General features: G+C 42.4%; 3 protein-coding genes and 2 non-coding genes across 5 annotated transcripts; 2 read left to right on the plus strand and 3 right to left on the minus strand.

Annotated features, from left to right (window-relative positions):
- The first annotated feature begins 15,569 nt into the window (after positions 1 to 15,569).
- Cmklr2 (chemerin chemokine-like receptor 2) lies at positions 15,570 to 16,652 on the plus strand. Its single transcript, XM_057761310.1, has one exon. It carries the CDS (start codon positions 15,570 to 15,572, stop codon positions 16,650 to 16,652), a length of 1,083 nt encoding a protein of 360 aa, XP_057617293.1.
- Positions 16,653 to 19,405: 2,753 nt separating this feature from the next.
- On the minus strand, positions 19,406 to 22,032 carry Eef1b2 (eukaryotic translation elongation factor 1 beta 2). The gene is made up of 6 exons (XM_057758074.1): positions 21,631 to 22,032; positions 21,221 to 21,343; positions 20,512 to 20,638; positions 20,207 to 20,273; positions 19,724 to 19,849; positions 19,406 to 19,626 (listed from the first exon to the last, which is right to left on the minus strand). Exons 1-6 carry the CDS (start codon positions 21,708 to 21,710, stop codon positions 19,472 to 19,474), a joined length of 678 nt encoding a protein of 225 aa, XP_057614057.1. The 5' UTR covers positions 21,711 to 22,032; the 3' UTR covers positions 19,406 to 19,471.
- On the minus strand, positions 19,962 to 20,092 carry LOC130870596 (small nucleolar RNA SNORA41). Its single transcript, XR_009056740.1, has one exon. It is a non-coding gene; the product is annotated as a small nucleolar RNA SNORA41 (small nucleolar RNA).
- Positions 20,357 to 20,435, minus strand: LOC130870589 (small nucleolar RNA SNORD51). Its single transcript, XR_009056733.1, has one exon. It is a non-coding gene; the product is annotated as a small nucleolar RNA SNORD51 (small nucleolar RNA).
- A 181-nt stretch (positions 22,033 to 22,213) lies between the features above and the next one.
- On the plus strand, positions 22,214 to 57,443 carry Ndufs1 (NADH:ubiquinone oxidoreductase core subunit S1). Its single transcript, XM_057758060.1, has 19 exons — positions 22,214 to 22,335; positions 27,093 to 27,158; positions 27,944 to 28,035; positions 28,584 to 28,691; positions 31,816 to 31,892; positions 33,080 to 33,161; positions 33,250 to 33,380; positions 33,824 to 34,009; positions 37,032 to 37,166; positions 37,981 to 38,095; positions 40,120 to 40,265; positions 41,158 to 41,286; positions 42,866 to 42,995; positions 44,452 to 44,612; positions 46,682 to 46,836; positions 50,311 to 50,486; positions 52,349 to 52,483; positions 52,565 to 52,637; positions 57,117 to 57,443. Exons 2-19 carry the CDS (start codon positions 27,098 to 27,100, stop codon positions 57,206 to 57,208), a joined length of 2,184 nt encoding a protein of 727 aa, XP_057614043.1. The 5' UTR covers positions 22,214 to 22,335; positions 27,093 to 27,097; the 3' UTR covers positions 57,209 to 57,443.
- Positions 57,444 to 70,906: the final 13,463 nt, after the last annotated feature.

Genomic DNA, 70,906 nt, shown 5'->3' on the forward strand with positions numbered 1-70,906 from the left:
CTGACTTTGTGCACCCAGAGATAGTACAGACTTCACAAATTTAGGGTTCAGTGCCCTAAAGCTTATGCATTGTTTTTTTGAGTTATAAGAATATCCTATCTTGGTAAGTCTTATACCTAATTTACTTTCTATTATGACTTGTTTTCTGCATCAAGTAAACAAGGAAAACTATGACTATCTAATCTTCAATTTGCTCAAGGAGAAAAAACATTAACAGAGTAAGCAGGAAGTACGAGCAAGCGACTTCCAAAAAAAAAAAAAAGTGAATATTGATAGAAACAATTGGCTGCCTGGACAGCCACCCAAAGTTCCTCTGTAATATTAGGGCATCCATCTTCAGGCTACAGGCCTAGCATATCTGACAGACTTTTCTGTGAAGCAGGATATTTTGTGTCCTGCTTGTTTAATTAGGGCAGCATACTGTCAGCAGTCAAGGCAGGGGCATTTTCTTGCCCAGTGGCTTACTTTTGCCACAAAGAAAGTAAACACCATGTGGAATTTCTTTGATGCCCATTATCTTCTCTGAAGTTGATTGGTGTTGCCAGAAGCAGATATGTCTCATTGTCATAAAAAAGAAGAACTTACATTATTAAAACATCTTAAATACCACATTCTGTACCTCTCTGAAGTGGTTGAAGATACTCTATCTATCTAAAATATGTCTTTGTTTGACCTTAAAAACATACCTAATGTGACTATAAGTTTGATCTTCACTAACCCCACATCAGACAGAGATCTGATCTCCAAAATATACAAAGAACTCAAGAAATTGATCATCAAAAGAACAAATAAATCCAATAAAAAATAGGTACAGACCTAAACAGAGAACTCTCAAGAAAGGAACCTAAAATGGCTGAAAGGCACTTAAGGAAATGCTCAACATCCTTAGCCATCAGAGAAATGCAAATCAAAACAGCTTTGAGATTTCATCTTATACCTGTAAGAGTGGTTAAAATCAAAAACACTGATGACAACTTATGCTGGAAAGGATGTGGGGTAAAGGGAACACTCCTCCATGGCTGGGTGTGAGTGCAAACTAGTAAGGTCCCTTTGTATATCAGTATTTCTCAAAAAATTAGGAAACAACCTACCTCTAGACTCAGCAATACCATTTTTGGATGTATTCCCAAAGGATGCTCAATCATACCATAAGGGCATGTGCTCAACTATGTTCATAGCAACATTGTTTGTCATAGCCAGAACCTGGAAACACCCTAAATGCCCCTCAACCCAAGAGTGGATAAGGAAAATGTGGTACATTTACACAATGGAGTACTACACAGCAGAAAAAAAATAATGACATCTTGAATTTTGCAGGAAAATGGAGGGAGCTAGAAAACATTATTTTGAGTGAGGTAACCAGACACAGAAAGACAATTATCACATGTACTCACTCATAGGTGTTTTTTAAACATAAAGCAAAGAAAACCAGTCTACAAGTCACAACCCCTGAGAACTTAGACAACAATGCGGACACTAAGAAGGACTTACATAGATCTAATCTACATGGGAAGTAGAAAGTAGAAGAAGACAAGATCTCCTGAGTAAATTGGGAGCATGGGGACCTTGAGGGAGGATTGAAGGGGGCAGGGTAGAGGCAGGGAGGGGAGTAAAGAAAAATGTAGAGCTCAATAAATATCAATAAAAAAAATAAAATAAAATAAAAAAGATAGGCAATTACACAGTGGTTGTGGGATAGACTAGACAAAAATAAACAGGGCTTGGAGCAGAGAAAAGAGAAATAGGGAATGGGGAATCTCTTTCCATTTCCCCGATTGCTGACATCTATAAAGGTCCCGAATAATATTAGGTTCTAGGATGCCACTAGGCTGCCCTTGGATTGATTATCTAAGGGGTATTGAAGCCAAATTCGATTGCAAAAGTGAGTAAGTTTTGGGCCCTTCAGGTCAAGCATCAGGTGGAGAGACTGGAGGTTTTCTAAGAGGCTACCAAGGGGCAGTCAGAGAGTGTGGAGGACACGTTGCCATGGATGAGAGAGAAGGAAAATGTCAATGCAGCCTACAGTGGGCATCCTCAAGACTCAGGGAGGACTGAAGGAGGACCAGGTCAGTCAGTGGGTCACCACAACAGTCAAAGCCTGGCTAAGTCAGAGACTCAGTGCCTGGGAGCAGGGCTTTTTGTAGGGGTGAGAAGGCGAGGATAAAAACCTCGCTCTAGGAGGAGCTGGAGAATGGAGTCACAAAAGCCACGAGGGCCTAGAGGAGCTGCGGGATGTGTTACTGCCCTGGGAAAGGTTTCCCTAGTGCAAGTGTGTCAGCTCTGCCCAGCAGGGGAGAGTTTACCCAGGGAAAGTGTTCTGCTGGGCTCTGCCCTAGTATGGGCAGCCCTGAAGGGAGAAGAGGGCAGAAGGGACACAATAACCTGGCTGGGCCTGACGAAACAGCCGGATTGCAGCTCCAAGGTTGGGGGGATGGGGTCAAGTGAACGGGGCCAACTGTAGCCTTAAAGACCATAGTTGGGGGTTACCTCCACCTCCAAGAGTACCAGAGGGTGCCGGGTGCTCAACAGTCCCTTCCTCCAGCTCAGGGAAACATTTACACTGAGCAAAGAGGAAACTGATCTAATTGTTCCTGGTGGACGGAACGATGAGCAATTGGTGAGCCAGAAGGAGAGTCTAGAGTGGACTAGAGAGGAAGGATAGGGTCCCAACGCTGCTTAGGCCCTGGGGGACACCCATGCACTAGGAGGGCCATTCCCAGGTTTTGCACCAAATGTAAGCATTGCAGCTCAGACGGAAAGGTATCGTGGTGTTTGGGAACCAAGGAATACCATAAAGTCACACACTGCACAGCAATCTTCACCCAAGAGATGGATTGGGGGGAGGGGGGGGAGCCAGGAGGGTGGTTGTCTCTGCTTGGGAGAGAAACATCAGAACATTGAACATGATACAGGGCTTATATAGAGTTTCTTGGGCAGTGGGGTGGAACTTCGGGGTAAAGCTTCCCAGGGTAGAGATTGGTGGGATTTCAAGTCCAGAGATTGTAGGGCTCTGTAGGGTGGGGGCAGTGTCCAGCAGTTAGGGCAGTTAGACTGCTCTATGGGTGGAACCTGGTAGTTGGAGGTCCTTGGGGGGAGGGCCTGTGCCCCCCCGTGTGTGTGTGTGTGTGTGTGTGTGTGTGTGTGTGAGTGAGACAGAGAGAGAGAGAGACCACTGTGTGGAGGGACTTACACAAGACCATGATGGGAGTGGGGTGGGTTATTCTGCCAGGCTGAGTGCTTCTAAACCTCAGTGATTTTTGTTAGTGAGCCAGGGGCCCTCACACCCAAATGAGCAGATACCACATAGGAGTGAGATGCAGCAACCTCTCCGAGATCCTGGGTGGCTTTTCAAAGTGTCGTGCTACGGTACTGTGTGGGGTAAAGCCTTCTATCAGCCAAGCTATACCATCACCGGCCCTCCCTTTCATGATAAATAAGAGAAAGGAAAAGGTATGTGAGTCGTATGCACAAATGCCTGCTCATCCTCTACAATCAGAACTCTGGAGAACTAGCTGCAAGTGGAGATTCTGTTTCCTCCACCGTTCCACAGCTGTTTGGGCACTGTCTGTTTATACCACTCTCTCACAGATGTTACATTTTATGAAACGTGACTCATTCGGGTGGTACTGCATATCTTCAACTCCGAAGAAATCCCAGAGGATGAAATGGTTACACAACCTGAAATATTTGAACAAAATATTTTTGGAGGCCAAAAAAGGGCGACCTGATTTTTCTATGCTTAAACGAAACAGAAAGACCAGCGGTTTCATATTCATTTTTTAAAAATGTTACCTTTTGGTTTGGTACGCCACTAACTGTGATTGTGTGGAGCTTGCAGTGGCCCCTTCTCCCCTTCCACCATTGGAGTCCCAGGGATCCGGATCCTTGGCATGATCCTCACTGAGCCCCCTTGCTGATCTGATTTCAGAATTTTTATTATAGTTGAGATAAAGGTGTGAGGGTGTTTTTATTTGGCAAGATGTTGTTTGACTTCTGTGAATCTCTTGTTTTGTATCTAGTTTCTATCCCTTTGTTGTATTTCTACAGAAAAACAAACAAAAACAAACCCCACAGGGCAGTGGCTGTACATGCTTTTAATCCAAGCACTCTGGAAAACAATGGCAGAAGTAAATAAATCTCTTGAGTCAAGACCATCCTAGTCTGCAAAGTGAGTTTCACGACAGCCAGGGCTAGCAAGAGAAACTCTGTCTTGAAAAATAAAAACAAAAAACAAAAAAATTAGTTGAAGACATTTTTTCAGAGTATTTTTACCCCGTGTTTATTATCAGTGGTTCATTATGGAAGCTAAATAATCCAAAAAACAAGCAAAACAAAAAACAAGTACTAGTGTTTTCTAGTAAATAAGAATTTAGTCCTGCCAGGCTGGTGGTGGTGCACTCCTTTAATCCCAGCAGAGGCAGTTGGATCTTTGTGAGTTCAAGGCCAGTTGTCTCTGGGCTACAAGAGCTAGTTCCAGGACAGGCCCCAAAGCTACAGAGACCCTGTCTCAAAAAAACAAAACAAAAAAACAAACAAACAAAAAAGAATTTGCTCCTAACAAAATGACCAAGTAGAACTCAATTTTAGGAGATAATAACACCACCATCAGCATAATTTATTAAGATGAAAAGCAATATATGCACACTATTTTATCACAATTGGGCAAAATTTTTCAACTTCCAGAAACTTTTCCCTGTTTAAAAAGACAAATTGAAAACTTCATGACTACAAAATTCAGTTCAGAAAAACAGGGAATTGTTATTCAAATTTTGGTATTAAAAATGTTTTAATCTGTTAAAAAATACAATGGGTATATCGAGACAGGTGGGAAAGAAGGGCTGACAACGGGTGAGTTTAACGTGGTGAGAATACTGTTATGCAAAGGCAAAAAAAAAAGACGTCAGGATAGAGGAAGGATTGTAAATCAGAGCCTTTCCGGCCCTGGATGCGGGGTTCATAATCCCAGCACTAGGGAGACTAAACTGGGAAAGGAGTTGGGGGCCAGTCTGGGCCTCTCTACAAACAAACAACTGTACGAGGTTCTTTCTTTAAGATAGACAGATGTGCAGTTCTAAAGTATTTATAACGCCAAAGAGGTCTTTTTGAAGATTGCTTGTTTATGGAAACGTCCATAAAATAGACTTACTAACTCCTCATGATTCACCTTTTACTTAAACAATATCAAAAGCATCGATGCACTGGTCTTCAAGCTCACCTGTCGCTGTTTTTCAGTTAGCAAGGAAAGAAAGCTAAGAGTGCCAGAGAAATAATCCAGTTGGCAGAGTGCTTGCCTGGCACATACCAAACCCTAGGTTGGAGCCTCAGTAATGGATGTACTGAGTGTGTGGCAAACACTTGTAAACCCAGATGCCTAGAGGGTAAGAGAAAGGCAGTCTTCAATTTGGGTGCCAATTGTGTCCATGGCAACTTACCAGCTCTCTGTTCCCTGCAAATCCTTTAATTTTCCAGTCTTCAATTTTCTACTCTGTAAAGAGGAGGAAAAGCTCATAACTGGCATTTCTTATCACAGAAAAAAGAAATAGTCAGAGTTCCTTTCGTGCATATATTAGTGCCTTGTGCAATGTGCCAGGCCAGTAGCCCTGAGCTGTCTGAACTTGTGAGGAGTTCTGTCAATGCAGTGTCCTTTTTGTTTGGTTGGTTGTTTGGTTGTTTGGTTTTTCAAGACAGGGTTTCTCTGTAGCTTTGGAGCCTGTCCTGGAACTCACTCTGTAGACCAGGCTGGCCCCCAATTCACAGAGATCTTTCTGTCTCTGTCTCCCGAGTGCTAGAGATTAAAGGTGTGAACCACCATCGTCCAGCAATGTGGTGCCTTCTTTTTGTTTTGTTGGTTAGTAGGCTCTTAACAGTTTCAATTTTGAGCAGACTTCTTGTCCCTAAAAACTCAAATCATCCTAGTTTGCCAATTTAAAAAATAATTTTATTGTTTATTGATTGACGTAGGTAGGTGTGTGTGTGTGTGTGTGTGTGTGTGTGTGTACACTAATGCTACAGCTTACTTACAATAGTTAGTTCTCCTACTGTGTCAGTCGTGGGGATTGAACTCAGGTTGTCAGATATGGTGGCAAGTGCCTTTACTTACTGAGCTATCATTCCCCCAAGATTCTTTAAAACCCTTTTGAAGCCTGTCAGGGGTGGCACAGACCTTTAATCCCAGCACTTTGAGAGGTGGAGCAGGTGGATCTCTGAGTTCTCTGAGTTCGAGGCCAGACTGGTCTACAGGATGAGTTCCAGGACAGCCAGGACTCCACAGAGAAACACTATCTTGAAAAACAAACAAACAAGCAAACAAAATAATAATAAAATAAAAATTTTTGAAAAAATATTTTTCTGTGTGTGAGAGAAAAGGGACTCTATACTAAGAATTTTGTTCTAATTTCAAGATCAAAATTATTTAAAAGAAACATCTGTCTCCTCATCTTCAAACTTTGGGAAATTGCCTTCAAATTTCTTAATCCTCCTTTCTGTTGCAGCCGTTCCGGTCAGTCAGAATTTCAAGCACATTCCTGGAGTCCTACTTTTTGTCCCGCTTCAGTTTTCCAATGAAATGTTTGAAGCCAACTAAGTTCTCCTAATACAGATCGGCCATAATAGGAATGCCCCTGCTGGGCGTGGTGCCAACACTTGGGAAGCTAAGACAGAAGGATTATGGGAAGTCTAAGATCAGCCTGGGCTACTAAGACTACGTAGCGCAGTGGTTCTCAACTTTCCTAACGCTGCAACCCTTTGTACATTTCTTCATGTTGTGGTAACCACAACCATACAACTATTTTTATTGCTACTTCATAGCTGTAACTTGCTACCGTTATGAATCAGAATGTAAATATCTGATATGCAGGGTATCTGATGGGCAACTCCTGTGAAAGGATCCGTCAGCGCCCCAAAGGGTCACAACCCACAGGCTGAGAATGGCTTAGTAAAACCTGTCCTCTTTTGCTGTTGCTGGTTTTTTTTTTTATTTTTCTTTTTTTTCATAGCTGAGGACCAAATCCAGTGCAAGTGCTCTACCATTGAACTAAATCCTAACCCCAAGATCTGTCTTTAAACAAGGAATCTCAGTGGAATAATATTAATACTTCTTAAAGATGGTGTGTCTCTATACTACCACGGGATGGCTGTGAGCAACAGACGAGAGCTTCAGTTTGTGCTTTATCCTGTATGCCCTTATTCAGTAGGAGAAAAAAAGCAAAAATATGTCCAGATGTAATCTTGTATGAATAAGAGGAAGAGTCCAAATTGCTGCCGTTCGTCTTCCCCCACCTTCTGCTGCTGTGAGGAAGAGAATTGCCATGGCTACAAAAACAGGCTTTTTCCCCAGGCTTCATCAAGTTCACTTTCTACCACCCTGCGTGATGAACAGTATTGTTCTGCTAAGTGACTTCAATCTCAATCTATTCTGCACATTCCCTCGCTATTGTTCCTCCTCCTTTAAGAGAACACCCTCGACTTTCCTTTAAGACAGGAAATGTCTTGATGTAAATTAAAATAAGAATATAGGGGCTGCCAATTCAGTTTCTGCCTGAAATCTGGCATTTCCTCTGGGCCACTACAGCTATCACTGACAGTGTGTGTCTGATAATCAAAACATGCCAAGGAATGGTGAAATAAAAAGCAGGGCTACGGTAGCTCACAGACACACTCCCATTGTGTGCCCCCGGCTTCTTGAAAGACTGTCTTGATCTGTAGATTTCAAGTCATGGTTTAAGACTGTAGATTAAGACAAATTAATTCTGTTTAGCATTTTTCTTTTAAGTTTTAATTTCCCTTTTTTGTTCTCCTCTTCCACCTTCTTCTCTGGGTTTTGACCCTTGCACACCCCATTTATACAAATAAAAGAAGACAAATCTGGAAAAAAAAACATTTTAAAAAGAAAGAAGATACTATCTAGTGGTTTATTTTCTTACCATTCTTTGTGAAATTCAAGGCTAAATTCGACATTTTGGGCCTAGACACAAAAATCTCCAACTCAAATGGAAGAAAGATAACATTTGTGAATTGCATACCAAGTCAATTTTTTTTTCTTTTTTAAATTAGGTTTTGTGGGCTGGAGAGATAGCTCAGTGGTTAAGAGTACTGCCTGCTGTTCCAGAGGTTCTGAGTTCAATTCCAGCAACCACATGATGGCTCACAACCATCTGTAGTAAGATCTGGTGCCCTCTTCTGGCCTTCAGAACACTGTATATATAATGAATAAATAAATATTTTTTTTAAAAAAATTAGGTTTTTCAAGACAGGGTTTCTTTGTGTGGCTCGAACCTAGAGATCGATCTGCCTCTGCCTCATGAGTGCTGAGATTAAAGGCATGCACCACCACTGCTTGGCTCAAGTCAATATTTTCAAACCATGAAACCAGAAAGATTGCTGCAATGGACTTCAGAGGAAGTGCCAGGCCAGCTGGCTTGCTTTTCTGACTTCTTCCTGCCCCCCATAAGGAAAATAAAGAGCAGAAAAAAATATGATCAAATAAATTTCCACGGTAACTGGCTTTGGTGGTACACATCTTTAATTCCAGCACTGAGAAGGCAGAGGCAGCTGGATTTCTGTGAGGTTGAGACCAGTCTGGTCTTCATATGGTGTTCTAGGCCAGGCACAGGTATGTAGTGAGACCCTGTCTACACTCTGTGCCTTCCTCTAGCTCCTGCTGCTCTGTTCTAATCCTAGAAGGATGGGTATCTGCCATTACTGAGCAGGCTATGAGTCAAGAGCTGAGCTAACTGCCTTTTGAGGAGTTCTTCACATGATCATCACAATGACTTTGTTTCTGTGTTTGTACACACACGTGTGGGGAGGGAGATGTTGCCCATACAGGCCAGAAGGGAATGCTGGGTTTCTTAGAGGTGGGAATTGGCAAGCTGCCTGATGTTGGTGCTGGGACTGGAACATTGGTCCTCTGGTTATTGCAGGAAGTGCTTTTAACCATGCAGTTATCTCTTTAGCCCCATTACAACATTTTACTTTATTTATTTTTGGGTTTTCACTATAGAATACTCTGTATTACGGTCCTGGCTGTCCTAGAACTAGCTCTTGTATCTTTACGCTTCAGATAAGAAGAATAAAAAGAGTCTTCAAAGGAGCAGGCGGTTGTACAGCATCTCACAGGCAGGAAGGAGTGGAACTGAGGTTTGAAAGTGAGTCGTCAGTCCAGAGCCTAGTGTACTGCCTGGTGTTTAACCTCTGTGCTGAATGCCTTAACACTTACAAAGCAGGTAAGCCTGAAAAACACTCCTGACCCAACCCTGAACAAAGTCATAAGACTGCACAAGCAAAGGGACTCATCTCTGGGTGGGGCGATGAAACAGCTGGTCCAGAGGTAGGTGGTGACATTCCTGACTGTGTGCTGCCTTCTCTTCCCAAACTGTCCAAGTAAGGCCTGGGAGACAGACAGGAAGACCAGTTTGCAAGTCCTTTTATGAGCAGAACCTGATCTCAACACAGAGGGAACAGTGATCAGATCATTTCATTGCCATTGGACTCAGTTTGGTTTTTTGTTTGTTTGTTGTTTTATTTTAAAGGTAAAAGAAAACCTTTTCCTCCTCCCTCCCTCCCTCCCTCCCTCCCTCCCTCCCTCCCTCCCTCCCTCCCTCCCTCCCTCCCTCCCTCCCTCTCTCTCTCTCTTTCTTTCTTTCTTTCTTTCTTCCTTTCTCCCAACCTCACAGGCTTGAAAGCTGATTAACACATTTAAATGTCTCAAATTAGCTAGCACTCTGTCCAAGACAGATTTTTTCAGCGCCAGCTCAACAGGAGTGTTACTGTGAAGGTCACGCTCAGCTCAGCACAGCTCAGCTCAGCTTCCTAGTTCTATTGGCTTCCTGAATTAATATCTTTCAAGCTGTCTCCCTCCTCATCGTTCTAACTCTTGCTAAGTCCCCTTCCACTTTCCGATTTCAAGTGTGAGAACTGTCTCTCTAGTTTCATTCAAATATTTTTTTCTAACTCATCTCCCAAACTGCTTTTCACAAAAACAAGGATTTAGTATGTCATTCCCTGCTAAAAACATTTTCACTTTCACTGGCGGGGGAATCAAATCCAAACCCGGGAGCACGACATTCAAAGACCTTCCTCAGAACACTCCTTGTTTCCTACTGCTTCCAACCAGACCAAAGCAAGTCCACTCCTTGTAAGGCACCAAAGACAATAAATGACATGGTGATTATAAAGAAAGCAAGACACTTCTCTAGTAAAGGACAGGGTTAGCCGGGAAGATACAGTCTCATGATTTCAGTTCTGCTATAGCAAACAGAGGCTGTCAATATAATACCCAACTTCCATCTTCCATTCCTTTTTTATTCTTTCTTTCCCCCTCTTTCTCCCTCCCCCTCTTTCCTTCCCTCCTTTCCTCCCTCCCTCCTTCCATCCCCCCTTTCCTTGCTCCCTCTCTCCTCCTCCTTCTCTCCCTCTTCTTCCCTCCCTCCCTTCCCCTCTCTCTCCCTCCTCCCTCCCTTCCTCTCTCTTTTCCTCCCTTCCTCCCTTCTTCCCTTTCTTCTTTCTTCTTTTGGCAAGATCTAACAATTCATTAACCCTGCCTGGCCTGGAGCTAGCTGTATACCCAAGCTTGCCTTGAACTCACAGTGATCCCCCTTTGCCTCTGTAATGTCAGGATTATAGTGTCAAGCCTTCAGCATGCCAGAGGCCCTAGTTTCTATCCCAAAAAATGTTCTTTGCTCCCCTTGGGTAAATAAACAGGGTATTTCATAAAACTTGGCTGTGCCTTGACACCTTCCAAGGGACTGTTTATCCAAAGGGCAGGAGGATACTCTAGTGGTGCCAAACATCTTGAGTACATTCTAGGGTGTGGTATATAGTTCACGTCTGATAATTAGTGGAGAATACTGAGAAATGACCTAAGTCATCCCCACCCCACCCCATGCATACACATGTGGGCATATGTACACAATAGAGCACAAGTACATGTGCTCTCTTTCCCAAAAATCTTTATTCAACTAAGAAGAAATCCATTTAAAATAGTTTTGTTCTCTGAGTATGGTAGCTCATGATTTTAATCCCAGTTCTCAGAGGGTAGAGGAGGATCAGGAAATCAGGAGTTCAAGTCCAGTCACAGTTACATGAAATCCTGCCTTATCTCAACAGCAATAAAAGTTTGTCGACCATGGACTAAGTATGACCCCTGGCTCAGGGATCTGTGCCTTTAATTAAAGTTTCTTTTATGGTAATAACTTTTTTCTTTCCTTCTTTCTTTTTTTTCGGGGGAGGTGTTTTGTTTCATTTTGTTTTGTTTTTCTCTGTGTAACAATCCTGGCTGTCCTGGGACTCCCTTTGTAGACCAAGTTGACTTCGAACTCACAGAGATTCGCCTGCCTCAGACTCTGAGTGATGGGATTAAAGGTGTGTGCCACCACCAGCCCCACAATAGATTATTTGTTATTTTTCTTTCTCTTTGTTCCTGTTATCCAATCATAGACAAAACATGGTCTTTCTAAGTCCCATGGTTTTATTTGCCTTTTTTTTTTAAAAAAAAAAAAAGACAATCTCATTATGTTACCTAGGCTGGGCTAGAACTCTGTATCTACATAGACCAGGCTTGGCCTTCATCTAACTCACAAAGACCCACTTGGCCCTGCCTTCTAAGTGCTGGCATTAAATGCGTACCTTACCATGGCCACCAAAGGTCCATGGTTTTAACAGAATAAGTAGTCTGTTGTTGAGTGTCTTCTTCACAGACAAACGTCAACAGCATCAAGTCTTCCTCTGTCAAAGTAGGTTAAAGTCCAAACCCCCTTCAGACTCTGCTAAGTATATATCTCCTCAATGGGTCAGAAAAGCCGCCCCCCCCCAAAAAAAAAAGGAAAAAGAAAAAAGAAAAACCGTCCACCTCAGTGTTACAGAAGCCAAATCCAACTTCTCCACCTTCGCTGCACATTCTGTAGCAGGAATCATTGCTGCTTGTGAGACACAAGATCTCACATAGTCCAGGCTTCTCTCAAACTCCCGAAGCCCTTTCACCCCTTGAGCACTGAGAGGGTGATGACCAGCACCAAGGTTTCCCTCTGCGGCCACACTTTGCCTAATGCCTCATTTAAAAGTTTGCTGACACATGCTCTCACCAGATGGCCTCTCCCCAAAGTCACCTGCTTCGCAGGCTATTTGCCGCTGAAATTTTCTGACGAAAGTTTTATAGTAAAATTTATTTGTTCAGAAAAGCGTTTCAAACTTCTTTACCATCTATTAAATCCTGAGCTGACCAGAAGCCAGCTTGCTTAGTTTTGTAAATTCCTGCCGACTCCAGAACTAGACAGACGCCTAAGTGTGTGGATACATATCACCCAGGAATGTGATAGCTCGGGCCCCTTCACATTCTCAGGACACCAGACCACGGACGTCAAGGGCGGTTTCTTCAGCTTGGCTCTGTCCCAAGCATTTTCCACACGTTTCTGTCCATGTCTACACTGCAGCTTGGTAGTTATTTTTGTGACGACTCAAATGTTTTATGATTATAAATATCTTTATTAGTCTTTACTGCAATGAGAATTATTTACTGACCCTCTAGCACCACAAATGGTTTTGGACTAACACCGTAGCTATTTCCTATTTTCAGTCAGGTCTAAAAGTCTCATTTTGACATTATTATGCATTTCCAAATTGAGAAAACCTACATCTCAGTGCAAAGTCACTGTAGCTAAGACCTGGCTGCTTTATAAATGATATTTTCTTTAAATGTGAGGTTTGAAGAGCTAACATGTACTTAGTAGCCACCCTCTTTTTTTGTTTCTGCCCAACATAACTCCTTTCTATGCCCAGATCACCTCTGACTCAGCCACACCTCCCATCAACTCTCAAAAACACACATATGCATGCATGTGTATATTTGTCTTGATATACTTGACTTAGTTAGAATAAAGGAAAATTTTCTGTTTTCTTTCATATGTTTTCTCTTTTTTCTTTTATTCACTAAAAATGAGTAGATAAACATAACAGTATGATGGACTATGCAACATAAAGTTTTTGTTTGAAATGGCTCAGCAGTAAAGAACACTGACTTCCCTTCCGGAAGACCTGGGTTCAATTCCTAGCACCCCACACAGTGGCTCACAGCTGTATGTAAATCCAGTCCCAGGGGATTCAATGCTCACTTTTACCCTCACAAGGCATTTACATGGTACACATGCAGGCAAAATATCCGTACATATAATTTTCTTTTAATTAAAATAATCCTCCTGTCTACATGATCTGATGTCATGCACACAGCCTCATTGCGCTTCATTCTTTCTTTTCTCTTTCTTAAAAAATTTACATTTGGCCGGGCGGTGGTGGCGCACGCCTTTAATCCCAGCACTTGGGAGGCAGAGGCAGGCGGATCTCTGTGAGTTCGAGACCAGCCTGGTCTACAAGAGCTAGTTCCAGGACAGGCTCCAAAACCACAGAGAAACCCTGTCTCGAAAACCAAAAAAAAAAAAAAAAAATTTACATTTTTATTTATATGTTTATTGTGAGGTGGGTACAACATGACAGGTACGAAGAAATCAGAGGACAATTTTCAAAAACAGGTTCTCTTCTCTCTTTCACAGGGACTGAACGCAGGTATTCAGGCCTGGCACCAAACACCTTTCCCCACTGATCCATCTTTAAAAGATGTATTTATTTATGTATATGAGAGCTCTGTTTGCATACATGCCTGCAGGCCAGAAGAGGGCACCAGACCCCATTACAGATGGTTGTGAGCCACCATGTGGCTGCTGGGAATTGAACTCAGGACCTCTGGAAGAGCAGCCAGAGCTTTAAACCACTGAGCCATCTCTTTAGCCCCACTGATCCATTTAAAAAAATTTTTAAATATATTTTGTGTATTGTTTTACTTGCATGTATGAGTATCACATGCAGTAGCTGCAAAGGCCAGAAGAGGGCAGCAGATACTCTGAGGCTGGAGTTAGACAAGGTTGTGCGTCAGATATAGATAGGTACTAGGAGTGGAACTGGGGCTTCTTTGGAAGAGAAGCTAGTGCTCTTAGCCACTGGGCCATTTCTACACACACACACACACACACACACACACACACTGATGCATCTTGCTAACTCCCTTCCCTCTGTTCTTATTGTTCAGTTTTTTCATCATTATCTTTAAAATTAAATTATGTCTATCTTTCTATATCTGTCTGTCTGTCTGTCTGTCCATCCGTCTTTCCGTCCGTCCTTCCATCCGTCCATCCATCCATTCTGTGCTTGTGTGAGAACATGTACCACGGCACACTGGTGGATCAAGGACAACTTTTAGAAGACAATTCTCTCCTTTCACCGTGTGGGTCCTGGGTTTCAAACTTATCATCAGGCTTGGCAGCAAGCCCCTTAACCTCCTAAGCCATCTTGCCTGCCCACTTACAGCTTGTTCTTCCTTTTTTTTTGTTTTATTTTTTTGGTTTTGTCTTGTTTTTTGTTTTTTGAGACAGGGTTTCTCTATGGAGCCCTGACTGTCCTGGAACTCACTCTGTTCCAGGTCAAGGCTAACCTTGAACTCACAGAGTTCTGCCTGCCTCTGCTTACCAAGTGCTGGGATTGAAGGCATGCACCACCACTGTCTGGCTAATTTTTGGTCATAATTATAGAAAATAATCCACATTAATTCAAAGCAAAGGAATTTCAATGGAATAAAAATTTAAATGCATTATACAAGAAATTGATGTGAAAATTATATGGTCATAATGAAGTTTACTCGTAAAGATACCTTTTATTTGGGGTGGTGGCTTATACCAATCTCCTAGCATTTGGAAGGCTGAGGCAGAAGTGTTGTTGTGAGGACTAAGCCAGCCTAGACTACGCAGTGAGATGCAAGCCTACAGATAAGGCCTACAGAGTGCTAGCCTCCTGTCTCACAAACCAAAACAAGGGAAAAAACAAAACAAAACAAAAAATACCCAAAGCCAAATACAGCAGAAGTAAATATGTCTTCCAGCTGAAAAGCCAGCTCTATTGATAACCGATTAGGAGCATTCCCGTCATCTTCAGGGCTGGGGCCGAACCTTGCTGTAAAGTGTCTGCTTGGCATGCTCAGAGCTCAAGGCTTTTAATTAAATACTAACACCAGCTAAAAACAAAATTCTGGGCATAAAAATCTTCACTTCTTACTAGTGTCATGGAAGTAGAATCATCCAGAAAGCTGTTGTTCTGGGGCTAGCAGTCAGGGCTGCAATCACAAACCCGGAACTTTCCACTGCCTAAGTACCAATCTGCTTTCCTCTGCATCTGATGGGAAATAACGCATACGGGGAGCCTAACAAATGCTTGCTGAATGTCAAGATTCTCCTAATGCACTGTAATGCACTGTAAGTATTAGGGACAGGGGACTTGACCTATGGAGTGGATCATTTTAACTTAACAATTACTGAATCACAAATGAACTCTCAAAAGCTTTGAGAGCAGAAGCAGTGAAACGGGGACATGGCCATCTTTGGTATAAACACAAGCCTGAAAAATAAGCCCTGGTACAGTCATAAAATGAAGGACTTTTGTGTTTAGATTCTTTATTCATCAAACCTAATTCTTCTTTAAGCTTTTTTCCATTAAAATTTGCTTTTATAGCTCTTTCCATCTACAAGGCCATCATGGAAGTCTCAAAGGAAGCATTATTTGAGGAATTTGAGAACTATTCCTATACCTTAGAATACTACTCACCGGAGTCTGCTTCAGAGGAGAAGACGCATCTGGGAATTGTTCACTGGGTCTCACTGCTGTTGTATGTCCTAGCATTTGTTCTGGGAATTCCAGGAAATGCCATTGTCATCTGGCTCATGGGATTTAAGTGGAAGAAGACAGTCACTACTCTCTGGTTCCTCAATCTGGCCATTGCAGATTTCATTTTCGTTCTCTTCCTGCCCCTGTATGTCTCCTATGTGGCCTTGAGTTTCCACTGGCCTTTTGGCCTGTGGCTCTGCAAGGCTAATTCCTTCATTGCCCAGCTGAACATGTTTTCCAGTGTTTTCTTCCTGACAGTGATCAGCCTGGACCACTATTTCTGCTTGATCCATCCTGTCTCATCTCAGCGGCACCGAACGCTAAAGAACTCACTGGTCGTTGTTCTATCTGTCTGGCTTTTGGCTTTCCTGCTTGGAGGTCCTAGCCTGTACTTCCGCGACACTGTGGAAGTCAATAACCACATCATTTGTTATAACAATTTCCAGGAGCATGGCCATGACCTCACCTTGATAAGACACCACGTTCTGACCTGGGTTAAATTCCTTTTTGGCTACCTTTTCCCTCTGCTGACAATGAGCTTCTGCTATTTGTGTCTCATCTTCAAGGTGAAGAAGCGAAGCCTCCCCATGTCCCGTAAGCATTTCTGGACAGTCCTGTCTGTAGTCATTGCCTTCGTGGTCTGCTGGACTCCTTATCACCTCTTTAGTCTTTGGGAACTCACCATCTACCACGACAGCTCTTTCCAGCACGTGCTGCATCAGGCAGTCCCTGTCTCTACTGGCTTGGCTTTCCTCAATAGTTGCCTGAATCCCATCCTCTACGTTCTAATTAGCAAGAAGTTCCAAGCCCACTTCCGGGTCTCTGTTGCTGAGGTACTAAAGCATTCGTTGTGGGAAGTCAACGGCCCTGGCACAGCCAGTGAACAGCTCAAGAGCCTGTCTTCCCTAGAAACAGACCGTGTTCCCAGAAACCAGCATGGATTCTTCACGTGAACCTCATAAAAATTCCTTTCAGATGAACCTTCGTTCTGATCTAAACCGACCATATTTTTGTTGTTTTTGTTCAGTGTATTGGCCTTATATTTTTGCGTGGGTATAAAATGTAGATTTCTTCTTCCTTGCAATTTAAATGATGCCGCTGTCTGGCTGCCCTCTGGTGGCGACTGTGATATTGACAACCTAAATCTCCCCCCCCCCCCGCCCCGTTTCAGCCTGTGTCTGTTGATATACTGCAATATATCTATCCGATTAAATAAATCATTTTTATAATGCATATCACATTATATTAATTATAGTAACTTTCATCTTGAAAAGGCATCAGCCTCGTTTTTGGTTTCCTTTTGGGTCATTTTGTGCGTGCACACCTTGCTTGCTACTCCTCACTTGCCTAGAGCTCACCAAGCAGCCTACGATGGCTGATGGCTAGCCAGCAAGTCCCAGAGATCTGCCTGTCTCCACCTCCACAGCCCTACACTGAGTGCCTGCCACCACGCCAGGCTTTTTCTAATGTGTGCTTATCTAAAGGCTTCCTTGAATACACTTGACCAACTAGGGCGTCTCCCCCGCTCCCTGATCTTCACCTTTTCAGTTACTAAAAGAGAGAATTAACAAAAAAATTTTTTTCTGGTACAGTTTCACTATGTAGTCTAGGTTGGCCTCAAGTTCCAATAAACGAATTGGATACAAATATATTTTAATAGTAAAATACATATATATATATATTCAACTTTTTAGTAATTTACAAATTAAAGTATTAGTTGGTTATGTTGGCTTAAAACTTTCATTTCTGTTAACTGTTTATTTGTAAGTTGACCCAAAATCTAATTACTTAAGTAATTTATTGTTAGCATAGTTCAATTTTGAGGTTCTGGAACCTCAGGTAGATAACGATGCAACTGTTCTAGCTTGGAATAGTTGGCACATTTTATGACTGTGCCAGGGCTTATTTTTCAGTTCATCAACTGTCCTTTCTCTCACACCTGTCCCTTGCCTCTGTCCAGAGCGGCCATACTTCTCAGTTCTAAAGGTGCAAGCGGCAAGCGCTCCGCGGAGCTGCAGCCTCAGGCCTATTTACTGAGGGTTACAAATGCCGCTCATACAGCCTTGTTTCAAAGGGAGGGGGACAGACCTCTTGCTTCTTGATGAAACATGCCTACAATTTTCTGTTTATTTTTAGTTCTTTAGAGCATCATGAAATTTGAAAAATCTGGTTGTGTGCAAGTGTGTAGATTAGTTACTATAAACACATTCCGGGGTGGGCTGGCCTGAACACAGGATTACTTCAAAGCGCAGGCCTTGTTCTTTGGTTTACGTGGACACCAGTATAAGCTAAATAAGATACCTTTATGCCTGTATTCGTCAGCATTCTCAAGCACTATGGATCCCCAGAAGAGCAAGTGCTGCCCTCTGCCGGCTCTCGTGGTTCTGGAATAAACCTCTGCCGGCTCCCATGGCTTTGACACTGCCCTCTGCTGGCCCTTATGATCCTAACAAACTTGAAAAAAATTTCAGGCTGCACCTGAATTTTCCTCAGTGAATATTTTATTAAATAAATCCTTACAATATGTAGCTTGCGTCACTAAATCAAGAGCAAGAGTAGGGCAGGCTATGTGACATAACCCTAGGTTAATTTTTCTGGATCCCCATCTACAAAATACAGAAAGCTTCAAAGATACAACATCCAGACTGTAAAAACTTTTAACATCTGGTATTTAACATGAAGCCAAAATAGCTGATGTGTTCAACGGTATACTTTCGGGGCACCACAATCACTGGCAGTAGCTTGTAGCATATTGCCCATCTCAGCCAGTGTTTTCTTACAACTTCAAGGGATAACACCCCACACTCAAATACCTCATAAACCTACACAAGACCATGGGAGTGTGGGAGGCCTGGGAACTAGTTAACCTACACAGTACTCCTATCAGGACATAGTGCTAACACCAGATTATACTTCTGGGTTTTTTGTTTTTTGGATACAGGGTTTCTCTTGTGTAGCCCTAGCTGTCCTGGAACTCTGTAGACCAGGCTGGCTTCAAACTCTGACCTGCCAGTCAGACTACATTTCTAACAAAAGGTTCAACATCTATAGCTCAACACATTAAATAATTCCTAACATTTGGAAATGGCCATAATTGTATGACTTACCTCCTCAGATACAGCAGCAATATAAAACTTGTGGGGGACCTGAAGAAATTGGGCACTAACACCTACATAGTAGTCAACTCTGGGTCTAGGGGACCCAGCACCCTTTTCTGAATTCCCCAAGCACCAGGCATTCGTGTGGTACACATACATATGTACCGCTGAAATTTTTGTATGGCTGAAGTATGTATGTATATGAACGTCAGAGGACCGAGGACCACTCTACCCCCACCTAGACGCTAGGGACTGAAAACCCAGGTGGTAAACATCTTACTGGCCCAAGATTCAATTTTTCAAAAAATTAATCTTGACGTCTGGCCAAAATAGACTGTATCCATCAGTACCATGTATCAGTACCAATGGCTACAAAATTATAATTGCTGAACAATAACACTACATTTTTTTAAAATGTTGTATGCAGTCATGAAGTACATAAAACACACGTTGGGAGTCAGTCTTCTTTCACCACGTGGGCCAGGCTGGTCATCAGGCTTGACCTGCTGCTGAGTGACCCACCCATCTTCCCAGCCCCCAGTTTCTATTACTAATGGATTACATGGCCACTGAAGCCTTCCCTTTAATGAAAGCATACACCATTTTTCACAACAGAATCAAGAGCCCAGGGTTTTTTCTAGCTTTTATTCAAGTGCACTGACTTGACGATGATTTTAGATTTTGTTAAAAGCAGCCACATCCATGGATTGTACGTAGTCCTCAAAAGCAGTAATCTGCTCCTCCAGCATATCTGTTCCAACCTTATCGTCTTCAACTACACACTGTATTTGAAGCTTTTTAATTCCGTATCCCACTGGAACCAATTTGGCTACAAAAGAACATAAAGAGTTAGGAAACTCTTATTGATGGAAAAACAATGAAAATGTATATAAATTCCAACTTCAAAACACCACCATTAAACTTACAAGAGCCCCACACCAAGCCGTCCGCCTGAATGCTTCTGACACACTCCTCTAACTTTGCCATGTCTGTCTCATCGTCCCAGGGCTTCACATCCAGTAAGATGGAAGACTTGGCAACAACCGCAGGCTCTGGAAAGATTTAAAAATGCATTACCTTTACTCAACTGAACATCTTTGCTCTAGGTCAAATCTCAGTGTTTCAAAACAGACCATCTTCTTAGGAAAACACACAGAACCCACCTTGTGTCTGTCACGCACATTCCTCTTTCTGTTTGGCTAAGAAAGAGGAATGAAATTGTGTAACAGTTTCTATCCCACAGAGGAATGCTACAACTGCCACGTAAGATCAGCTGCAGACCAGTAGCTGTGGACTTGTATAAGCAAAGATGTTTACTGAAGACTAAAACCATGTTAGGGTCAAGCTTTGGAACAGACCACTCGCACTACTATTTAACAATGAAGATACATGACTGTAGAATCACCTACTTTTAGCTTTCTTTGATTCATACTGTGCAAGGCGCTCTTCTCGGAGCCTCTTTGCTTCTTCACTTTCCTGTACAGAGAATAAAAATTCACAAAGTTGGTTATCTTCTGCTTATACAATGTAATGAATGACAGGGCCATTACAGAAATGACCAGATTCATCAGTCAAAAGCAAATCCATCAGGAGTTCAGCCGAAAGATGGTGATTTGGTTTTATTCATCATGTACCCAGTGAGTGTTCGAATCCAGGCCCCGATACAGTACCTACATCTACGCCTTATCAGTATACTCAGAGATGTCAGCCATACCTCCTCGTCATCTGACCCAAAGAGATCAATGTCGTCGTCATCTTTGACATCCGCAGCTGCACTTCCTGTGGTATCTTCCACACTGGCAGGGCCATACTTGCCCAAAGATTTCTTCACTCCTGGCAGACTTAAAAACAAACATCCTATCAAGGTTAGGTCGGTGCCACACCTCTTTCCTTTACTGGACAAAACACAAAGTCTTTCCTTCCTAGTACCAATCTGTTCTGGTTATTGACCCTTTAGCACAATCCCAGGTAAAAATACTATGTGTGCCCGACTCTTCAGCCAGCCAACACTAGTACTACGACAAACAGCGTACTCGATACTCACTATGGCTTAACTCTTTCAGAACGAACATCTCTGAGCTTTCATTACGATTTCTTAGTTAACTGGAGTCTACTCCCCAAACTCTCCATCCATGCTGGTAGTGTCAGAAGGCCAGGGACTGAATGAGCTACCCTCTCACCACAGCGATGCCCCCCCCCCGCCAGGTCGAAGCACATTGGCAGAGAGGTGTGAGGTAAAGTTTGACTGCTGTTGTCCATGGTCTACCTGTCCGGTGAGGAAATGGAGGACTTCAGTCTCTTGGCCTTCTAAGGTCACCATGAAATTCAGCTTACATCAGCCCAACAACGCCAAAGCAACTAGAACCTGTACCCGACTTTGCCATGGGAAAGTCCGGGTGGTGCAAAGACATTTTTATTTTTACCTGGCTTTCTCTTTCTCGTAAGACTTGATGTGATTATACCAGCGCAGGGCATGGAACAGGTCAGCGGGCGGTGGGCCAGAGACTGCTTCAAAGACCGCCACATCGGCTTGTGATGGCACATACCTGCCGGCGACACAAAGACACGTGCACACACCTTTCAAAGGAAGACACAATATACGACACAATGTGTGACCAACTCTGCATCCGTCCAACCGGCTAGTGGCGACTATTGCGGGGCTAACGAGTTGCTTCAGTCGCTTTTCATTTTAAGTGCACCAAACATCTGTCTGAGCCTGTGCAAGCTAAGAGCAGCTGCTGCATCCTCCCATCAGCCTAGCCGCACGGGAGCCCGGGCGCCCCGCTTCCCTCCCGCCGCGCCCGCGCCACGTGGCCCCGGCCTCCCGGCTCACCCCTCGATGTAGCTCTTGTCCGCCAGGTAGTCGTTGAGCACCTGGAGGCCGGCGGGGGTTCTGAGGTCTCCGAAGCCCATGGCGTCGGCTGTAACCGGAGGCCCGCAGCGGCGGAGGGACAGAGCGCCAGGAACCCGCGGCCGGCGCTGAGGGAGAAAAGGGCCCGGGCCAGCCGGAAAAGTCCTTATATAGAGACGGAGGCGTTTCCCTCCGCGGCACCGGCTAGAGGTGAAAGGTCAAAGTGCGTCACTCGTCCCGCTCCTGCACGTAAACCTGGGACTTGCGGATTAAACGGCCCACAGGCTGTCCGCGGGCCTCCCCTTGCGTTTGGGAAGAAATGAATAAAAGAGGCATTTTAAAATGCCTCCCTCCAAGGATTCCGAAAGTAAGGGAAACGCCCCTTGAGGAGACGGAGTTGAACGAAAGCGCTCGGCCTCGAGGCCTCGGCTACTTCCGGCGGAACTGCAGGTCCAAGTCGACCTCTCCGCTTCCTCTCGGCTCTCGTTCGGGCTGACGGAAATTGCCGAACAGGGCCAAAGAGGGGAAATTGTCGAGTCTGGGTTTTTCGTCCCTCCTGGCTTTCCGTCCGCCAGCTCCTGTGACGGAGTCACCCGGGACCGCCATATTGACTTAGCGGCTGGGTTCTAAGGGGTCGGGGAGCTCCGGACGAGTCAGCGGAGCATCCCGGTGGGCTCCGGAGGAAAGGTGAGGACGTGTTTAAGTGGGAGGGCTGAAGTTCTGCCAGCAGGTGTTTTCTTTCTCGCAGGATTGTATCCTTTAGGGCAGACAAGTCATTCTCCTCTTGTCCTTGACTGGGTACCGCCTCCCGCCCCGCCGACTCGGAAACCCGGAGAACCGGCAGGTGAGGCCGATCGGCCTTAGCTTCTGGTGTGATGGAGCAGAAGGGAGGACGATCGGAAGACCTTCGGGAGCTGGGGCTTGCGAGCTTCTTTCTCCGTGCCTTGACAGGAGGAGGCCGGCTGTCTGCCAGGGTCCCGAGCGACTTCACCTTGGGCACCGCTGTTTAGGTGCTGTTCAGCAGATGTCCACCCTGCTGTTTGTTTAGTCTGGTTCATTGATCACACTGGGTAGTGTTTTATTCATTCAACGGACGGGGAAAACTGACCAAAACAAAAATGTGTAAAAAGTTAGCCGGCGCTGGTTAGCTAAGCGGTTAAGAGTACCTTGCGGAGAGTATCCGAATTCGGTTCTCTAAGTCAGGAGACTGACAACTGCCTGTCCCTGTGCTCCAGGGGATTCGCCACCCTCTTCTGGACTGGGAGCACCTGCACTCACATGACCCCCACACAGACACGCACAGGCACACATAAATACAGAGAAAATGAATCTCAAAAAGTTAGCTCGGAGCCCAGCTGCAAATCAGGAAGCTGCAGTGTCTTCAAGTTCCTGAGATTCGATGTAAGATCAAACTGAATTGTAAACTTTAGGTTTCTTTTTTTTCCCTGGGAATCTTTTCTTTTTCTTTTCCCACTGAGTTTTACATTACTAAATGGAGTGTTCTAAACCAGAGAAAAGTTTCAGAAAGTTGTTCCTCTAAGTCACAGCCAAGATACTAGAGATGTGCCAGGTGTGGTGTGGCCCGTCTATAATCCCAGCACTGGGCAAGCTGAAACAGGAGGATGCAACCCAGGACTCTGTTGTGGGAGCTGCGGGCTGCGTTCCTGCCACCCAGCTCCTGGCCGCCTGGCTAGTTTATGCGCCGAAATAACAACACACAAACTGTATTCTTTTAAACACTGCCTGGCTCATTATATCTAGCCTCTTCTAGGCTAATTCTCACATATTAATTTAGCCCATTTCTAATAATCTGAGTAGCACCACTAGGTGCGCTTACCGGGAAAGATTCAGCATGTCTGACCTACAGCCCCAACTTGAGTAGTTATTTCTGTTCCTATCTGGTAGATAGTATGTCTGAAATGTATATCAGGGCTGGCGGGGGGCCTGACAACCTGAGTTTGATCCCCAGGCCCCCCATGATGGAGGGACAGAACAGACTCCCAAAAGTTGTGCTTTGGTGGTCAACGTGCACGTGCATGTGTGTTTGCTAGCACACGCAAAGTAAATAAATGAATGTGAAAAACAAGCCCAGCAACAGACACGCACCAATCTGGACGTGGTGGGGTTTGTTTATAATCCTGGCACTCACTTGGGAAGTCTAGGAGTCCTGAGTTGATCCTTTCCTTCATAGCAAGCTTGAGGTCAGTCTGAGCTACATGAGATTTATATAAAATACTCAACAAAACAAACTGTATTCTGTATAAGTCAGGTTATCCTTGAACTCTATGTAGTGCAGGTTTTATATCATTGTATAGCTTAGGCTGGTCTAAAATGCATGATTCTCAAGCTTCAGGGTCCCCAGTGCTGGGATGATTATGGGCATTGGGCCATCATGCTTGACCTCTTCAATACTTTTTGTCTAATGGAGTATGTACTACTCATTCCGGAATTTGGTGACTTGTTTTTGTAAGGGTACTGTGTTAGTCTTCAGAAAAGGGAAATAGATTTCTTGTCAAGGAATTTATGGTCTAGTAGGTACCAAAATCAATAATTCACATGCAACAGCGTTGGGGACTTCGTTATCTGTGCTTTGGATACAGCCCAGTGCAGGCTAAGGAAGTGGTCCTCCACTAAAGCTTAGCCTACGTTTAGTAAGTAGATTAGTAAAATAAATGCATGGTTGAAGGACGCTTGAAAGAAATCCCACACTAGCTCAGCATTGACTATAAGAGAGGGTTATTTATTTAGGGGTAGACTCACAGATCACAAAGCCCTGCTCGAACAGGGAACAGCAACCAAAATGCCACAGCTGGAATAGAGAGTGGATGCACACTTTACGTCAGCATAAATAGTATATGAGGCCCTGCCCAAGTGGGTGGGTAACTTAAAGGCTGCTGGCTGTAGGAATTCCTACAGCACATGACATGTGCTGTTAATAAAGAAAATGACCACAAGCAAAGAACACTTCACAACTGATTGTCAGTAACCATTACTGATTAAGTTGAAGTCAGCTTTTATTGCAAATTTTTCTTTGTTTTTAGTATTGGCAATTTTTGACATAGTAATAACACCCTAGGAAGTATTGTAGATCTGCTCTGTAGATTAAGAACCAATAACTGATTTATACCAGAAATTATTAGTAGACAACAGACTGTAAACAGACTGCAGCTGTCTGCAGATTCAGTATCGAAAGTTATAGATTACTGTTATTAAGGAATTAATTAAAATGAACTATGAATTAAAGAAAGTTTTAATTATAGGTCTTGTATGATAACTACAGACTTTAGTGCTTAGGATTTTATTTTATCTGAATGGTAGCAGAGGCAGAGGCCTGTGGATGGATCTCTGAGTTTCAGGCCAGACTGGTCTCTATATAGCTAAAAGCCAGTTGTGGTAGCACATGCCAGTAGGATATGTTGAAGAGGTAGAGGCAAGAGAATCATGAATTCAAGACCAGCCTGGGATTAGGGACTGGAGAGGTGGCTCAGTGGTTAAGACCCCTGGCCGTTCTTCTAGAGGACCCAGGTTTGATTCCCAAAAATTACATGACAACTTAGCAACTGTTTGTGACTCCTGTTCCAGGGGATCTGACACCCTCTCCTAGCCTCTCTAGGAATCAAGTGTGTACACAGTGAACAGACATATATGCAGCAAAACACACAATTTTTTTTAATTAAAAGGGAAAAGAAAAAATTCTGATTTTTTGCATGATTTTCTATTAATGCTACTGCTATTGAAACTTTTTTACAAATATTAATGTTAATTAATTAATGTTGATACATTCTAATCACATAATTTTTTTCTCACTATCTTTAAAAGGTAAAAACAACTACACGAAAGACTAGTCATTTTGCATATCCCTGTAAACCCAGCAGTTTGGTGATAAAGGCAGAAAGATCAAGAGTATAAGGCTAGCCTGAACTACATGAGACCAAAACTAAAACCAACCGACTAAAAAAAACTTTAAAAAATTCCAAAGAAAAAATTATGATTTTAGAGGCTATGCTGCACAGTTTTATGTGAACTGGACACAAGCTAAAGTCATCCAAGAGGAGGGAACCTTAGTTAAGGAAATGTTTCAACCCTGGGCAGTGGTGGCACATACCTTAAATTCCAGCACTCAGGAAAAATTGTTTTGTTTTCTGTCTATGAATGTTTTGCCTGCTTGTATGCATGTGCGCTGTGTGCGCAGATGCATGCAGAGGTCAGAGGAAGACATGAGTAACTCCAGTTCTGGATGGTTGTGAATCACCATGTGGGCGCTGGGGACTGAAACCAGGTTCTCTGCTTTAAACTTGTGAGCCTCTCCAGTCCCCTTTCTGTTTTTGAGACAGGGTTTCACCAGGTTATTTAGGCTCACATTGAACTCACTCAAGGTCTAGGCAGGCCTGGAGTACATGATCTGCTGCCTTGGTGTCTCAGGTAACTGAGATTACAGTCCTGCAACACTGGGTCCGGGGGAGGACTGTTGTTTTAGAGCTTACCCGTGAGTTTGTGATAGATTCAGGATGAAGTATAGTGTCTTGCAGGCCTGCGAGATAAACATGCTACTCAGCACAGAATAATGGGCCTCAAGATGCAACGAAGGCTTTTGACTTCTGAACTACCTCAGGAATATTTTAGGATCATATATAATTCATGTATCATCTGAGAGTGCATACTGGAGCCAGTTGTGGTAGCACCCAGGAAGCAGAGGCAGGAGGATTACTTCAAGACTAGCCAAGATTAATAGCAAGACCCTGTTTCAACAAAACCAAAACCCCAACGTACTGGTAAGAGATGAGGACAGAAAGGTTTTTCTTTTTTTATTTGTTGTTTAAGTAGCTATTAATGATAAGAGTTATTATACAATTTATTTTACTTAATTCTTATTTCTTTTTTTTTTTTTTTTTTTGAGACAGTGTTTTCTATATCTCTGCCTGACTTCAAACTTGCTATGTAGCAGAAAATGACCTTAAACTTGTGATCCTCCTGCCTCCGCTTCCCAGGTTCTGGGATTACAGACATGTATTCCATGTGTGCTGTGCTGGGGTTAGAATTTGGGACTCTCTGGATGCTAGGCAAGCACCTTGTGCGTTGCACACCAACTGAACTGTGTTCCAAGCACTTGCCACTTCTTTCTAGTTACAACAGAACTGCCCTTTCCATTACAAAGCCCAGATTTACAGCTGGAGAGACAGCTCAGTTGTCTCAATTGCATTTACAGCTGGAGAGACAGCTCAGTTGTCTCAATTGCATGTGGACCCAAAGGCTACTGCGTGCTAACTGCTCCCTAGCTGTGTGACATTGCATATGCTGACGTCTCTGGGACTGAGAGAAAACATCAGTACCTCTGAATATTCTCTTAGAATAATGTATATAAAATCATAAAACAATACCAGATAATTTATAAATAGGTGGGTTTTTTACCTCTACAACAACTTATCTTTGTTTTATTTTTTTAGGCATCATGTTAAGGATACCTGTAAAAAGGGCCTTAATAGGCCTTTCTAAATCTCCTAAAGGATATGGTAAGTTTTTTGTTTTGTTTTGTTTTTAATATCCATGAGTATTAGACTTACCTTTGTCAGTTCCATGGTCTATTAGGTATTTCTTCAGAAAATTTGAGCCCATAATTTACATTAAATAAAGAGTAGAAACCATTGATCCAAGTTGACAGAAGAATTTTCAAAATAAAACTTTTTCTTCTTTAGTTTACAAAAAACACATAATAGAACATAGTAGGAATTACATTCTGTATCAAAATAAAAAACAATGATCATTTGGTTTTTGAAAAGCAATGTTAAAATCTCAACTAAACTACTGGTGAAAGCAGACAATAAGGCCAGCTGGTGGCGGCACGCACCTTTAATCCCAGCACTCGAGAGGCAGAGGCATGTGTCTTTAAGTTTGAGACAGCCTGGTCTACATAATGAGTTCCAGGCCAGCCAGGACTACCTAGTGATACCTGTAAGAAGAGCCTTGATAGGTCTTTCTAACTCCTAAAAATGTGGTAAGTTTTGTTTTTGTTGTATGTTTACAAGTATTTTTCAGTGTCCCTTTCTCGAGCAAACAAACAAAACACCACAAAACCAAATCTGACAACCGTATATGTGTTGGGTAGAACTGAATTGAAAAAGCTTTTGTACTTTGTTACTTTAGTACTTTCTTACTTTACCTTAGATTTAGTTCTTAAAGAAATGTGTATCTAGAGAAAGAGGACTAGTAAAAAATAAAAATTTTCTATCCATTAGCTTCTGCTGTCATGAGTGAAGCTCTGTTAATTTGTTTTTCACCTTACTGTGTTTATGATCAGTTCGAACAACTGGTACAGCAGCAAGTACCTTGATTGAAGTGTTTGTTGACGGCCAATCTGTCATGGTGGAGCCAGGAACCACTGTCTTGCAGGTAAGCATGTGCTGTAATTAATTTTGTGACTGTGTTCTCTAATTTCTGTTTAAAAAAACTTTTTGCTTCATACTGCTTAGTTTAAAGATGAAACAAAACATTAGCTAGCAGGCAGTAGTGGTGGCACATGCCTTTAATTCCAGCACGAGGAGGATTTCTAGGAGTTCGAGGCCAGCCAGGGCTACACAGAGTAACTCTGTCTCACAGAACAAAAACAAAACAAAAAAGGAAGTCCAGGCATGAAGCACTGGGACAGTTTGACAGGGAACTGGTGGACAGTGGTTCAAGCAGATAATGGGGAAGAAAGACTACTCCGCAGAATGTGGCTGTTTATCTGATTTCTCACACGTAAGATGAGGAGACGTCCAGGATTCACCAGAGGGTTTGGGTTCAAAGCAAAGAGTGAAATCTCTTCAGGAATATATGGAGCAGTGGGTGCAGATGGAGGTGTTTAGGGATATTAGTAATAAAGGATCCCCGTCCGCCTTCTATTTCAGTGAGGACAAGAACCAAGTGAAGATCCTCTAATGCAAAGTTTTGTCTTCTAGGCTTGCGAGAAGGTCGGCATGCAGATCCCTCGGTTCTGTTACCATGAAAGGTTGTCTGTTGCTGGGAACTGCAGGATGTGCCTGGTGGAAATTGAGAAAGCTCCAAAGGTACATGATACCTGGGATTCCATACCATGTTGTGGGAGGGAGAAGACTTTCAGTCTTGCAGTAAACTTTCTTGAAAATCAACACAACTATAAATTTAGTATTTTTTATATGTAGGTAATTCATTTTGAAATGAAATACATTGATGAAAGTGTTATATAAAGTAAATGCTGTATAAAAAATCTAGGAATTGAAGGGTTTTTGTTTTGTTTTGTTTTTTTTTTTTTTTTTTTTTTTTTTTTTTTTGCTTAGGCAGGGTTTCTCTGTTTAGCCCTGGTTGACCTAGAACTTACTCTGTAGGCCATGCTGGCCTTGAACTCAAAGAGATCGCCTGCCTCCCAAGTGCCATGGCCAGGCCTCAAGGTATCAGTATCTTGAGACTCATGGCGAGTGTGGAGCATATAGCGTATCTGTAGAGAAGTTCCCTTGAGGTTATATGATTGCATTTTGGTGTACACAGCAATGCGTACAAATGAGAACAAGGTTTGTGTGTGTGTCCTTCCAAAGGGCAACTTCAAGTATCATTCCTCAGGTTCTTTAGAGATAGGTCTCTCAGGTTAGGTCAAGCTAGGCAAGCTCCAGGGATGCACTTGTCTGTCTCCCTAGTGCTGAGGTCACAAGCCTGCTCCACTATGCCTGACTGTTCTGATACTGGTTTTAGGGATCAGACTTAACGTCAGCGTGCTTCTCAGGCCTACACGACAAGCACTTTACTGACTGAGCTGTCTCCTTAAATCTTAGGATTTACGAGGGCTCTTTTCCTGATTTTTCGTTTTATTTATTTTTAATTTAAAAAGTATGTATTCATTGATTTAGTAGGAAATGAGGTCTGGGGCATGTGCCATGATGCACGTGTGGAGGTCGGAAGACAATTTACAGTGGTGTGGATCTTCTTTCCACCATGTGGGGCCTGGGAATTGAACTCTCAGGTCACTAGATTTGACAAGCGCCATTCGTTACTCACTGAGCCATCTCACTGGCCCCTGGTTTCATTTTTTTTGAGACAAAGTCTCTCTACCTAGTCTATGCTGACCTCAAATTTACTATATAGCACAGACTAGTGTTAAACTCTTTAAATTTTTAAAATTTTATTTAGTGTATATATATTTCTGTGCTTGTTTGCATACATGCCTGAGTGTATATGCACACTTGTGCATACTTGTGCATGCATGTATATACTACTGCTTGTGTGGAGGTCAGAGGAGTGAGTTTTCTTCTTCCACCAAGTTGGTCCTGGAGGTCTACCAAGCTTGGCAGCAAGTGCCTTTACCCACAAGCCTCCTGATTGTGAATATAGATAGGTGCATTAGTCACCATACCTGTACTTTTCCAATTTTATTTTAATTTTACCATGTATGTGCATGACATGCTTGCATGTGCCATGAAACACGGTGATCAGAGGACAACTTGGTGAGATCGTTCTTCTCTTTTATGTAGGTGCCAGGTTGACTTAGCAAGTACCTTACACATGGAGCCTTCTTGTCTGCCCATTTCTGGTTTTTGAAGCACAAAAATGGTGATCAGGTTGGGTGTGCACCTTTAATACCATCACTCAGGGCGGAGGCAGGTGGACCTCTGTGAGCTGGAGCCTGGCCTGGTCTACATAGTGAGTTCCTGGTCAGCACTACTACATAAGACACTACCCTGTCTTAAAAAAAATTTTAAGTATTAGCTGGGCGGTGGTGGCGCACGCCTTTAATCCCAGCACTTGGGAGGCAGAGAGGCAGGCAGATCTCTGAGTTCGAGACCAGCCTGGTCTACAAGAGCTAGTTCCAGGACAGGCTCCAAAGCCACAGAGAAACCCTGTCTCGAAAAACCAAAAAAAAAAAAAAAAAATTAAGTAAAAATTAATTTAAAACAGACCAGAAAAAAATTGAAAAAGTAAATTCAGACATAGTGGTGTAGACCTTTAATCCCAGCACTTAGGACACGAAGGTAGGTGGATTTCTGAGTTTGAGGCCAGCTTGGTCTATGTAGAGAGGCCCAGAAGAGCCAGGTAGAGAAACCCTGTCTCCAAAAGAAAAAAAAAAAAAAGAGAAAAGTATTGTTTTGACTAGTAGAATATCCTTAAGAACTACTAGTGGCCGGGTGGTGGTGGCGCACACCTTTAATCCCAGCGCTTGGGAGGCAGAGGCAGGCGGATCTCTGTGAGTTCGAGACCAGCCTGGTCTACAAGAGCTAGTTCCAGGACAGGAACCAAAACCACAGAGAAACCCTGTCTTGAAAAACCAAAAAAAAAAAAAAAAAAAAAAAAAAAGAACTACTAGTGTATCTTAGCTTTTTTGGAGGTTTAGCTCATAGTTTTAGAGTCTGAAAGGCCAAAATCAAGCAACTCCATTGGTAGACATCTAATTGTTATATAATACGACAGCAGGAAAAGCAAGAGACTAGGGAAGAGGTTCCCTCTTTATTGGCAGTAACCCACTTCTTACGGGGACTGCTCTGCTCCAAGACCTGACCGCGGAGATGCCAGTGTTACTCTCACGTGTCCCAGCTGCCTCCCACGTGGCATTGTGTCTCACACGTCTCTGTAGACTGGGGACCAGCCTTCCAGTACATGGCCTTTTGGGAGTAAACCACTGCCATGCTTTATTTGTTTTTAAGATTAACATGAAGGGTCAGAGTATCTTATGGTTATAAAAAAAAAAAATCTAGAAAAATGTCTCACTGGCCGGGCGGTGGTGGCGCACGCCTTTAATCCCAGCACTTGGGAGGCAGAGGCAGGCGGATCTCTGTGAGTTCGAGACAAGCCTGGTCTACAGAGCTAGTTCCAGGACAGGAACCAAAGCTACAGAGAAACCCTGTCTCGAAAAACCAAAAGAAAAGAAAAGGTCTCACTGTAAAATCCAACCCTAGCTAGACTAGGCTGGCCTCAGACTTGCAGCCTATGCCTCCTGAGTGCTCAAGTTACAGGAATGAACCACTATACCTAGCTGAAAACTAAAGTCTGTTTTGAAAGATAATCTGTGCTTTTTTTTTTTTAATCTTTGAGGCATATCTCAGGCTGTCATGCAACTCATTGTGTATCCCAGGGCTTTCTTTTTTAATGTTTTATTAATATTTTATAATAAGCATTAGTTATGACTAAAAGTAAATACAAATATGGATTTCTCCATTGAAATTCTAGGTTGTTGCTGCTTGTGCTATGCCCGTTATGAAGGGCTGGAATATCCTGACAAACTCGGAAAAATCCAAGAAAGCCAGGTACTTTGTTCTTCCTGCTGTAGATTTGTCAGGAGGAATTTATGCCTCCCCCAGATGAGGGATTTAGTATCAACTTGTGGAAAAGAGCAGGCATGAGTACAGTAGCGGAAATCAGCTCAGATGGTCGAGGTATCACATGGAATAGTGTCAGCGATAAACCTCGTGATGAGTAGAACCCAGTCTTGCTGAGCTGAGCTGAGTTCATGATACATTAGTGTTTTGCTCTGGGGCTCAGTGTGTGTTTGTGAAGCTTGGATAAAACTAATACATTATCTTCATTGTAAATTAATGTAGATACTTTCTGAGAATATCTTTCAGCAATTTTTAAAATCTTTATTTTGGAGATGACCTCATGTGGCCCAGGCTGGTCTCACACGTGGAGCTGATGATGACCTAGAGAGTCTGGTCTCCCTTCCTTAGTACTAGGATTCCAGGCACAATGCCACCATACCTGAGGAATGCAGTAGTGGAGCCTGAACCGAGGCTTCATGCTTAATCAGTCTACATCCTACCCCTAGCAATGTTTGGGAATTCTGTATTGTTAAAATAGCATAATTTTAAAAAAGGATTTATTTATTTTTATTTTCTGTGCATTGGTATCTTGCCTTCATGCATGCCTTTGAGAGGGTGCCAGATCCCCTGGAACTGGAGTTAAAGGCAGTTTAGAGCTGCCATATAGATGCTGGGAATTGAACCCAGATCCTTTGGGAGGGCAGCCAGTGCTCTTAACCACTGTACCACTGTACCATCTCTCTAGCCCAAAAGTCATAATTTTAAAAGATGAGCATGGTAGCACATGCCTGTAATTTCCTCAGTTGGTAGGTTGAAGCTACATGGACTACATAGCAAGACCCCGTCTTTGAAAAAATAAAGAATGTTGCTGATGGTGGTATATGCCTCTGTTTCTATCTTTTGGAAGGTGTAGGTAGGAAAATTCGAATGCAGGGGTGTCCTTGACCATATTGTGAGTTGAAGGTCAGCTGAGGTTCATGAGACCCTACCTCAAAATAAATAAGTGAATAAACAAAGCCCTGGAAGTCAATTTCTTAGGATCGGTGTTTTAGTTGACACTCTTATGAGCGTGTTCAAACTGTATTTAATACTGAAGGTTATTGAGCTAGCCTGTAGATCGCCATTTTTTAGGGGTAGCTGCTTTTGTCACTCTATATATTTGATTTTTCATACAGAGAAGGTGTGATGGAGTTCTTATTAGCAAATCACCCATTGGACTGTCCTATTTGTGACCAGGGAGGTGAATGTGATCTGCAGGTATCTAGAATAATTCTGTAAATCTTTTTGATGGACTCATTTTAATTTCATTATAACATTAGATTGACTGTTTCCTAATCTACTTAAGGACCAGTCCATGATGTTTGGGAGCGATAGGAGCCGATTTCTAGAGGGGAAACGTGCTGTGGAGGACAAGAACCTTGGACCCCTGGTAAAGACTATCATGACCAGATGTATACAGTGTACCCGATGCATCAGGTAATGTTTCTCTTCAGGAATATTTCCATATAGTTTCATTGAATAACAACACTTGAAACTATAGCCATTATTTAGTGGGGAAAAAGTTAGATTTTGTTTAGTTTTGGTATTTTTTTTTTCATATATTCTGGTAAAAGGACTATGCTAATTTGCTTTCAAACAATGCCAAATTCAGTTCAGTTTAAACCTTTACATCTGGTATTCTGTGATAACGTACCAAACTGTGTACAAATTATGTGTACAGTTTTCCATTTGTGTGTTCCACTTTAGTTACAGAAAAACATTAATTTTTTAATTTTTATTTGCTAACTATGCTTATACATACACATGGAAATACACTAATGCCTTTTTAATGTTTTGAAAGTTGTTGCCTTTGTGATTATGAGCCAGAAAGGAAATGCTGTTTTCTGGACTCAACCATTTGATAAATTCCTATTTTTTAGGTTTGCAAGTGAGATTGCAGGAGTAGATGATTTGGGCACAACAGGCAGAGGAAATGACATGCAAGTTGGCACATACATCGAGAAAATGTTCATGTCTGAATTGTCTGGGAATATCATTGATATCTGCCCTGTAGGTGCCCTGACCTCTAAGCCTTATGCCTTTACTGCCCGGCCTTGGGAAACAAGGTATTTATCTTTGCGTTTTCAACAAATTTGTTTTTACAAGATTTTATTTTGTGTGTGGGCTGGGGCAAATGTGGTGTAGGTGCCCATGAACATGTGTGCAGGTGTGTTTGGAGGCCAGAGGACGACGTTTGGTGTCATCTTCAGAAACATTGTCCACTTTCTTTGAGGCAGGGTCTCTTGTTGGCCTAGACTGGCTGGCGAGAGACCTTCTCCCCTTGCCTCTCCGGCACCAGGATTCCAAGCATGCACCAGCATACCAATGTTTTCACATACGCTTTGAGAGTAGACTCAGGTCATTGTACTTACTAGGCAATGGCTTTGCAGACTGAACCATACTCGTAGCCCTGATTATTTGTTTTTAATTTTTATTTAGTTTGTGTGCTTGTGCTTGTGTTCTTGCACAGATGGGTGGGTGCGTGCCATTGTAAACATGAGAAGGACAACTTTTTTTTTTTAAATATTTATTTATTATGTATACAATATTCTGTCTGTGTGTATGCCTGCATGCCAGAAGAGGGCACCAGACCTCATTACAGATGGTTGTGAGCCACCATGTGGTTGCTGGGAATTGAACTCAGGACCTTTGGAAGAGCAGACAGTGCTCTCAACCTCTGAGCCATCTCTCCAGCCCCCGAGAAGGACAACTTTTGGAAATTAGTTTTTACCTTGTTAAGGAAGGTTTCTTATTTCTTCCATTGTGCTGCATATGCCAGGCCTGCCAGCCTACAAACTCACTGTAGGAGTCCTGGATTAGAAATACAAACTCACTGTAGGAGTGCTGGATTAGAGATGTTTGCCACTTCATCTGGCTCCTGTGTGGGTTCTAGGGATCAACTCAGGTCTTCAGGCTTGCTCAGCAAGCGCCTTTACTCTCTGAGCTACCTTCCTGGCCTTGTTTTTAAATTGTAGTTCTCTACTTTTTATAAAATGTTCTGTGTCATTTTCTTCCCAAATTTTATTTATTTATTTATTTATTTATTTATTTTAACTTAAAGCAAACAAAAGTGTAGACCAAAATCAAGTAAAAAGAAAAAAAAAATCTGTGTTACCAGGATGTGGTGGTATACACTTTAGTCCCAGCACTCGAGAGGCAAAGGCAGATGGATCTTTGTAAATTTGAGGTCAGCCTGGTCTACAGAGTGAGTTCCAAGACAGCCAGGGCTGTTACACAGAGAAACTCTGTCTGGAAAAACAAAACAAAACAACAACAACAAAAAGACACCAAAAAAGATTTGTATGTGTGTACATGTTTCCATGTTTATATGTGGTGTGTGTGTGTGAGTGATGTGGATGTGAGGTGGCCTCTTTACGTGAGTTTGAGACATTGCATCTCATGACTTTATACATGTGCAGCCTATACCCACTGATTGGGTCTGGACCAGTTCCAGAAGAATGGTTTGTTGGAAGGTAGCTAGTTAAATTGAAAGGTAGGATAAACCTCTACAAAACTATTTATAGTTTCTTTCTTTCTAAGATTAAAAAACTTATGTGCATGTGTACCATGCATGGTACTAGCCTTTAATGAGAAGGGAGACAGGAACAGCATCAAGCCAGACCATTAAAGATTTATTTGTTTTTGTTTGAGACAGGGTCTTTCTATGTAGCCTTGGCTGTCCTGGAATTGGTTATTGTAGACCAGAGTGACCTTGAATTCACAGAAATCTACCTGCCTCTGCATTCCAAGTGCTGGGATTACACTGTGTGCCACTCACACCTAACTATTTTAGATTTTTAGCTAGTCAGTGTTCTTGTGCGTGTGCACATGTGTGGAGACCAGATGTTGACAGGTGTCTTCCTGACTCCCTTCACTCCATTTATCGAGGCAGCATTTCTTGCTTAGCCTGCAGCTGCCTATCAATTGCTGTTCCTACTTTGACTAGCCAGTTTTCCTGGTCCACCCACCTAGCTCTCCATCCTCCAGAGTGCTATCTATGCTGACAAGCCCTCCTGGCTTTTCTGTGGCTGCTAGGAATCTGAATTCCTATCTTTGTGCTTGCATAACTAGTACTGTATTTACTAAACCACATTTCCAGTTCCACAAAAGTTGTTTTTAGACTTATTTTTTATTTTATGTGCGTGTATGTGGGTCTGAGTTATGTATGAATACTGTATGTATGCAGGTGCCTGAAGAGGCCAGAAGAGAGCATTAAATCCTTTGAAATTTAAAAAAAAAAAAAAAAAAAAAAAAAGCCGGGCGGAGGTGGCGCACGCCTTTAATCCCAGCACTTGGGAGGCAGAGGCAGGTGGATCTCTGTGAGTTCGAGACCAGCCTGGTCTACAAGAGCTAGTTCCAGGACAGGCTCCAAAACCACAGAGAAACCCTGTCTCGAAAAACCAAAAAAAAAAAAAAATAAAAAAAAAAAAAATAAATCCTTTGAAATTGGAGTTGGATTGTGGTGAGCCGCCATCTGGGTGCTGGGAACCAAACTCGGGTTCTGCAAAATCAACAAGTGCTCTTAACCACTACAACACCTCTCCAGCCCCACAGAGAAGATTTTATACATCTAAAGTAGCTTACATTTTGGTGTGTAAGTGATAAAATTTAAAAAAAACAAAACAAAACAAAAAAAACTTATTTTGTGGGATTTTTATTTTATTTCCTTGTTTATTTTTGTTGAACTCCTTTCTGCTCTCGGGAATAGTTGGTTTGTAGCTATCTTTGACAGCCAGCGCCCAGGATGGATGAGTTGTGCTCCCGTGCAGCTGGCCGTCAGTGTGTTTCAAATCTGGAGGTGCTTATGTCTGTCGTTATCTTTCTAAGTCCCACCATCTTTAGATATAGAAAGGGAGGTGGGTCTGGAAGTGTATATCTGTAATCCTAGCACTTGGGGTGAAGAGGTCACCCTCAGTTCAGAGTCACTTGTCCTCTAGAGCATGTGAGGACTGCCTACGTGTATGGGACTGTCTCAAACTGCCAAAATAAGAAACTAAACCAAAACAAAACTAATTGGGATGTGACTAAGTAACAGAAGCTCTTGTTGCTCTTAGAATCAGCGTACTAAATGTGTGTTTATTTTCTCAGAAAGACAGAGTCCATTGACGTAATGGATGCCGTGGGGAGTAACATTGTGGTTAGTACAAGGACTGGAGAGGTGATGAGGATTTTGCCACGAATGCATGAAGATATTAATGAAGAATGGATCTCTGATAAAACCAGGTACTGTCTGTATGTTTTTACAGTTGCTATAAAAATTTATAGTTTCCCTTTAGATTTAGTTTATATGTGAGTGTTTTGCTCCTATGGATCTATGATTATTACAGTGTTATGGACAGTGTGAGCCATCATGTGGGTGCTGGGAACTGAGTTCAGTTCCTCTGTGAGAATAAGAGCTCCTAACCACATAGTCATCTCTCCAGTCCTTATTGTCATTTTTAATGGAAATTTTTATGTTGCAAAATGATATAGTCTATTGAAAAGTCTGAATTTTTATAAAGAGAATGGGAAAAAAAGCAACATTAATAGTTATAAATGATGGGCATAGTGGCACAAGTTTGTAGTCGAAGCTACTTGGAGACTGAAACAGGAGGATCTGAAATTCATAGCCAGCCTGGGAAACATAGACCTTGTTTCAAAATAAAAATACAGAGGGGCTGGAGATATAGCTTAGCTATAGAACACAGGCCCTGCTTCCCATTTCCAGTGCTCGGGGAATAACGGAGCAAAGGGAGAGCTTTTCTTTCTCTCAGTGTAGCCTGGCTGTCCTGGAGCTCTCTCTGGAGACCAGGCTGGCCTCGAACGCACAGATCCATCTGTCTCTGCCTCTGCTTCCCATACTGGGATTAAAGGCGTGTGCCACTGTGCCCAGCTAAGGCAGATCTATCTCTTGCCACCATGCCTGCCTTAGGTATTTATTATTCTGTTTAATATTTTAGGTAATCTTCTATTTAAATAAGATTTTTTTTTTTAAACCATGGAAATTGTAGTTGCTCCTTATCAAAATTCTGTATATTGTGTGATTTCTTTTGTCTAGATTTGCCTATGATGGACTAAAACGTCAAAGACTTACTGAGCCAATGATCAGAAATGAAAAGGGGCTTTTAACTTACACCTGCTGGGAAGATGCACTCTCTCGTGTAGCTGGAATGGTAAAAAATTGGAATATAGGATAAATAGTGTGTAGTTTCTAAGAAACAACTTTGTCATGAGAAAGGGCATATCTTTCTCTTTCATCCTCTTTCTTCCTTTATTATTTCTTCCTTTATTTTTTTAGACAGGGCTTTCATTGTGTAGCTCCAGCTGACCAGGCTGGTCTTAAACATGCAGGATCTGCTTGCTTGCCTCTGCCTTCTAAGTGCTATGATTAAAGACATGCACCATCACACCCATTCTTCTCTTTCCCTCTCTCTCTCTCTCTCTCTCTCTCTTGCCAAGATTTGATATTTTTGAGAGCTGTATCTCAGATATTATACTAATATAACAGACTAACCACACATGACCTCTACCTTCTACCTTGTCATGCTAGAGAAGGGCATAGTTGTTGGTCTGCTAGGACACTAATGAGAAAGCACAGAAGGGTGCACGGTGCCTGACCAAAACTATGGTATCAAGATGCCTTCCTAAAGGAAGTGATCCTGAAACAAAGCCTAAGGGTGAATGTGAGCTTGGGTGTAACTCACTTGTACTAGTGTGCTTAGCATGTGCAAAGCCTGGGCTTAGTTTCCAGCAGCCGATAAAAGAGGAAAGAAAGACCGGATGAGATGCAGTGTAGACAAAGCAAAAGCCTAGAGGGAATGGCAGATAGTTTAGAAGAGGTTGCGTTCAGCTAAGGTAACTATAGCGCCATGATTTTCATTGTCCAGAGCTCATATTGAAGTTCCTTTGTTCCTAAGGTAGCACACACAGCATCCTGCCAAGCTAGGGTTTCTTGCCCTGGTCCCACACACCATGGCTGCTTCTCATTTTTAGACTAAGTGAGTAGTGGGGCAGTTTTTAGTCATATCCAGATTGCTGGTTTTTTGCTTTGCAGATTGATCAGTATGTTTTACTGATGCATTTGGCAAAGAAAATGGTTTTTTTGTTTTGTTTTGTTTTTGTTTTTCAAGACAGGGCTTTTCTGTTTAATAGTCCTGGCTGTCCTGAAACTTGCTCTGTAGACCAGGCTAGCCTCAAACTCACAGAAATCTCTCTGTTTCTGTCTCCTGAGTGCTGAGAATAAAGACGTGCACCACTATCACCTAGCTGAAAATGTGTAATTCTTAAAATATAGGAAAAATTTAGAATATGTATAGATTGGCTTTAATATTATGTAAAAAAAAAAAAGCCTATAAAGCTTATAATCTGCTTCAGTGACAACTGTTAGAAATATGTTTATCAGAAATAGATATAATTAAGTGATTCATTGCACTCAAACCCTAAATATATTAAATTAGAACTCATAAGTTATTTCAACAGTCATATGCTAATTAATTTGATCCAGAAGCAAAAGAAAGGGTTAAAACTCTGTTATTTGCTAATAGTTTTGACAACATTGTTCTTTTAAATTTATGTTTTATATTTGCTCCCCTTTTTTATTTCTTAAATGTTTTTAATTGAAATAGAATTGCATCGCTTTCCTGTTTTCTCCCTCCAGGCCCTCCCTGTTACTCTTCTTCAAGTCCTTCTCATTTCCCTCCCACTCTCTAGTTGATAGCCATTTTCTTTTTTTGTTGAAAATAATTTTCATACAACATATTTTAATATTAAACTGGGAGTGGTGGCGAACACCTTCCCAGGACTTGGGAAGGCAAAGGCAGGTCAACTTCTGAGTTCAAGACCAGCTTGGTCTGCAGCAAGTTCCAGGACAGCCAAGGCTACACAGAGAAACCCTGTCTTAAAAAACAAACAAAAAGAATCTGTCTTTTCTACGGTGTTCTCTGAGCTGTAGATGCAGGAGCCATGATGTAGATGTATCTGTTGTGTCTGGGGTCGCCTTGATCTGCATTCTGTCCAGTTGCTGTGAAGAGAAGCTCCTCTGATGGGTGGTAGCTATCCCTAGCCAGGAAAGAGGACTGATGTGTCCCAATGCGTAGTTCTCTTCTGATACTTGAAAATGACTTGTTTTATTTTCTGAACAATTATGGTCTTTGCTGACTGTAGGTTCACTACTGATGCCCTGTTTTTCTATTTCTAGTTACAGAGCTTCCAAGGCAAGGATGTGGGAGCAATTGCAGGTGGCTTGGTGGATGCTGAAGCCTTAGTAGCTCTGAAAGATTTGCTTAATAAAGTAGACTCTGACAACTTATGCACTGAAGAGATCTTCCCCACCGAAGGAGCTGGGTGAGAGACTAAAAGCTGTGCTCCAGGCTGCTGCTTTCGGTTTTATTTATTTATTTTAAAGATTTATTATTATGTATACAGTATTCTCAGTATTCTGTCTGCATGTATGCCTGCAGGCCAGAAGAGGGCACCAGATCTCACTACAGATGATTGTGAGCCACTATGCGGTTGCTGGGAATTGAACTCAGGACCTTTGGAAGAGCAGGCAGTGTGCTCTTAACCACTGAGCCATCTCTCCAGCCCCCCAGGCTGATCTTGAACAGAGGAACTTTGTGTTCTTTACCTCCCAAGTGCTTGGATTAAGGATGAATGCTTCTGTACTCAGCCATCATTTAGTTGCATGGAGCAGCCGCATCTGTAACATCAGTGTTCAGTTTCTGACACACTGCAGGTCTCTAACTACCCATGCACTTTGACATAGAAAGTAGAAAGGGCTGTTTGAGAAGAGGAAGATGGCAGGAGTGGGGGGTACTGAGTGCTGAATGTGCTCACACTCCACTCTACACATGTGTGAAAACAGGATTCTAGACCCATTCGGTGTAGTTAATATGTGGTAATAAAAGACTTCAATGCATTAAACCAAATGCCAGAATTGTAGAATATAGTCACTAATAAATATTGTAGGTTTGATTTCATCTAGACACACCTGCCTGGCATGGTGGCTGATGTGCTTGGAAGGTTGAGAGAAGGACTTCTCAAGTTCCAGGCCGGCTTGGTCTGTAAAGGGAGACCTTGTTTCCTAAACAAAAGTCAGGAGAGTGCCCTGGGATTTACGATAGTAGGCGATGAATTCCTAGCATGTGTTAACTTTATGTATGCATTCTAGCGTGTATTAAGTTCTCTTTCAGAGTTTCTTATCTTCGTAAGCTTGAGCCATGTATTACACTTTTAGCACAGATCTACGTTCCAATTACCTTCTCAACACTACGATTGCTGGTGTGGAAGAGGCAGATGTTGTTCTTCTAATTGGCACAAACCCACGTTTTGAGGCACCGCTATTCAATGCTAGAATTAGAAAGAGGTAAGTGACTTAATCCTCGTGTAGTAAGAATTTTGAAAATATGTGATTGTTTTTGCATATATAAATATATTTTAGGTGATTCCAACTAAGTGTTAACTGTGTGGTTCTAGAGGAAGATTCCTAACAGATTCACTCTACCCTCCTCCTTGTCTTTCAGTTTATTTTGTTAGTGTTTTCTTTTCTTTTGAGTTGGTCTGGCCTGGAACTCACAGAGCTCAGTCTGCCTCTGTCTCTTGAGTGCTGGGATTAAAGACATGTACCAACCCGTCTGGCTTCCTTGTTATAGAGACAAGGTCTCATGGCGCCCAGGCTAGCCTCAAGCTTACTGTAAATCAGAGTGAACCTTGAACTCCTAATCTTCCTGCCTTTACCTCAAGTGCTGGGATTATAGGCAGGTGCTACCATACCTGGCCCTATATTTATTTTTTTTAATTTATTTTTGTTTTTCAAGACAGGGTTTTTCTGTGTAGCCCTGGCTGTTCTGGAACTCACTCTGTAGACCAGATTGGACTCAAACTCAGAGATCTGCCTGCCTCTGCCTCCTGAGTGTTGGGATTAAAGGTATGCGCCACCACTGCCCGGCTACTTTTTTTTATTAAAAACAAGGTTTCATGATGTAGTCAAGACTAGCCTTGAACTTTCAGTGAATTTAAAGTTGAACTTGAACTCCTGATCCTTTAGCTTCCACCTCTGTCTCCATGAATTACAGGCCTGTTGGTTTGAATTTTATTCTGTGTGTATATGTATATGGACATGAACATGCTGTGGTGTAGTGTGCCTGTGATAATCAGGACAGCTTTCAGGAGTTAGTTTCCTCCTCTGCCCAATGAATCCCGGGAATGGAATTGAGTGGCGAGTGCCAGCCCCACCCCTGTTTTCTTTTGTCTTCTGGCTTTTCCTTGTAGACTAGGTAAGTACCTGCCAGCCGAGCTGTGTGCCGCGCCCCATCTCTTAGAGCAGTTTCCTCCTTCTTGTCCAGCGGCCTAGAGTCACACATTCATCCCCCTTTTACTTCCTCTGCTAGCACAGGCAAGTTCTTGTGTAGAATGCCCTCCACCCCCGTCCTTTTCACTTGTGTTGTAGACACTGTCCGCAGGGCGAACACACAGTTCATTGGCTCATCTGGGAGATGTTGAGAGTGAAAGAGGGAATTACTACTTCAGGATCGCAGCTAAATGAGCGTTGCTTCCCCCAGCCTTACAGTTGGTGACTGCACTCAAATAGCGCCATAGGACCCCGCTGTAAAGAGTGAATAAATGACAGTTTATTTTCATGACTATTTGAGAAATAAATGATTCTGCCATAAAAATACTGTGAAATGTAACCTACAGGTCAGTTTTTCTAAAGTAGTCTTTGTCTACACTGAACTTGTACTTAGGTTCCTATACAACAAATCTGTTCCCTGAATTGTTTATGCATTTTTACAACACTCTTATTTTGAAAGGTGCACATGAAATTATATCTGTTAAGATTAAGTATTCTGTGAGTTTTTTTGTGCTTTTGACATTTTGTTACTCAGAATTATGAGACCAAGGACTGTTCTTAACTTATTTGACTCCAAAAATTGTTTTTGTTTCAGTTGGCTTCATAATGACTTAAAAGTGGCCCTCATAGGTAGTCCAGTGGACCTCACTTACAGATACGACCATCTAGGAGACTCTCCGAAAACCCTGCAAGACATCGCTTCAGGGAGCCATCCGTTCAGCCAGGTGCTTTAGGTTATACATGTCTACTGTTGTTGGGTTTTGATGATTATTTCTGTTTATTTATTTTTATGTGCATTGGTTTGGGTTTTATGTTGTTGGTGGTGATGGTGGTGTTTTGCAACAGGGTTTCTTTGTGTAGCTTTGGAGCCTGTTCTGGAACTAGCTCTGTAGACCAGGCTGGCCTTGAACTCACAGACATCTGCCTGTCTCTGCCTCCCACTGGCTGTGCATTGGTATTTTGCCTCCATGTATGTCTGTGAAACTGGAGATACAGACAGTGGTGAGCTGCCATGTGGATACTGGGCATTGAATCCAGGTCCTCTGGAAGAGCAGTCAGTGCTCTTAACTGCTGAGCCATCTCTCCACCCTGCTTCTTAAGTATTGTTAGTCTTTCTTTTAGTTTTATTTAGTTTTGTTTTCTGTGTATGAATATCTTGCCTGCCTACATGTTTATCTACTGCTTGAAAGTCTGGTGCCCAGAGAGGTCAGAAGAGGGCTTCAACTGGAGTCACAGATGGTTGTGAGCTGCCAAACAGAGTTCCCGTCCCTCTCCAAGTTCTGAGCCATCTCTCTAGTTCTTTTAATTTATTGTATTTTGTTTGTTTTGAGACAGGGTTTTTCTTTAACAGCAGCTCTGCCTCTCCTGGAATTTGCTTTGTAGACCAGGCGGGCTTTGAACTTAGAGGGATCCGTGTGCCTCTGCTCTCCTGGGATTAAAGGTGTGCTCCACCACCAGCTATTTTCTGTCTTTATGCTGTTGTATTGTTCTTCAGTCTTACCTAGTTTTCAACTTCCCACCAAGCCTGTGGTTTGGTGTCCTCTGGAAACTCACCCCTTGTTCTGTGGTGAAGCAGTCTCTGCTGCTTCCCTGCTTTCTCTCTGTCTGGGTCTTAGTGACTATAGGAAGTGTAGGGGTGACACTTGAGCTTCAGTTCTTTTGTGCTCTGACATTGATATTCACCACACCTGGGTCTTCAGTACCATTTGACCATCTGTAGGGTCGCTCTCCACGTTGTAGCAACTTACCGATATTCATTCCAGCCAAAGGACACTTGGCTAGAATTTTCATCCCCAATGCTTACTTGTGTAAAATATTGAGCTTTTTCACAGTGCATTGGCAAAATGTTTTTTTTTTCTTTTGGTTTTTTGAGACAGGGTTTCTCTGTAGCTTTTGGTGCCTGTCCTGGAACTAGCTCTTGTAGATCAGGCTGGCCTCGAACTCACAGAGATCCACCTGCCTCTGCCTCCCGAGTGCTGGGATTAAAGGCGTGTGCCACCACCGCCCGGCTGCAAAATGTTTTTATTAACTCAGATATTGTTAGGTAAATTAATGATTCTTCATGTTAGATTTCCAAACTTAGAAGAACACGTAAATGCAACTATGGTTAGATTGTTTAGCTTATACTTGGAATGTTTTAAGGTCACGGCTCATTTTTGTTTGTTTGTTTGTTTTTAATAGGTCTTAAAGGAAGCTAAGAAACCCATGGTGGTTTTAGGCAGCTCTGCACTCCAGAGAAATGATGGAGCAGCAATTCTTGCAGCTGTGTCCAGCATTGCACAAACGGTTCGGGTGACGAGCGGTGTTTCTGGAGATTGGAAAGTTATGAATATTCTACATAGGTTTGTCTATTGCTTTACATACTACAAAATTCAAGGTGTGTGTGTGTGTGTGTGTGTGTTCATTCCTGACAGACTTGTCATGGTTGTTTGGACAGGCAGCATTTAGAAAAATTATTCCCATTGCAAATATGAGATGTAAAATGTTTTCTTTAAAAAGAATGCAAGTTAGCCAGATGGTGGTGGCGTGTACTTTTAATCCCAGCACTTGGGAGGCAGAGGCAGGCGGTTGTCTGTGAGTTTGAGGCCAGCCTGTCTAAGAATGAGTTCCAAGACAACCAGTGCTACACAGAGAAACTCTGTCTCAAAAAACAGAAAAATTACAGTGAGTCCTCTGACTTTGATTAAATGAAAAAAATATATAATCTGAAAATTCAGCTAAGGAGATTTTTTTGTAAACTCCAGTATGCTGATTTATTTTAAGAAAGCTGAAAAAGACAAAGTGTGACAATTAAATTATTTCACAATTTGAAAATGCTTGCTATTGCTATTTTAGTTCCTTTCCTTTTAGTCTTTTTTCCCTGTATGATTGATTTTAGTTATATATTTGAAATCATACTCTGTCTATAAATTTTGTGTCCTGATTTAACTTATTTTTATTACCATATAAGAATTTTCACCTACAATTGGAAATTCTTTATGGACTCTTTTCTTTAAAATCTTTTTTTTTTTTTTTTTTCAGCTGGGCATGGTGGCACGCACCTTTAATCCCAGCTCTCAGCGTTAAAGTTAAGGCTCGGGTGAGGAGGCAGATCTCTGTGACAGCCTGGTCTACAAAGCAAGTTCCTGGACAGTTAGGGCTGTCACACAGAGAAACCATATCTTGAAAAGCAAAGCAAAAAACCCCAAACCCAAAAGAATATTATACAATATATTTTGATCATATTCTTTGCTCTCCCCAACTCCTACTTGGTTCTTCCCACTTTCCTGCTCACTCTGCTTCATGTCCCCCCCCCCCAAAAGAAGGCAAGACAGATAAAAACCAGTGACAAAAAAAATACCAGAATAAAACAAAAGATGTTAATAGTTATCTACTATAATAATATATAACACTCTTTTTCTTATAGTATGCACTAAGATTTTTTTACATGCACACACCAAGATTCACCTGCCTCTGCCTCCCAAGTACTGGAATTAAAGGCATGTGCCACCACTGCCCTGCAAATTTCTAGCGACGTTTAATTCTGTGAGTGACTGGGGTGTAGTTTAGTGGTGTAAACTGCAAGCCTGTGGTTTCCATTCTTAGCTCAAAATTAACAAATTAAGCAGCGATAGCACAGGTAACTGAGCTTTAGATTACCTCCTTAGGTTATAAGACTAGTCAGAGCTGTTTTGTATGTCTCTGCTAGTTTCAGAAGGGTTGTTGCTTTGAGCCTCATTCTTAGGGGATATTTTCACTGAAAAAACAGTAGGTGTAGGAAACAGTTCTATAAAGGCCGATTCCAGCTTGTATATATCTGTGGTAATGGTTTTCCAAGATTGACTGTTTCACACCCCTACCTCCCACCCGTGGTGTGTGTGTGTGTGTGTGTGTTTCATTTGTTTTTCAGAAAGGGTCTCACCATGTAGCTCTGTCTGGCCTGGAACTTGCTGTGTAGATCGTGCTAATCTAGAACTAGGAGATCCAACAGCCTCTGGTTCCTAAGTGCTGGTATTAAAGGCATGCACTACCATGCTTGCCCTCTCCCCCTTTTTTCTTTTTGAGGCAGGTTTTTATTATATCTCTGGATAGCCCTCAACTTGCTATGTTGCCCCCACCAGATTTACCTCAAACTTGGAGAGTTCTTCATATCTCTGACCCTTGTAACTGGAATTACCAGCATCATCCCTACTTGAATTATTGTTTTATCAATACTTTAAATTTCTCCCTTTTACTTTTTTTTCTTCCTTTGAGATAAGCTCTTGCTCTGCAATCTAGACCTTGAACTCACTGTGTAACTCAGACTAAATATCTTCCTAATGATCCTCCTGCTTTAGCTGGGATATGGTGATAATTCTTGTGTAATTACCCAAATTGAATTACTTATACTGGAAATGCTGCATGTATTTGGAATTCCACAATTGTTTTATAGGATTGCAAGCCAGGTAGCTGCTTTGGACCTTGGCTATAAACCTGGGGTGGACGCAATTAGGAAGAACCCTCCCAAAGTGCTGTTTCTTCTGGGAGCAGATGGAGGTTGCATCACACGACAGGATTTGCCAAAGGATTGTTTCATTATTTACCAAGGCAAGTAGCACCATGGCACCAGAAACAAAAGAGAGTCACACATGGTGTATGTTAAAAGCTATTTGATACACAAAAGTTCTGTTCTAAATGTATAGAAGTTCATTGACATGTATAGACTTTGGATCTGATTAATTTGAATATGTGACTTCTTTTTATTTGCAAGTATTTTATAGTAAACCTTATTTTAGAAATCAAAACAAACAAAATCTGTTTGTTATATAGAGGGGTGACATATGCCTATGGTTCCAGCTAGCGAGGGTGAGACAAGAAGAAGAGAGTTCGAGGTATTCTTTAAAAGCCCATCTTAGGTTTTACTGTATTTGAAACTGCTAATGAAAGCTACCTATCGGGCTGGAGAAAGGGATCCGCAGTCACGGGCGCCGACGGCTCCTCAGATAGCCTAGATTCCATTTCAGACACCAGCGTGGCAGCTCACAACTGTCTGTTATTCCAATCCAGCGGCTCCAACACCCTCTTCTGACGTCAGAGGTCACTAGGCATGTATGTGGTGCAAGACACACAGACAAAATACCTATACACAAAATAATTTTTAAAAAATTTAAAGATTTCTTACCTGAAATTACTTAATAAATAAGGAGCAGTGGTAACCTGAATGCTCAGTAACAGGATTGGCTAAAGTTGGCTCACTCATGACGAGGGTGTTAAACTCAAGAGTCGTAGTCCTGTCTTCAGGAAGCTGAGGTAGGAGGGATGCAAGTTTGAGGTCACTGAGGACAACATTAGACGCTATCAGAATATTTGGCATTATTACTTAATAATAACAATAATAAACTATTATTAGTGTCTATAAGGGAAAAGAACTTTAATAGTGCAAAATATTTCTTATAATTTTGTCTTTGAAACAAGGTCTCATATAGCTCAGGTTGGCCTCTAACTCAATACATAGCAGAGGATGACCTGATCCTTTCGCCTCCACTTCCAAGTACTGGGGTAACAGGCATGTACCATCATGCCTGACTAAACTGTAAAGTTTAACTAATGCCTTGGATTCTGTGTGACAGGACAGGCAGTAAGTCGTGTGGAGCGTTTACACAGAGCTTGTCCGTGCGTTTTCATGCCTGGCAAGTGCTCGTCACCTCAGATGTAGCTCCCTGTAGACCCTGGTTGTGGAAGACAGCCCGGGCCGGCCCTGAACTCATGAGCCTCGTGTTCTGCCTCCAGGTGTGGACCATGTCTTACGTAAATTAAGTTACAGCCGACTTTAGCAAGAGGCTAAGGAATACATAAGTAGACAGTTAACATGGCATGCTGACTTTCTGTATTTGACAAATTCTTTTGAACTCCCACTTGTAAATGTAATTATGTTTCCCTAGAGTAAGTAGTGCATTGTATATTCCTGGATAATTAAAATTGCAGGAGAGGCTTTTATTTTATTGTATACATGGATGTGATTTATAGTAGATATTTTATTTTTATTACCATAAAAATTATACAGGAGCTGGAGCGATGGCTCAGCAGTTAAGAGCACTTGATTCTCAGTGTCCACATGGTAGCTCTCAGTTTCCCGTAATTCCAGGTCCAGGGTATCTAACAACTTCTCTGGCCTCTGCAGGCATCAGCATACATTTGGTGCACAGACATATATGCAGGCAAACATACACACACACACAAAATATCTTATTTTAAAAAATTATTATATAACATTTTATGCCAGTGGTGGCACACGCTTTTACCCCAACACTTCAGAGGCTAAGGCAAGTGGATCTCCTGAGTTTGAGGCCAGCCTGATCTACAGAAAGAGTTCCAGGACAAGCCACTGCTAAGCAGAGAAACTCTGTCTCAAAACAACCAAAAGAAAAAAAATTATGTCTTTAGTTAATATAATTAGTTGGTACTAAACAAAATGACTGAGCTAAAATATTGTTTTACTGCTTTCTAGGGGTAGTCAATTGGATATGCACACCTTTTCTCTTTTTTCTTTTCTCCTGAGGTAGAATCTCTGGTAGCTTAGTTTGACCAAGGATGACCTTGAATTTCTGGTTGATTTTCTCTGCCTCTGCCTCCTGACTGATCATAAGCAGGCATGCAGCATCACATCCGGCTAGCATAGTATGCATTGTCTTGCTGGACAGTGGTGGTGCACGCCTTTAATCCCAGCACTCGGAGGCAGAGGCCAGCCTGGGGTCCACAGGACTGGCTCCATAGCTACTGGGAAACCCTTTCTTGAAATGCCTCTCAAAAATGTATTGTTCTGGGCTGGAGAGATGGCTCAGAGGTTCAGAGCATTGCCTGTTCTTCCAAAGGTCCTGAGTTCAATTCCCAGCAACCACATGGTGGCTCACAACCATCTGTAATGGGGTCTGCTGCCCTCTTCTGGCCTGCAGGCATAACACAGACAGAATATTGTATACATAATGAATAAATAAATATAAAAAAAATGTATTGTTCTTAAGGACTCTGAGAGAGACATACAAGGACCTAATTAATCTACGTGGGAAGTAGAAAAAGATCTCCTGAGTACATAGAGGACATGGGGCCCTTGGGAAAGGGTTGAAGGGGGGTAGAGGCAGGGAGGAGAGCAGGGAAAAATGTAGAGCCCAATAAAGATCAATACAAAATTTAAAAACGTATTGTCTTAATTTTGGATTTTGGGGAAGGAGTTTGTTGGGTTTTGGGTTTGGTTTGTTTCTTTCAGTTGGTTTTTCAAGGCAGTATTTTTATCTGTGTAGCCTGATGGTCCTGGAATAAACTCTGGAAACCAGGCTGACATTGAACTTGGAGATCTGCTGGCCTCTGCCTTCTGAGTGCTAGGACTAAAGGCGTGTGCCACCACCACCCAACTTGAACTACCCTCTCATTCTCATTTTAAACCTATGAAAGTGTCTGAACATGGTGGTGCACACCTTTGATCCCAGTGCTCAGGAGGCAGAGGCAGGCTGATCTCCAAGTTCGAGGCCAACCTGGTCTCTAGAGCGAGTTCTAGGACAGCCAGGCCTACACAAAGAGAAACCCTGTCTCAAAAAAAAGTACAGTTCAGTGGTAAATAGTTTGCATGAGGTGATTTGGTATCCAGAGCTACAAAACTAGTAATAGGAATTACAAAGGAGGTATGTCTGCGGTTTTCTTTTTTCTTTCTTTTTTTTTTTTAAATATTTATTTATTATGTATACAATATTCTGTCTGTGTGTATGCCTGAAGGCCAGAAGAGGGCGCCAGACCTCTTTACAGATGGTTGTGAGCCACCATGTGGTTGCTGGGAATTGAACTCAGGACCTTTGGAAGAGCAGGCAATGCTCTTAACCACTGAGCCATCTCTCCAGCCCCATGTCTGCAGTTTTCACATATAGTAGTGACCAGTATATATTGGGTTGGTTTATTGACGGTCATAGGTTCTAAGACATGGTCTATGCTGTAATTCACACTGACCTGAAGATTCTTATGCCTTGGCCCCAGGTACTGGGTTACAGTTGTGTACTACTACTTTGTGTTTATTAATACAGTTTCTCCTCACAGGACATCATGGTGATGTTGGTGCTCCCATAGCTGATGTTATTCTCCCAGGGGCTGCTTACACAGAAAAGTCTGCTACTTATGTCAATACTGAGGGTAGAGCCCAACAAACCAAAGTAGCAGTTACACCTCCTGGCTTGGCAAGAGAAGACTGGAAAATCATAAGAGCTCTCTCAGAGGTATTATTTTTGAGGCATTTCTTTGACGTAATTTTATTCATTAAGCAGTTGGGGACGTAGCTCGATTGGTATTGTGCTTGCATGCAGTCCTAGGTTCAATAAATTCTTGTACATAATTTATAGTGCTGGAGATAGACCCAGGGCTTCAGCAGATACTAGGCAGGAGCCTTGCCGCAGAGCTACATCTTCATTCACTAAGGCATGTCATAGTGATGCTGCCTCAGGGATGCTAGACATGTTAGCTTTTTAAAATGATTTTCAAAGTCGCGGAAAGTTTTCCTCTAGAATGAGGGAGGGTTGCATAACCTAGTAGTATAGGAGAAAAGGCCTTCAGAAAATTAAGTATTAAAATAGGAATCGGTATTTAACCTAGCATCATCTCTGTAATCCTTGACTTCAGAACCATGCACTTGTTAAGAACTCTCTGTACTATGGAGCAACATTCTGCAGATAAATATGGTGACATCTTATGAATTAGAGTTTTTGACATCTGTATTCCACACCTGATGCTTCCCTGAAAAATCTGTCTGGATTGGACAGATGGCTCAGTGGTTAAGATCATTGGCTGTTCTTCCAGAGAACCTGGGTTTAATTCCCAGCGCTCACATGGTGATTCACAATGATCTGTAACTCACTTTAGGAGATTTATCACACTTTTCTGGCCTCCTTAGAGCTCAGGCATGCATGTGGTATACAGATACGCACACAGGCAAAACACATACACAAAAAAGTAATGATGAATAAATAATTTTTAAGAAGAAAGGAAAAATTTGTCTGCTAAAAGATACTAATAGAGGGTTTTTTTTTCCTTTTATTAATACCTCATTATTTCACCATAGTTACAATTATAAGTTATTTTTGTCCCCGTTTTTGGTGCTAGAGATTGAGCCCAGTCTGATGTATATACTAAGTTGCAACCCTCTCAAGAGAGTTTCTCTGTGTGCTCTGGAATGCCATCTATAGACCAGGCTGGCCTCAGACTCAGAGATCTACCTGCCTCTGCCTCACAAATGCAAGGATTGAAGGTCTGAGCTGTAGCAGGCTTTCTTTGGGGCCACCAGCCAGTTCCCACATTATAGCGCAAAGACTTACTTTTAGTTATGAATGCTCAGCCTTAGCTTTAGCTCATATTTTTGCTATCTCTCCCCTCCCCCCTTTTTTTTTCTTTTAAGACGGGGTTTCTCTGTAGCTTTGAGCCTGTCCTGGAACTTGCTCTGTAGACCAGGCAAGAGATCCACCTGTCTCTGCCTCCTGAGTGTTGGGATTAAAGGCCTGTGCCATCACCACTGACTTTTTTTTGCTATCTCATATAATTAAATTAACCTGTGTCTCTTTATATGCATCTTGCCTTGGAGCTTTTCACCTTTCTTTTATTCTGTGTATCCTACTCCATGTCTGGCTAACCTGGCTGGCCCCAGGCATCTTCCCCCCCCCTTGTTTTCTTCTCCCCTTGTGCCTAGATATCTCCTCCTTTTATTCTCTGTGTCTGCTAGCCCCACCTGTCCCTCTACTGTCTGGCTATTGGTCATTCAGCTTTTTATTAGATCAATCAGGTGCCTTAGGCAGGCAAAGCAACACATCTTTATATCGTTAAACAAATGTAATATTTCAAAACCCTGTGCTACCTTACCACGCTAAGTGGCATTTTTTGTTTTGGGTCATGGGCGGTGCGTGCTGCAGCATGTATTTGAGCTTTAAAGGGCATCCTGAGGGCATCTGCTCTCTCCCTGCACCCAGTGGGTCTTAAGGATTGACTCCAAACTACAGGCTTGACACCAGGTAGCTTGAATCATTTTGGCTGCCCCAACTATGACATATTGCAGTAGTAAAACTGTGTGTCCTGATGAATCTGACCTGTGTAGATTGCAGGTATCACTCTTCCATATGATTCTCTGGATCAAGTGAGGAACCGTCTAGAAGAGGTCTCTCCTAATCTTGTTCGATATGATGATGTTGAAGGAGCTAATTACTTTCAGCAAGCAAGTGAGCTTGCCCAGGTAAAAGCTTGCCTGTAAACAATTTTCCTAATGGTGTATATCTTGGCAAAATAGTACTGATTTTTTGTCTTATTTTTTCAGCTGGTGAATCAGGAACTTCTTGCTGACCCACTTGTTCCACCTCAGCTTACTATAAAAGACTTCTATATGACAGGTAAGTAGCTCTCAGTTCGACTACCGACTACCCAGAGAGAATCAGAAGACCTGCTTTATCTCTGTTTGTGCTTGGCACTGTTTGCTACTAATCTGAGGATTTTGTGATTTTACATTTATTTGTGTGAGCAAGCATACACTCACCGTGAAGTGTGTGCACTCAGGGGACAATCTGTGGGAATCCAACTCAAGTCATCAAGCTTGGTGGCAAGCACCTTGGTTCACGAAGCCACCTCACTGGCCTCTAATCTGAATTGTCAAACATTAATGGAATTTAAGAGACAGGACTGGGGCTGGAAGCTCATGGTACATTAAGCATGGGAACTATACCCCTAGTCTTCTAACTTTTTCAGTGCTTGTGACATGTAAGCAAAGTTTAACACCCAAAAGGGTTAGCAGATTTTTTTTTTTTTTTTGGTTTTTCGAGACAGGGTTTCTCTGTGGCTTTGGAACCAACTCTGTAGACCAGGCTGGTCTCGAACTCACAGAGATCCACCTGCCTCTGCCTCCCGAGTGCTGGGATTAAAGGCGTGCCACTATCGCCCGGCGGGTTAGCAGATTTTTAAATGTAAAATTTTGCTATTATAAGAAAAGTTACTGAACAGAAATTTAGGATTTTTCAAAGTACTAAAAATACTGTTAAGGTTCATCTGAAAATTATAGATGAAATATTCAAAATATCTAAATATGAAGTATATTAAATAGGGCTTCTGAGGTAAATTGTTAGAATTTTTGTTTGTTTGTTTTTTAAGACAGGATTTCTCTGTGAAACAGTCCAGGCTATCCTGGAACTTGCTCTATAGACCAGACTGGCCTGGAACTCAGAAATCCACCTGTATCTGCCTCCCAAGTGTTGGGATTAAAGGTGTGCACCACCACCACCACCCAGAAGAAATTTTTTAAGAAATATAGACCTGTAACAGGCTTTCTTTTGGGCCACCAACCAGCTCCCCAAATCATGGCACGATGACTTACTATTAGTTATGGATGTTGGGCCTTACCTTATGTTTGCCCCACTACCTTTTACAACTTAACCTACATTTTGCCTTTCTTTCATTCATTCTGTGTGTCCTCCATGTCTGACTGGCTACTGACTGCCTGGCTCTAGGCATTTTCCTCCTTCTCTTCTCCCCTTGTGTCTAGATTCCTCCTCCTATTTATTCTCTGAGCCTGCCAGCGCTGCCTATCTATTTACTGCCTAGCTATTGGTTGTTCAGCTTTTTATTAGACCAATCAGGTGCTTTAGGTAGGCAAAACAACACATCTTTACATTGTTAAACAAATGCAGCATAAACAAATGTAACACATCTTTGCCTAGTTAAAGTATAGTCCACAACATACCATCTATAATGCGTTTTCTATAGATTTGACAGCAGTTGGTAAATGTATGTGATAGTTAATATATAAATAATTTCATATGTAAAATCATATAGCATAAATTTATTTGTTTATTTTAAAATTGGGTGTCATGTAACCCAAGGTGACTTAGACTATTTGTGTTATAGCAGAGGATGACCTTGATTTTGTAATTTTCGTGCTTGCACCTGCCCGTGGCACTGGGAGTCCAGCTCAGGGCTTCCTGCACACTAGTTAAGCCTTTTACTAACTGAACTACATCTCTAGCCCTAAAATTATGTTTCATAGTTTTTTTTTCTGTTTTTTTTTTTTTTAATTTTTTCTTTTGTTTTATGCCGTTTTAAAAATGTATACAGTGACGGTTGGGTAATGGTAGTGCTTGCCTTTATCCCAGCACTCAGGAAGCTGAGACAGGTGGATCTCTGTGAGTTCAAGGACAGCCTGGTCTACAGAGTGAGCTCCAGGACAGCCGGGGCTATTCTGAGGAACCTGTCTCAAAAAACAAGAACAAAAAATGTGTACAGTGTTTTGCTGTATGCATGTCCGTGTATAGCATATGTGTGTAAATGCCTGAGGAGATGGGAAGAAGGTGTTGGATCCCCTGAAACTAGAGCTGTATACAGTTGTGAGCCACCAAGTAGATGCTGGGAGCTGAATCCCAGTCCTCTCCGGGAGCAGCAGATCTTAACTCCTGAGTTGTCTCCAGCCCCTTTCGTATATTTCTAAATCAGCGTATATTGATAGGTTATCTCGTGAGGTGATTAGAAAGGTTAGGGTCAGGGCCAGCAGCATGGCTTACTGGGTAAAGGAGCTTGCCGTGTAACCCTGACCCCACACCAGGAGAGAGCCAACCCCTACAAGCTGTCTTCTGACCTCCACACAGACACTCTGACATGTGCATCCCCCACACCAATAACAAATTTCTAAACAAGAGTTTTTAAAAATAAATACAAGTTGGGGTCATTGTAGAATACAACAGAACCCAGCACAAAACCATAATGAAGCATCACTGACTTTAGCTCTTGAGGGGCAGAGGCAGGAAAATTTCTGTATTCAGAGATTGGCAGTTTTTGATGAGCATAGTGGCTTACACCTGTAGTCTCAGCACGTGGATGACAGGAGACTAAGGAGTTCAAGGTTAAACTTTGGCACATAGTAGGACCTTATGTTGAACAGATTCAACCCAATGCCCAGCAAAATTCTTCAAAGACCTCGAAAGAACAGTACTCAACTTCATATGGAAAAGCAAATACCCAGAATAGCCAAAACAATCCTGTACAGTAAAAGAACTTCTGGAGGCATCACAATCCCTGACTTCATCCAGACAGGCCGTCACTACCTAAGGTCAAGATGTTGTTTGCTCCTTTCTTTGTAATTTGGAGGATGCCGGATAGAAATGCTGATTCAAGCCTACGTGACAGCGTACAGAGCAGACAGGTAGATGTGAACGTGAAAAGAGAGAAGGCTGGCTGGTGTATTTCCCACTCAGTTTATGTTTTGTTATAAAAGCTGTTTGGACAATAAACGAGAGGAATTCTTCAGGAAAAAAAAATCCCTGACCTCAAACTCTACTACAGAGCTACAGTACCAAAAACAGCCTAGCACTGGCATAAGAACAGACAGGAGGACCAATGGGACTGAATAGAAGACCCGGATATCGATCCACACATCTTCGAACACCCGATCTTTGACAAAGAAGCAAAAAATATCAAATGGAAAAAAGAAAGCATATTTAACAAGTGGTGCTGGCATAACTGGATATCAACATGTAGTAGAAAGAAAATAGACCCATATCTATCACCATGCACAAAACTCAAGTCCAAATGGATCAAAGACCTCAACATAAAGCCAGCCACACTGTACCTCACAGAGATCCTCCTGCCTCTGCCTCCCAAGTGCTGGGATTAAAGGTTAAACTGTGCACACGCCGCCACCACCACACCTGGCTCACCTTTGTGTGTGTGTGTGTGTGTGTGTGTGTGTGTGTGTGTGTGTGTGGCGGGGGGGCGGGTGTTTGTTTCCCTGTTTCTTTGGGGCCTGTCCTGGAAGTTGCTCTGGCCTCAAACTCACAGAGATCTACCTGCCTCTGCCTCTCGAGTTCTGGGATAAAGGTGTGTACCACCGCTGCCCAACCAGTTTATGTTTTTTAAAATTACTTTTAATTTATTATAAGCAAAGAAAGCCAGTGACTGTGACTATGTGTGTTTGCTCATGTGTGAGCAGGTCTGTGTGTGCCACCATCGTACTTGTAGAGACCAGAGGACAACTTTCCGAGGCAAGAGCCCTTTCCATCATGCTGAGGCTGAGGTTCTCTTGCTGTCTCTGCCGTGCTCTTTACCCCACTCTAGCTGGCCCGAGCTACAGGATGTTTGTTTTAGTCTAAGTGCTTATTTTGTCATGGTGATGTTAGGATTACTGATGTGTGCCTGTACATGAAGCTTTTATGTTGGGATTCAGAGTTCAAACTCACTTTGTCTGCCCTTTGCCAGCACCTGGGTGGTTTGTTTTGTTTTGTAAATTCTGTGTAGGCCAGGTAGACCTGAAACTCACAGCAATCCTTCTGTCTCAGCCTACCACATAAACAGTTGTGTCTTTTTTTAAAGATTTTTTTAAAGAAATTTGTCATTTAATTTTTTCATACTAGTATGTTGTCTAGCTCTTATGTGATTATTTAATTATTGCTAAATATTAAAAGCAGTTAACCAGAAAGCTGTGGTGGTAAACAAGAAGTGAAGGCAAGAGGACCATAGTTCAAAGAGGTCATCCTTGGCTTCATAAGCAGCGCAAGATAACAAGACCCAGCTTAAAAATACTTGGCCAGTCAAGAGCTTATGTGCAAAATGTATTGCTTATTTATAATTGCATTACAGCCTCACCATCTTTTGTTCTGAATATGAGCAACACTAAATTTTCAGTGCATGTTCTAAAGTCACATTAACAAAAACTTGACATAGTGGCTCTTCCTGGTAATCTCAGCACATCGGAATCTGAGGTAGGAGGAGCACGAGTTTGAGGCTAACTTGGTGTACTATTGAGTTCCTGTCTGGTCTGAAATCTGAGACACTGTTTCCAAAACAACAAAGGAAGTTCTGTTAACAAAATGCATGTTCTTAATGTCTTTCAGATTCAATTAGCAGAGCCTCGCAGACAATGGCCAAGTGTGTCAAAGCTGTCACAGAGGGCGCTCAGGCGGTAGAGGAGCCATCCATATGCTGAGACATCCACCAGGGACCCAGTTTTGCTCTAGTCAGTAAATGGACATTGGTGTAATCCCTTACAAGCTGATGTTTTCCAATGTGATTCTGAATGATGTAATATTTAAAGTTATGCTGTGCTTATTTGAAAATGGTATTGCCCTTAACCAAAATCTTGGCAGTTTAAAGTTTATGTATTATGTATAAGCATTAAGTAGTTTAATAAAGCTATCCTTTGTTCTTTCATGTTAAAAACACTGATCCTTAAAATATGAATTTTTTTCATAGATCATTTTTGTTTCAAAATGGATGAAAGGAAAGGCCTTTTAGGACTAGGGACATAGCTCATCGGTGCAGTAGTGTAAGGCTAAAGATTCAACCCTTGAGGCTTAAGAAAACAAAGATCTTCCATTCAGTCTCACGTTTTGTGCTTAAGGCCAGCAAAATGACTCAAAATGGGTAAAGTACTTGCCGCCAGCTCTGACTAGAAGTTGAGCCCTGGAACTCACATGGTAGAAGGAGGAGACTGACTCCTGCAGATCACACACACTCTAGCTGTCTCAGCAGGACATGGTGGCGCACGCCTTTAATCTCAGCACTCAGGAGGCAGAGGCAGGTGGATTTCTGAGTTTGAGGCCAGCCTGATCTATAGAGTGAGTATTAGGTTAGCCAGGACTATACAAGGAAACCCTGTCTCAAAAAAAAAAAAAAAAGTCTTAAAAAATTTAAGTTTTCTGTTAAAATTAATTAATAGAAATGTAGGACTAGAGAGATGCTCAGCTATTAAGAGTATTGACTGCTCTTCCAGAGGACCCAGGTTCAATTCCCAGCACCCACGTATGGCTTACAACTGCCTGTTAACTTCATTTCCAGATCGATTTCCTGATGTGGGAACTGGTTAAGCCACAGGGCACATGGCAATATACAGATTATTAAAATGGGTTAATTTAAGTTGTAACAGCTAGTTAGTAATAGCCTGAGCTAATAGGCCAAATCAACTTCTTTATTAACCAATGGTAATAAGACATATTCACAGCATACAGAGGGGAATCCCACATCATCTTCTCCTGGCTTCCGTGGGCACCAGGCATGCAAGTGGTGCATAACATTCATGCAGGCAGAACACCCATGTGCATACAATAAAACAATAATTAGCTGGGCAGTGATGGTGTGTACTTTTAATCCCAGCAGTCAGGAGGCAGAGGCAGACAAAGCTCTGAGTTCAAGGTCAGCCTGGTCTGCAGAGTGAGTTTCAGGACAGCCAAGGCTGTTGTTACACAAAGAAACCCTCTCTTGGGGGGGATTAATTAAAGAAAAAAGTAATTTTATAATTAACTTAGGAGATGATCCAAAAGTAGGTAAAGGTTTTCTTGTTGTTTTGTTTTATCTGTACTTAGAGGATTAAACCAGGTCCTAAGCAGACTGAGCAAGTGTTCTGCCATTACAATATAGCCTCAGTACTGTTTTTGTTTTATTTATTTTTTCAAAATTCCTTCTTTTGTAATGCTAATTCCTTTCTCTTTTCACTAAGACCCCCACATTTAGGATAGCATTTTCCTGGCCTAGCCAACAGTATGGTTCTAGAGTAGGAGTGTGCCATCAATAATTGAGCAGCTGGACAGGGCCGAGGAATGTGCCCCTCACACAAAATAACTATACAGAGTTTGCCAGCTTTCTTCAGAATTCTTTGTTTTTGGTGCTGTCTTGAAGTTGTGTACTTTAAAGTACTTAGCTTGGGGTTAAGGGTGTAACTCAGCCGTAGAGCATCTGTGTGGATGGACCTAGGTTTTGGCCCCAGCATACACAAAAGTACTCTGCCTAAAACTCCTAGTTGCCTGAAAGTCTAAATTCTTTGTTCTAAGCGTTTGAATCCAATACAGATTTCCTCTGTCTCCCAGTATTCTTCACCACTCGACACTGCTGGCCTCTTCAGTGAATTGGATACTCCAGTGAGAAGGAGCTGGATACAGCTAAGTGGGTCCAACATCCTTGGCCGCCCTCTAGGTACCAAGAATACACTTGGATACTAACGGCAAAAGTGGGTTCTTTGAGTAAAGGGTCTTGCTATGCTGCTCAAATTTAGTCAGATTTACCGAGGTTTGCTTCTAAGAGTAAAATAAAACTTCCATCAGAAGAGGAAAATTTCTTGGTAGTGATAGGATTCTGAGAAAGGTCAAAGCTACTGATGTGTATGTATGTTTTTCTCTTCAGTTTTTCGAGACAGGGTTTCTCTGTAGCTTTGGAGCCTGTCTTGAAACTAGCTCTTGTAGACCAGGCTGGCCTCGAACTCAGAGATCTGCCTGCCTCTGCCTCACGAGGACTGGGATTAAAGGCGTGTGCTATGACAGATGGCTTCTTTTGCCATATGTCTTTGGGAAATATAAACACAAACTTGAGCTCGTGTCCTTCTGCTCAGACCAGGTGACTGTGCTGCCACCATTGATTGTTGCTAACTTACTGAAGTATTTCCTGCCAGCTCAAACCAATCTTATTTAACTTCGGAAGAGTTGGACATTTTTTCTTTAAAGATTTATTTTTTTAAGTATACAGTGTTCTGCCTGCACCCCAGAAGAGGACACCAAATCTCATTATAGATGATTGCGAGCCACCATGTGGTTGCTGGGAATTGAACTCAGGAACTCTGGAAGAGCAGCCAGTGCTCTTAACTGCTAGGCCATCTCTCTAGGCCCAGAGTTGGGCAGTTTTTAACACTGTTTCTCTATTTGTAAGCTGAGGATAAAAATTTTAACTACCACCTTCAACCCCATACATAGTTAAATCAGAAAGTCTATAACCCTTTGGCCTGTTCCCGACAGCAGGAGTCCAGCCTGCTCAGTGACCGAGTACCCTGTTGTTGTAGATGCAGGGAAGCCTGGTGGTGAGTCCTTGATCCTAAATTGGAAGTCCCCATCTAAGTGTAACTTAGTTCCTAGGCTGAGGAATAATCATGCTTTATATAACCTCTAGTTTGTATTTTCCCTTTTAAAAAAGGTGTCTTCCTCTCACAGATGCTGAGAAATTAACAAATTCTCCAGGGGTAGCACAGTCAACAATGCCACTATCACAGATCACGAAAACTATTTTATTACGTAGACATTCTATATTTATTTTGATAGAATTTTGACAGTTGTAGTATAACTTACTGAGGACCTGGGTTTGGTTGCCAGGGCCCAAATAGAAGCTCAGAATGTTCTAATTTCAGTGCTGGGGGGTGGAGGGTTATGTACTTATGTATGCTAGTGTACACACCTGTGTGTGCCGAGGCCAGAGGAGGCCCAGGTGTCCTCTGATACTCTACCTTGTTCCTCTGAGGCAGGGTCTCTCCGCACACCAGAAGCTCATGTTTTCCATCTAGGCTGGCACCCAGCAAGCCCCATCAGACCTTCCTTCTCCACAGCAGTGGGCCCCATAGCTGTACAGCAAGCGCTCTTAACCACCGAGCCATCTCTCCAGCCCCAATCTTGTAAATAGAACTAAAGAAACTTGGCATAGAACATATAATTGTGTTTGTTTTGTTTTTCTTCAAACAAAGGCTAGTTTTGTAGCCTAGGCTGGCCTCAGACTTCCAGTCTTTCTAATTTTGCCCTTCAAATGCTGGAACCACAGGTCTGCCCCATCACACCTGGCTCAAGTCAAAGACTTTTCAGGAGATGATTTTGTGGTAGGTTGGATATGGATTGTGTAGCCTGAGTTACTACAGGTCAGCATAAGTTCCAAATGAAGAAACACTCCTCTAAGAAAATATTTAGCACTGTAGTTTGTATGAAAGAGTAAAACCTCAAACTGTGGGGTTTCATTAACATTCTATTGGGCTTTACTACGAGTGTGGGCTGTACCGCCACCAGCTTTTTAGCTGTGAGTTCTCAGGTCCTCATACTTGCAAGGCAAGCACTCTGCCAGCTGAACTTTCCCTGGCCCCTCTTGTATTACTTAGCAAAATAAGTAAATTCCCTGCCAGAAAGATGGGATATTACATTAACACTGAGATGAAAATTACTCTGTGAACAAGTGAAATAAAGTCAGGACCACTGAGCCTGTGATCTGACTGGCAGGGTGAACTTGCCTCACTATTAAAGACCAGAAGTATCTGTTTGCTTTGGAAGTTCTGGGATAGTGTTGAAATATAAAAGGAAGCTGCACGGTGGTGGTGCACACCTTTAATCCCAGCAGTTGGGAGGCAGAAGCAGGAGGATCTCTGTGACTTCGAGTCCAGCCTGGTCTATAAAGTGAGTTCCAGGACAGCAGCAAGATCTGTTACACAAAGAAACCCTGTCTCGGAAGAAGGGGGGGCAGGCATGACTTATATTCACCAATCTACTTGCCAAAGAGAAAAGCATGCGCGTACAACACACACACACTGTGCCTGTGCATGTGCGTTGTGACAGAGAGAGTTATTTTTTCACTCAGAATCAGGAACATCACAAGTTCCAAGCTAGTCTGAGTGACATAGTTTAAATAATTGTGAACTAGTGAAGGCAAAGAAAGGCACTTGCTCCCAGCCCTGGGTTTGACCCCTGGGACTCCTCGTGGTGGGAGGAGAGAAGTCTCTAAAGTTGTCCCGAGACCATGACACTTGCACACACATACATGAATAAATGTATTTCATTTTGTTTTGGATTTGGGTGTTTGAAACAGGCCTCTGTGTGTGACTGGCCCTAATCAAGTAGATCAGGCTGGCCTTGAAATCAAAGATCTTCCTGTCTCTGTTCCCCCAGAGCTGGGATTAAAGGTGTGCACCACCATGCCCAACTTGTAAACCTTTTTTTCTTTCAATGCTGGGAGAAGATTTACTCATCTGCGGTGTCATTGAGTTAGTAGAGCTACTCTCTTTCTGTAGCTTCCCAGGCTACGGTGTCCAGAAAGCAGACACTTGGTGTTTGCTTAGCAAGAATTACACAGCCACATTTCTTCATGGGGTGGGGTGTGTTCTGCATCTGCGAACCTTAGAAATGGTCAGTTGGGGATAAGTAGCCCTGTACAGCACTGTTCTCTTGGGAAGTGGGTTTATTTCTCAGTAACTAGTGTGTGTCCTCTATGATCTACACCCTTCATTAATAGCCTAGTATGTGTCCTTAATGTGTTTGCTCCGTCTCTTTTCAAGCCTTTTTGCCCTGTGGAAGGGAAAGGCATTTTACCCTCTCGCCAACTGTGTCTCTGTGGCTTCCCTCTAATGTGCTTACCTCATGTTTTCCACTCACCTTCCCATCGTGTGTATCAGTGACTAAGGCCAGGAGTGATGGCACACACCTCTAATCACAGCACTTGAGAGACAGAGGCAGGAGGATACCTCAGGCTATTCCAGCCAGTGCCTACATGAGCGATCCCCTGAAAGAGGCACGGTTTCAAGACAGGGTTTCTCTGTGTAACAGCTCTGGCTGTCCTGGAACTCACTTTGAGCTGGCTTTGAACTCACAGAGATTTGCCTGCCTCTGCCTCCCCTGCCTCTCCCTCCCGCAAGCTGGGATTAAAGGCATGTGCCAGTACTACCTGGCTGCCTTATGTGCTTTATTTAGGCTTGACTTACAAAATATATTACTCTTTGGTAAAAATGAAATGATTACTGTCGCAAAATGGGATAGTGGCACAAAAGTATGGTTTTTAGAAAAATCTGATTTCCTATATAAATTCCATTGAGTACAAAAAGAAATCTCCAATCTTTTTTTTTCTAGATTTTTATTTGTATGAGTTTTCTGCCTGCATGTATGTATATATGTGTGCCATGTGCATACAGTGCCTAAGGAGATAGGAAGAGGGACTCAGATCACCTTGTACTGGAGTTAAAGGTGCTTGTGGATGTTGAGAATTGAACTCCAGTTCTCTGGGCGAGCACTAAGCCATCTCTGGAGCTCTAATCCCTAATATATTTGGTGCCAGGTGTAGGGGTACACTCCTGTAATGCCAACACTCAGGAGGGTAAGACAGGAAGGAGGGTGTAGGAGCTGGAAGCCCGCAGCAACTACATAATGCGTTCAAGTCCAGCCTGGGATATAGAGCAAAACTCTCAGAAACAGCAAAAGCCTTCACACAGGTAAGAACCACATCTTACCCATTGTCAACTTCCTACCAGGAGTTGGTTCTTCCCATCATGTTTCTGGTTTAACCCTGTAAGTACACGTACAAAAAGAAAATGTACATGTAAAAAAAGAGAAAATGAAATACAACATGCAATAGGGTAGAAAGAGATCCCTAGGGGCTTTTACTGCTTCTGATACAACAACAACCTGCTGTTACCTCTAATAGCTTAAACTAAGGCCACTAGTAAGGACTGTGCTGACTCATGTTATATTATGGGAAGCATGCAGTGTGCTTTCAAATGTTGTTTATTCTTCATGCCTGCTGCTAGTGTTGAATGGGACAATCCGAATGCTTACTCCTGAAATAAGGTCATTTTGCCTAGGCATTAAAATGTAAGGGACAGGCCAAGACAGTTATTAAATAGGTTCTTCTGTCCTGGAAGAGACCATTCCTCTCTCATTGAGACCACTTCCTTCAGGCTTTCTGATTCAGCATGGTCAGACAGAGTTAAGTTGTTCCTCATAGTGTCTATTGCAGGATGGTATGTGTACACATTGCTGGCCAAAAGGATGCCACACATCCATTCCCTTCCATTCGTTGTCTAAGGCCATAGTTAGTCCTTTCTCCTCTCCTGACCCCTCTTCAAGCTAACACATCAAACACATTGGTCTCTCTTTTCTTCCCAAATGATAAGTTCATTATCATTAGACTTCTTGGTTGCTAAGTAGGTTTGACTAAATCAGTTACATTCTTAAATTTAGTTAACTATGTTGTGCCTTATACTTTTTCTTAGTAAGCACTTGCTTCAAAGCTCTGGTTTCAATTTCTAGCTCCAGGAAAGAAAAACAACATGTTTTTCTTTTGTAGCAGCTACTATAATCATTAACTTTCTCCATTTATTTATTCCGCTGATTTCTTTTAGCTTGTTAGCCACTATGATTCTCATATGGCTTATTTTGTTGTTGTCCAGGTATTAACTAGTCAGTCTATATATATTTATTTATTATGTATACAATATTCTGTCTGTGTGTATGTCTGCATGCCAGAAGAGGGCACCAGACCTAATTACAGATGGTTGTGAGCCACCATGTGGTTGCTGGGAATTGAACTCAGAACCTTTGGGAGAGCAGGCAATGCTCTTAACCACTGAGCCATCTCTCCAGCCCCTCAGCCTTTTGTTATCTACTACAATTTATTGGTTTACTGGAATGCTATCTTTGATTGCTTTAATTTTATAGGTAACCAAAAATGATTTAAAAAACCACTTTAAGCATTAGCAACCCTGAGTATATTATGTATAGTTAGTTATGCATATGCTCATATTATAATATAAACCAGTCATGGTGGGATAGACGCGACTATGATCCCAGCACTCCTCAGGTGACCTTGTCTCAGATGCAAACAAGTGAAAAACCCTACAGACTGGAGCAATAACTCAGTAGGTGAGGACACTTACTGTAAGCATGAGAACCTGATTTGAATTCCCAACAGCCACATAAAAAGTCACAGACACCTATAACCCTGTGTGTGTGTATGCCAGAGACAGGAAGATTTGCAGGGTCTTCCTGACCATCAGTTTAGGTCCAGGCTCAGTGGAAAGTCCTGCTTCACAGTGTACGACAGGAGTGGTAGAGGACCCAGCATTGCCCTAAATGTACGTGGATATGTATACCCTCCCCATAGACCACATACATACACACAACATTTTTAATAGGTTTTTACTTTGTGTATATTTTGTTTGACTTCTAAGTCATATTTTGTGTAGTCCTATTTTATAAAACTTTCAGTTATCTTGAATACTATGCTTTCTTAGTGTCTACATTCACATTTCAAAGACTTCTACAAGTGTGAATTAAAAACAAATAATTTTTCCTTATCATATGATGTGGGTTTTTGTATGTATGTATTTTGACAAAGGGTCTGACTTTGTAGCCCTGGATGACCTAGAACTCACTATGTAGACCAGGCTGGCATCAAACTCACAAGAGACTTGCTTACCTTTGCCTGGAGTGCTGGGATTAAAGACATGCGGTAACCTTACCTGGCCTATTTTTCTGAGAAGGAGTCTCATGTAGCTCAGACTGGCCTTGAACTTGCTATGTAGCCAAAGACAATCTTGAACCGATTTTGTTGCCTCTATCTTGCAAGTGCTGGTACAAGTATGTCAACAATACCACGCCTGGCTTTGGTTTCTTTCCCTTTCTTTCTTTCCTTTTTTTTCCCTGCTCTTTTCATTTATTTTATTTTTGAAGAAGGATCAAATTATGTAGCTTGTTACAGAACTCAGCTCAATCAAAGCAGTTCTCCTGCCTCAGCCACTGCATACTCATATTACAGACAGCTCCCTCCACACCTGCTTGATACAGCCTTTAAAACGTAGGATCGGGCCGGGAGATGACTAAGTGATTAAGACTTCCACAAAAAGATGAGAACCTGAGTTCAGATCCCCAGAATCTGTATAAATGCTGGGCAGGGGTGGTAGCCACCTGTAATTCCAGTCTTGGAAGGATAGAGACAAGGTCCCCAGGGCAAACTGACTAGCCCAATCAGCCAGCTCTGGGTGTCAGTGAGAAACCCTGATATCAACTGCTCACACACATGTCATGCACACCCCCACACCTGGAGATATGCTTACACAAGCACACCCCCACACCTTCGAACATGGGAATACACACATGTGCCCTAAACATGAGAAGAAAAACTACCTGTAGGACTGGAAAACTTGCTTTAAGAACATAAAAACCAGGTGTGGCTCACACCTTCAGTCTCAGCACCTCTAGGGTAGAGGGATCTCTTGAGTCTGAGGCCACAAAGCAAGTTCCAGGATATCCAGGGCTCCACAGACATAGACAGGATATCCTTTCTCAAGGGGGAAAAAAGAAAGAAGTGAGAAGCATGAAAACATTACCCTCTTGCGGTCCTGACGCAGGAAAACACATTTCCATACATGAAATGTCGTGTAGAAAGGAAGCTGGTGTGGAAACTTCTGTAGGGTGAGGAAGGCAGAGCAGTGGCCTAGCATGTGTGAAGCCTGGGCCCCGCATAAACCTGGCCACGCTGATACATATGTGTGATCCCAACTCTCAGGAACATCTTCCTCAACTACATAGCACCCAGGACAGGAGACCCTATCTCAGAAGAACCCTTCTGTGTAAGCAGAATTTTGATGTAAATCTAAGTCTGTATAACATTCAGTTTATTTCTGAGATTTGCACCTTGTATATTTTCTGTGGAAAATAGTTTTTCATCTATGACAGCGTTGGGAGAAGTTGAAGCAGTCATGCCATCCAGTGCTACTTCCTGGTGGAGCACTGATATCCCTTCATTCATGTATAGAGAGGAAGCCATAGGGTCGATTCTCAAGTGCAGCTTCTAGCCCTGTCAGTTATAAGCTACTGTCATTATTTTAGATGTTTTCACTAGTGTAGCAGAGAAACAACAAGGGAGGAAAATTCTGTTTTGATTTTTTATCTGGGAAGACGTGGTAGGCAGTGCTGCTCCTTCACGACCCCCAGGAACAGATGGAGAAATGACCAGTTTCTTCACTCCTTCCCTTCATTCCTTTCTGGCCCCCACACATTGAGCGGTGTCATCCACATTCAAAGAAGCCCCCCCTCCACACATACCTTAGCCTGTGCTCTGGAAGTGTCCTCACACGTGTGCTTTACAAATCTAAGCACTTCTTAATCTAACCAAGTTGACAATATTAACAGTCATCGGGTACGGAGAAGTAGCTCAGGTAGTACAGTGTTGGATGAGTCTGTACAAGGCTCTGGCCTCTGTGTTTAGCACTGACTAAACATCAGCCAGGCATGGCAGCACCAGGTGATGGCACACGCCTTTAATCCCAGCACCAGGTTGGCAGAGGCAGGCAGATCTCTGGGTTCAAGGACAGCCTGGTCTACAGAGTGAGTTCCAGGACAGCCAGGGCTACACAGAGAAACCTTGTCTCAAAAAACAAACAAAATTAATTGGGGTGGCTTGCTTACAGTTTCAGAGGTTCAGTCCATTCCCATCTGATGCGGAATCTTTGTCAACCAATTATCTTTACAAGGTGGGACCAAGTTAGGGTGTGGCTTTCTGCTACTTGGAGGGGTGCTGTGGCCCAGGTGTGCTCTCTCTGTCTGGTTCCCTCACAACACAGCTGAGCTTGGGCTTCTCATTCCTGTTTCATGAGTTTTCGCCTTATAATAAATAAAAATATAACTGTTTTATCTTTTAGCTAGCCTGGTTATTCCCTGAATCCAGCTAACTAATACAATAGGCGCCAAGTCGTGGGGCTGGGGTCTCCAGCGGCTGTAGCCAGCCACCGGTGCTTCTGGGTATAGGATTCCCACTGCAGTAACCCTGAGTAGCTGTTGGCTGTGGTAACGTCTTGGAGCCGCTCCTTGGCCACCAGTGACTGCGTGTCTGGCTTCTGGGTCCAGCTTCTCTGTGCTGCGGAAACTCATGTGGGACACGGGCTTTCCTGGGTGTCTCTGGCATTGCTGCCTTGCTGTTTTTGTACTTGTACGGCTGCTGACCAGTCAGGGACCTCCATGGAGCACACAGTCTGTGATTTACACTAAATTACTGTTTTTAATTGAGATAGCTTTCCGTACTTAATGCTAAAATCAGGTTCAAGCCGGCCACGGGGCTATAACTGTGCCGCAATACCTACTGACAGGTAACGGTTATTGCACCTACTCCTACTCCAACTCAACCACAAGTAAGATTTATAATTTAAAATGTAAATTATAAAATTATAATTTAAAAGGGCAAAATGATGAATAATTTAATAATACAGGAGTTCAATGCCTTTTTTACTTATACCATGTATGATATTATGCAAGGTTTATATGATTTCTCTCCTACATCCCTCTATTTAATTCTGGGGATAAGCTTGTCCTTCATATTTTCTCCTTAAAAGCATGGTTTGATAATAGGGCCAAGAATGAGGCACTTTTAGAAATGATTCAGTCTTTACAGACTGATAATTATCAACTAAAAGAGAAATTCAGCACTCTGCAGAAGAATACAACCAATTTGACAAACAAAACCCAGTCCATGACAGAGGGTCTGAGAGAATTGTACTGTTGAATGTGTTAATCAGACTCTGGTTATGATAGACTGATAGAATGTCTTTCCAAGAAGGTGATATGCATGCTATAAAAATTGTCTCCAAGGGGGCTGGAGAGATGGCTTAGCAGTTAAGAGCACTGATTGTTCTTCCAGAGGTCCTGAGTTCAATTCCCAGCAACTACATGGAGGCTTACAACCATCCGTAATGAGATCTGGTGCCCTCTTCTGGCCTGCAGGCATACATACGGGCAGAGCACTGTATATATAATAAATAAATCTAAAAGTAAAATTAAATAATTATTTCTTTTTTTTTTTCTTAAAATATTTATTTATTTATTATGTATACAATATTCTGTCTGTGTGTATGCCTGCAGGCCAGAAGAGGGCACCAGACCTCATTAGAGATGGTTGTGAGCCACCATGTGGTTGCTGGGAATTGAACTCAGGACCTTTGGAAGAGCAGGCAATGCTCTTAACCACTGAGCCATCTCTCCAGCCCCTAAATAATTATTTCTTAAAAAAAATTATGTCCAAGGATATGATATTATCTTTACTGGACAGACTTCACACTTTAAAATCCTCAATGAGGGCATTAGAACAAAACACCAGGCAGGATATCCAGACTTTACAAAAGACAGTAGTAAAAAGATTTCAAAAGATTGAGGAATTTATCGAATTTGATGACCAGGGACAAAAGGGACAAAGACAAAATTTAGCCTCATCAGTACGTACCAAACTCTGGGATAACTTACCCAGAGTTATACCTGCTTTTCCAGTGACATTATCGAAAAGATCATCTGGCACCAAATACCCTAAGGTAATCAAAAAATATACATGGGAGCCCGTATATATGACTGATCTAAAGAAAATTAAACTAGCAATAGTTTCTTATGGAATACATTTGTTTACAGATTACTTAATATTCTGACATGAAGTTTTCGTCTTTAAGTGATACAGGTATTAAATATTATAGGTCAATAGTTGTTCATGTTTGTTATACATATGTTATAGATTCTTTAGATACATAGAGATTGTATTCTGCCTAGATAGGTAATCTTCAACCACTTCAAGGAACTGTAGAACATGGCATTTAAATAATTTAGGTTTCTATTGACATGAGACATGATTGCTCCCGACAGCACCAATCTATTGCTAAGAGAATGTAGAGCACCAAAGATACTCTACTTGAAGCTTGTTTTCTTCTGGGCACAATTGGCCTTTGAGCAAGGAACTGCCCATACATCGACCACTGACAAAGTACATGTTATCCGAACTGGACAAGCAGGACATGAGGAAAGGGACTACCAAATCTTGCCAAGACAGGGTAAGATGGTTCTGAAATTTTTTCCTGCCTCTGAAAATGGTCTGACAGTTATGTTAGGCCTTAGCCAAAGTTGGTTGCTTCAACATTGCAAATGAGACTTTGGGTGATTGCTCAGGTAGCCAGTTGTCTCCATCATATACTGCTTGACTCCAGTAATACATATTTTTTATTATGTATAGTGTTCTGCCTGCATGTATGCCTGAGGGCCAGAAGAGGGCGCCAGATCTCATTACAGATGGTTGTGAGCCACCATGTGGTTGCTGGGGATTGAAATCAGGACCTCTGGAAGGGCAGAGGGCTCTTAACCACTGAGCCATCTCTAGCTCTCAACTCCAGTAATATTATCTCCTCAGGTCTTCGATGGGGTTGAAGATTAGATAGTCCTAGTTACCTTCCTCTTATGATTTAGCCAAGCCTATTTCCAATGCAAGACTTAGACTCTGGAATAGAATGTTTATTAAAACATTTGTCATGTGTTCCTTGCTTAATGTTGTTTATGTTTATTGTAATTTTATACTTGATATCCGTTCCTGTTGTATATAAGTTTGTATTGGGTTTGGATCACTCTTGTTTAGACAACAGGGGGAGGTGATGGGAAATCTTTGTCAACCAATTATCTTTAAGAGGTGGGATCAAGTTAGTGTGTGGCTTTCTGAGATCCGGAGAAAAACAGGCATGTGGCCCAGGTGCACTCTCTCTGTGTGGTTCCCTCACAACACAGCTGAGTTTGGATTTCTTGTTCCTGTTTCATGAATTCTCCCCTTATAATAAATAAAAATATAATTGTTTCATCTTTTAGTTAGCCTGGCTATTTCCCAAATTGAGCTAACTTCAACACCCATCATGGTGGGGAGCATGGCAGTGTGAAGGCAGATGTGCTAGCTACATCTTGGTTTGCAGGGAGGAAGCTCACTGAAACACTGGGCGGTATCCTAAGCATAGGAAACCTCAAAGCCTGTCCCCATAGTGACACACTTCTTCCAAAAAGCTCATACCCATTTCAACAGAGCCACACCTCCTAATAGTGCCACTCCCCATGAGATTATGGGCACCAGATTCATTCAGACTACTGTTGGAGGAGGCCGCTTGTTGGATCCTGGCCGCCCACAGTTTGTAATCCCGGCTCTTCAGAGGTGGCTATAGGGGGATTGGAAGTAGAAGGTCCAACCAGAGAGATGGCCCAGCAGTTCAGAACTCTGGCTGCTCTTCCTGAGACTCCAGGTTTGATTCCCAGCACCCTGTGGCAGCTCACAGCTGTCTGTAACTCCAGTCCCAGAGATCCAGTGCCCCTTTCTGACCTCCATAGACACAAGGCGTGCA

Source organism: Chionomys nivalis, chromosome 2, assembly GCF_950005125.1.
Source record: "Chionomys nivalis chromosome 2, mChiNiv1.1, whole genome shotgun sequence".
NCBI lineage: Eukaryota > Metazoa > Chordata > Mammalia > Rodentia > Cricetidae > Chionomys > Chionomys nivalis.

What these genes read in the sequence shown, in the direction of transcription:
- Cmklr2 (XM_057761310.1), top strand. Translation starts at nt 15,570, where the DNA reads ATGGAAGTCTCAAAGGAAGCATTATTTGAGGAATTTGAGAACTATTCC.
- Eef1b2 (XM_057758074.1), bottom strand. Translation starts at nt 21,710, where the DNA reads ATGGGCTTCGGAGACCTCAGAACCCCCGCCGGCCTCCAGGTGCTCAAC. An exon ending in TTGGGTCAGATGACGAGGAG is followed by an intron (nt 20,274 to 20,511) that starts GTATGGCTGACA and finishes TTCTCTGTACAG; the next exon opens with GAAAGTGAAGAAGCAAAGAG. An exon ending in TGAATCAAAGAAAGCTAAAA is followed by an intron (nt 19,850 to 20,206) that starts GTAGGTGATTCT and finishes AAATCTTTCCAG; the next exon opens with AGCCTGCGGTTGTTGCCAAG.
- Ndufs1 (XM_057758060.1), top strand. Translation starts at nt 27,098, where the DNA reads ATGTTAAGGATACCTGTAAAAAGGGCCTTAATAGGCCTTTCTAAATCT. An exon ending in CAGGAACCACTGTCTTGCAG is followed by an intron (nt 28,036 to 28,583) that starts GTAAGCATGTGC and finishes TTTGTCTTCTAG; the next exon opens with GCTTGCGAGAAGGTCGGCAT. An exon ending in TTCCCCACCGAAGGAGCTGG is followed by an intron (nt 40,266 to 41,157) that starts GTGAGAGACTAA and finishes TTACACTTTTAG; the next exon opens with CACAGATCTACGTTCCAATT.